This window comes from Pipra filicauda, unplaced genomic scaffold (genome assembly GCF_003945595.2).
Source record: "Pipra filicauda isolate LSUMZ 115617 unplaced genomic scaffold, ASM394559v2 scaffold285_size1263560_pilon, whole genome shotgun sequence".
NCBI classification, from domain to species: Eukaryota; Metazoa; Chordata; class Aves; order Passeriformes; family Pipridae; genus Pipra; species Pipra filicauda.
Window position 1 is genome coordinate 30619 of NW_024104404.1, and position 60087 is coordinate 90705.

Sequence of the window (60087 nt, forward strand, 5' to 3'; positions counted from 1 at the left end):
GGACCCTCCTGCTGCAGCAGCTCCTGTCCCATGAGGGGCTCAGCCCCGTCCTTGCCCAGCAGCTGGCAGGTCCCTGCCTCCCTCTGCCGCTGCCACACCTCCTGAACCAGCTGCTGTTCCCACTGGGATTGGGGCTGCTCTGCCAGCAGCTCCTGCTCCCTCTCCAGAGGTGCCTTCAGCTCCTGGATTTCGGCAGCAGAGTGGCAGCAGAACCGCTCTTGCTCCGACTCAACCCTCAGCATTTCCAGCTCCTGCCTCCTCACCTCCTTCTGCACGAGGCTGCCCAGGGCTTGCTCCAGGCCCCAGCTGTGTGCCACAGGCCCCCAGCCCCCCATGTCGTGGTGTCAGCCACCAAACACTGCTGCCAAAGGTGGTTGTGTTCTCCCCAGTGCAGCCACTGCCTTCCTTCACCAGGGTGAGGTGTGGGCCAGTGGGGGAGAGTGTGGCCTGATGGGCATGTTCTGGTCACGAGCTCTTAATGGAGGGGTGGGGTGGTACAGCCTGAGATGGAATCTCCTGGTGTGTAGCTCACAATGGAGCAGCCTTAGATGGTTCATTGTGGCCCCCTGCACACAAAGAAGGGGTACAGCATTTGACACAAGGTGATGTCAAAAGACAAAGAGAGAACTTGACAGACTGACCTCTTCTGTACAAACGAGTTTGCTGCTGGAAGAAACCAGACCCAACTGGATGAAAGCAGCAAAAAAAAATCGTGCAAACTCAGCTGATAACTGATAACTACACCACTAAGGAAGCAGCAAATAACTGCATCTGTGCTGTACAGGCCAGGATGCCACTGGCCTTCTTGGCCACCTGGGCACACACCAGTTCATGTTCAGCCACTGTCAACCAGCACCCCCAGGCCCTTCTCCACCAGGCAGTTTTCCAGCCACTCTGCCTCAAAACTAAAGCATTCCATGGGGTTCTTGTGACCAAGGGCAGGACCTGGCACTTCACCTTCTTGAACTTCATTGCTTTGGCCCATTGATCCAGCCTGTCCAGATTCCTCTGCAGAGCCTTCCTACCCCACAGCAGATCAACAATTCCACCCAGCTCAGTGTTTTCTGTGAACTGACTGAGGGTGTCTTGGATTCCCTCATCCGGATCATTGATAAAAACCTTAAATAGGATTGGGCCCAAAACTAAGACCTGGGGAACACCACTGGTGCCCAGCCCCAGCTGGGTGTAACTCCATTCACCACCACTCTCCAGGTTCAGCCATCCAGACAGTTTTTACCCATTTCAGCACTTCAGTCATGCGAGTTATCCCACCATGTCTTCATGATGGTGACTGCGTCACGGTTTTTCAGCTGCTCAGTGCCTTCCAGAGTTCATTTTCTCCCAGGTAGCTGGTACAGTGCTGTGGTTTTTTGATTCAGGATGAGAACAATGTTGATCAGACACTGATGTTTTGGTTGTGGTTCATTTGTGCTCATCCCAAGTCAAGGACTTTTCAGTGTCTCATGCCCTGCCAGTGAGGAGCTGCACCAGAAGCTGGGGGGGAGCACAGCTGGGAGAGGTGACCTGAACTGGCCAGAGGGATATTCCATGTCATAAAATGCTATGCCCAGTGTATAAACTGGGGGAGCTGCCCAGGAGTGGTTGATCACTGCTCAAGGATGTGCTGGGCATGGGGCAATGTGTAGTCAGCAACTGTATTAAGCATCACTTGCTCCTCTGGGTGTTTATCCCTCTAAGTGTCTCCTTTTCATTGAAACTATTAGTATTGGGTTTACTATTATTATTATTATTATTATTATTATTATTATTATTATTATTATTATTATTATTATTATTATTATTGGTGGGAGCTCTGGGGACGGGGTTTGTTTTTTGATTTGGGAGCTTGGGGTTTTTGGGGAGTTTTTGTTTGTTTGTTTGTTTTGTTGTTGTTTTTGTTTTTGTTTGGGGGGGTGATTGTCAGACTGTTTTTATCTCAGCCCATGAGGCTTATCTTTTCTTTCCAATTCTCCCTCCCACGAGGGTCAGGATGGAGGTGAGTGATGACAGGCTGTGTGGTACTTGGTTGCCAGCTGGGTTTAATCACAACAGAGGCTCAGTGTCACAACACAGACCCTTGCATGTGTCCAAACGTGAGTCTGATAAATCAGCAGGCAGAGTGAGGCTGGAGACGAATTTCCTTGCCACGAGCGCCCCCACTCTTTAGGTATCAAGGATTGCAAATGACATGGGACTTAGGAGCTAAAATTTACGTTTTGTGTTACACTGGAAAACAAGTTGGTAGCCAGTGCATTTTAAGACCATCCTTTCCTCTCCCTTCAAAGGGGGACGTGAAATGAGTACTGGCACAGCAGATCCTGAAACAACTGACTCCAGCTGTACTAACTGCATTCCCACACTCTGTTTCCACACACATCATGAATGCAATCCCATAAATTGGGCCCCACAATTTAAAAAGGATGTGAAGGCCCTTGAACACATCCAGAGGAGGGGAGCCAAGCTGGTGAAGGGCTGGAAGGGATGTCCTGTGAGGAGCAGCTGAGGGTTCTGGGCTTGTCTCCTCCAGAGAAAAGGAGGCTGAGGGGTGACTTTGTTGCTCTGCAGCTTCCTGAGGAGGGGACATGGAGAGGGAGGTGCTGAGCCCTTCTCCCTGGGATCCAGGGACAGGACACCTGGGAATGGCTCAAAGCTGCTCCAGGGGAGGTTCTGACTGGACATGAGGGAGCATTTCTTTGCTGAGAGGGTGGTCAAACCCTGGAACAGGCTTCCTCGAGAGGCAGTCAACGCCCCAGGCCTGTCAGTGTTTAAGAGGCATTTGGACAATGGCCTTAGTAACAAGTTTTAACGTTTGGTCAGCACTGAAGAGGTCAGACAGTTGGATGGGATGATCATTGTAGGTCCTTTCCAGCTGAAATACTCCAGTCTGTTCAGGTCCTGGGGCTGGCTGGAGGGCTGCAGGGTCCCAGTGAAACCCTGGCATTTTCTGGAGGAAGAGCCTTGTGATGGGCGTGAAAGGTGTGTGCAAAACACAGCACATGGCCCCAGCTCATAAAGAGCTGAGAGACATGAGGAGGACTCAGCAGCCAGTGTTGCCTGTTCTCAGTGTTACCTCAAGTGACCCTGGCCCAGCCGTTTGCAGCACTTATATGGGTGTCACAGAACCCATGAATGAAATTCAAGAGAGAATGAGTGGCAGTGAAATCAGTTTTGTTTACAATAAAATCAGCTATTCAGTATATCGCCCTGAGGTTTGCAGGACTGGCTGTGCAAGGGGAGGGGAAGGTTTCTGACACTCTGCTGGGCTCTCTCAGGACACTTCCCACTCTTCAACAGGGACATCAGCAAGGGACCCCTAAGTGTCCAGTGACACGAGTCTTGGGGTCCTGACATTCACCCTGAAAATGGTGCTGCAGGATGAGGTCACAGCAGGAGTGGGCAGAGCCAAGCAGTACAAAAAGGGCACTGGATTGCTTGCTGAAGTTGCAGTGTCTAATATTAGCCACAGGTCGGATACTTCAGAAGTCCTTTCAAGAAGGACAGGGATCTTAGGATAGCTTTCCTGTCTGTAATGCCCTGGAGCAGCACACTCAACAGCAGCCCTTTGAGGCTTGTAACCCAAGTCCTGCCAGCCTGCCCAGGGAGGACAAATGGCTCTTGGCTACTTTGGTCTGTACTTAAAATAGGAACAAAGCTGCTCCCGTGTGCCTCCCCACAGAGCCAGGGGGAGGGAGTTACATGGCACCCGAGAGTCCCATGGTGTCTGCAGCTCTCTTTTCTCTACAACACTCACAAAGTTGCAACTTTGGCTCAAGATACTGAACTTTGGCACCAGGCAATAAGCCACCTTCTCCGCACACCCAAGGCTTCAAGGACACCCAAGGACAACCAATTCGGGCTGATACACGGCAGCAAAAATGTGTGAGTGAGGCAGTGCAGCAGATGCCGGCAGCAGGAGCGGGTAAGTGGACTGCAACGAGCACCAAGATGTGCTGTCTCTGCCCTCTGTCATCCTAAACATTAGAGCTGAGAAACCAAACGACACAGTGAGGGCAGGCACGGCTGTCCAAAGGTTGGAGGGGGGGTGGCAGTTGGAAAGAGAGGAAGTGGGGCTGTGTCAATGGGCATCATCGGTCACTGCAGGATTTTGGGCAGATTCCAGGTAGCAGAGAGCTGCTGAGAGACAGATAAGGGAGAGGGAACCAGTGTCCCCAAATAAAACATTCTGCAGCAGGCTTGAAACAAATGAAGAAACTGAATGGCATAAAGAGTTCAGGAAGGTCTAAGTGGGAAAAAGGAAAGCAGTTAAACCAAAATACGTATACAGTGGTGGTAAGGGGGAGCTGCCCATTATCTTCCTAGGAAATAGTGTGATCAATAGTAACAGAATCTCCTGGGATGGTATTGACCCTCAAAAAGGAGCTGTTATTACAGGAAATGCACAGAAGACGCTGCTTTACAGGAAGAGCCATTGGTAGACGTAGAAAACCTAGGAGGTTTTCAAATGTATATAATATCTTCCTAATCAAGACATTCTTTAAATTCACCCGTTTCAGGGTAACTAAGATGGCAGAGACCTGCTCAAAGCACTCTGAGCACCCTGTGCCTAGGAGGGAATGTCATTTGTGAAGGTGCTGTAAATAAAACTAAGCTGTTACTGCTGTAACGAGCAGGCTCTGACAGCACTCAGGGAACCAGGCTCTGCCCCATTGACTCGTGCACTCCACTGCATTACTGCAGCACAGTTTGTTGAACTGCAAATGCTGCTGGACCCCTTCTGATGTACCTTAGCCGTGGAATGCCCAATACACCGTTGGCCACAATTAATGCCAAAACTGTGCCAAGTCCAGTGCAGCGAGCAAGCAGATGTAGAGTGGCCAGATGGAGCTGGAATTCATAGTCTCTGCAGAAGGAGTTGACAGCAGACTTGGAACAGAGATACCTGTTTTCTGTGAAGATGGTGAGGATTTATTTAGAATGACCTGGCTTAGCTGATGACACAAACGCTTTAAGACTCCTCGGCCTGTCAGGGTTAGGACTGTTGGCACGAGTAATGTCACTGACTCAGAACAAGATCGTTTCTAGAAAGGAGGTTGGTGTTAATCACAGTTGGGCTCCTCCTGAGAAGCCTCAATGAAGTGTCAGCCATGGTATCTAATCCCTGACACCCTCACTGCCTAACCATAACCATGTACCTCACCATGATCCAGAGGAGAATCGATTTCTGAGTTTGTCTGCTACTAATGACTCCTTCCAAATGCCCAGCTTACTCTGCTCTGACAAAGAGCCACAAAGTGATAATTGACTGTTCCAAATTACAGTCCTGTTAGCAGCAGCATCTTGTCAGATTTCAAGTGTAAATAATTACATGCTCTTCCCTGAAGTACCTGTGCAGTTCCAGTTAGACACTGCCCCACTCTCTTAGGACCTCATAAATTGCAGTGTGTACTGAAGACAGCTTCCCCCCTTCCTCATAAACAGGATCTATTTCAGGAGTAGAATAACTAATCCCACGAAAATGCTGTGTCCTGGTCTTGAATTATAATGGCTTTGGGATCCTTAGGATTGAGGGGTGCATGAAGAAGACAGTAGGATGAAGTGTCATGAGAGTCACAACTCAAGCGTGACTAAAATTTAAATGCCAGAGTCCAACTATTTTTCACACCAGGTGTGGAAAATCGCACAAAGTGAGATTTGTTGGTGGGAGAGGGACCAGTAAGGCTGCAGCCCCCAGCAGCTCTGCCCAGCATCGTGTGCCACAGCAGGCAGGAGCATTCACTCACCATCCCAAACACAGCCAGCTCTGTGCTTACCAGCACTCAGCTCTCTTTGGAATTTCATGGAATCACAGAATGGCCTGGGTTGGAAGGGACCTTAAAGCTCTTAAAGCTCTTTCCAATGCCCTGCCATGGGCAAGGACACCTTCCACTAGACCAAGTTGCTCCAAGTTCCATCCAGCCTGGCCTCAGACGCTTCCAGGGATGAGACAGACACAGCTTTTCTGGGCAAACTGTGCCAGGGCCTCACCACCCTCTGAATAAAGAATCCCATCTAACACTGCCCTCTGTCACTTTGAAGCTATTCCTTTTTGTCCTGTCACTCCAGGCCCTTTTCCCAAGTCCCTCGCCAGCTCTCTTGGATCCCCTTTAGGCACTGGAATGTGCTCTAAGGTCTCCCTGGAGCCTTCTCTTCTCCAGGTGGAACTGAGTTTGGTTACACTGCTGGGTGTGGGAGACTCCATTTTCCCACTCGAGGGTGCTCTTCTTACCAGCAAAGGTCACCCTTGAGGTTTTCCAGTGCCCAGTGCACAGCCCAACTGGCCATCAGGCTCAGCCAGAGCTTCATCTGGACTCACTGAATTACCTCATATCCTAATTATGCCATGAAACTCCTGAAGAAGCCTGATAGAGAGTGGGTGTCCACCTTTGTGTTTCAGACCCCTTTGGATGTCTCAAGGTACCTTTTATGGCTTCAAGGGAGCACTCAGCAGGGGGATTGAGCAGCAGCATTCAGCACTCCTAGTTCCAAACTCACCATGATTTATAGGACTGCTGAGGCATGCAGGGCTGGGACTTCTCCCCAGGGCTCTGTGTTCTGAGCTGCTCTGCTGTGTGGAGCCTGGCAGGTTTGTGCTGTGTGGAGCCTGGCAGGTTTGTGCTGTGTGGAGCCTGGCAGGTTTGTGCTGGGCTGTGGTGCTGCTGCAGGTCTGTGTGCTGGGCACCCTCTGGTGAACACACAGAGACAGCTCCTCCTGAGAGGCAGGACTTGGGTCACACCCCTGTAACTGAGGGAGTCACGGCAAACAAAAGGCAAACAACACCCTGAGCACCTTCCTTTGCTGCAGGGGTCTCAGATGGTTTTGTTTCACCTATTGCACGTGCTGGAATGAGAAGACTTCTGCTCACAGAAAGCCCAATCTCAAATCTTCTGGAAGTCAGTGGGAGTTTTCACTGACGTCAGTGGGCTCTGGATCAGCCCCAGAAAAGCTGGCTTTGTAAATACAGACACTGCAGATCAAGCACTGCTTTAAGCTGGTTTCAGCGATGCCACAAAATGATGTACTAGACAACCACCTACTTGTAGGAGCGCCGGGGTCCCTGAGGCTGTGACGTGGCCAGAGATTCCTGTCAGGATTGTAACCCCAGGGCCCCACCACCTCGTGTAAATATATTCCCTGATACATTTATCCACTCACTGGTCTGTAGCAACCTGGCTACTGTAGCAGAAACTCCGTACAAGCCATGGGTTTGCTGTGAGCTGCATCATGCACTGCGTGATGGGAACGGAGCAGGTGGACTAGAATGTTTAAACAAGAAAACCATTAATGAGTCACTGTATTTGTTTTAAAATTGTCCACATTTCTGTCTGCACAGGTATTTATAACCATGCTCATCATAACTGTGCTGACTACAGCTCTAGAAAAGTCTGGCAAGCAAGAGCTAAAGCACCACAACAGCCTTAAGTGCTCCAAGAATGCATTATAGCACAGCAGCAGCACACGGGATCTGTGCTCCCAGGGCTTGAGAGCAAAAATGACAGGGTGGAATTTTTTTATTTTTGGCCTGCATAGGACAGAATTGATCACTTTACGAATGTTTTGTGGTTTTTTTTTTTTTACGAATGTTTTGTGGTTTTTTTTTTGTTTGGTTGGTTTTTTTTTTTTTTTTGTTTTTGTTTGTTGGTTTGGTTTGGGGTTTTTTTTGGTTTTTTTGTTTTTTTTTGGTTGGTTTTTTTTTTTTTTTTTGTTTTTTTTCTGGCTTTAAAATCTACACAGTTGTAGGGCGGTGACTCCAAAGCCATGGTAGTAACCCTTTCTTGGGAGGCAAGAGTAGATAGTTTAGACATCCCAAAGCACCACCAGTCTCTCCCTCTCTCTTGGCAAAGCAGGGTCTCCCCAGATCCTGTCCAACAACATGGCAAAAGGGCACCAACTCAGAAAACTTTTTATGCTGATTAGAGCTGAAATACTGAATTAGTTCCTCAAGTACAACTTGTAAGCTTGGCAGCACAAATCTAATCTTTGCCACATGTGAACAGAGAAGCCAAGTCTCCTCAAGTTACCAGTGTGACAGACAGCAAAAAGAAACTCATTTCTGTGAATTTTGGTGGACCCTAACAAAAGGACAAGGCAATAATAATTTTTCCTTGCAGGTATTTGCTCTCCTTCCAGCCTGGAAGCAGTTATCAAATTGAGAAGACTCTTATCTCATTAACATAACTCTGACATGAGAATGAGGGAATTAGATTAGGAAAATTAATATTCTGTATGAATTTCACCAGATCGTCACAGCTAATAACCCAGATCAGGTCATTCCTCACTCAGCAGCTGAAAAAAAGTGACATAACACGTAGTACTTTAACCACTGGTTTTTTTCCCACGTAAAGACCAATTTGCTGAAGGAGCTCCCCAAGGGGCTGCCCGGCCGGGCAGGGCAGGGCAGGGCAGGGCAGGGCCGGGCAGGGCGGAGCGGGGCCGGGGCCGGGCCGGGGGGAGCGGAGCGGAGCGGAGCGGAACGAAGCGGAGCAGCGCCCGGAGCAGCGCCCGGACCCGCCCCAGCGCCGCCGCCGCCGCCTCGCTCCGCCCGGGGCGCGCAGGGGCCGCTCGCGGGGCTCGGCGGGGCCCGGCCGGGGCCGCCCCGGAGCGGGAGGCCCGAGGTGAGCGGGGAGGGAGAGCGGGGGAGCCCGGGGGGAGCCCGGGGGGCAGCTCGGGGATGGAACCTGGCGGGGAGCTCAGGGGTGGACACGGGGGGCGCACGGGGGGGAGTCCGGGGGGCAGCTCAAGGATGGACATGGAGAGCCCGGGGGGAAGCCCGAGGAGGCAGCTTAGGGATGGACACGGGGGGGAGCTCGGGGATGGACACGGAGGACGCCCGGGGGGCAGCCCGGGGGTCAGCCCAGGGATGGACACGGGGGGCAGCCCAGGGATGGACACGGGGGGCAGTCCAGGGATGAAGCCCGGAGGGAGAGCTCAGGGATGGACACGGGGGGGAGCTCGGGGATGGACACGGAGGACGCACGGGGGGAAGTCCGGGGGGCAGCTTAAGGATGGAGCCCGGGGGGAGCTCAGAGATGGACACGGGGGGAGCCCGGGGGCAGCTCAGGGATGGACATGGGGAGCTTGGATAGAAGCCCGGGGGGGCAGCTCAGAGATGGACACGGGGGGCAGCCCAGGGATGGAGCCCGGAGGGCAGCTCAGGGATGGACATGGGGAGCCCGGGGGGAAGCCCGGGGGGCAGCTCAGGGATGGACATGGGGAGCCCGGGGGGAAGCCCGTTGGGCAGCTCAGGGATGGAGCCCGGCCGGGAGCTCAGAGATGGACACGGAGGACAGCTTAGAGATGGAGCCCGACGGGGAGCTCAGGGATGGACACGGAGGACGCACGGGGGGCAGCCCGGGGGGCAGCTCAGGGATGGAGCCCGACGGGGAGCTCGGGGATGGACACGGATGGCGGCGGGGCGCGGGCTCCGCTCCACCCGCAGTGTCGTTTTTACACCCACACCCACACCCCCCTTGCCGTGAAAAACGATGGGATTGAAGGAAAGATTTTTTTTTTTTTCCTGCCGGCAGTGAAAAGTTGTTCCCCGAAGAACTGGCCGGCAGAGCCGGCCCGGCGGGGCGGGGAGGGGGCTGAGAGAGTTCGTTTGTGGTTTGTGTTGTTTTAAGAAAGGTTTGTGTGATGATCAAAATTCACAGAATCATAGAATCAGCCGGGTTGGAAGGGACCTCTGAGATCGTCAAGTCCAACCCTTGATCCACTACTGCCGTGGTTATTAGACCATGACACTAAGTAGGATAAAGGCCAAAAAAAAAATTAATTTTAGGGTGGAGTTGCCAAAAACCTCAAATCAGATGCTCGACATCAAATTCCACTTCTGGAATTGTTTAAAGCCACACTGGCTGGTAGGTTTTAGGAGGCACTGGCAGTGGGGTAAGAGTGAAGTCAGGTGTCAGGGTTGAGGGTTTCTGGAAGGGACCGCTGTTAATTTGCAATCAGACAGGTGAATCTTAGCTTGCCAGATTGCAAAATGCCTCTTTATCTACATCACTTATCAGCATCTAAAAGTAATTCCTTGTTTTGCAAAAGGTAGAGTTTTGTGAGATGAATTTTGCAAAAGTCAGGTGGAAGGTGTGTGTGAGAGGACACACAGGATGAAGTTTGTCCTCGGAAGGAGCCAACCTCTTCTTCATCCAGCAGGGAGAAATGGGGTGAGACTTGAGACTGGGCTGGTCACCGATGAATCTACAAGCTCAGGTTTATCAAGAGAGTCATGAAACTTAAAAATGCAGAGGAGCTTTTTCTCCATTTCAATTTAAAAAAAGGAAAAAAGCTCTTGTTAACCTGGAGATCGTATGTGGGAAGATAATGGACTTTGTGAGATGCTTGTATTCAGAGCAGCAAAGAAGCTGTCAAAATTGAAAAGTGCATCTTATGTTAAGCCAAAAGTGCTTTTTACCAAGAATCAAAGCTGCTGGGTGAGGAAAGACCTGATCTGGGGTTTTAGCTGTTACAATCTGGTGAAATTCATACAGAATATTAATTTTCCTAATCTAATTCCCTCATTCTCATGTCAGAGTTATGTTAATGAGATAAGAGTCTTCTCAATTTGATAACTGCTTCCAGGCTGGAAGGAGAGCAAATACCTGCAAGGAAAAATTATTATTGCCTTGTCCTTTTGTAGAATCCACCAAAATTCACATAAATTAGTTTCTTTTTTGCTGTCTGTCACACTGGTAACTCGGAGAGACTTGGCTTCTCTGTTCACATGTGGCAAAGATTAGATTCGTGCTGCCAAGCCTACAGGCTGTATTTGAGGAACTAATTCAGTATTTCAGCTCTAATCAGCATAAAAAGTCTTCTGAGTTGGTGCCCTTTTACCATGCTGTTGGACAGCATCTGAGGAGACCCTGCTTTGCCATGAGAGAGAGAGAGACTGGTGGTGCTTTGGGATGTCTAAACTATCTACTCTTGCCTCCCCAGTCTGCCTGGGAACACTGCTCTGTCTGAACTCCAAAGCCCTGAGGTTCTGTACTCCTGCCTCATAACAGGCTTAAAAGTTCAGTTTTCTGGTATGCACTTTTGGGGCAGAAATAGAGCTAAAGAAGGCTTCTTTTTAAAACTTTTCCAGTTGATGGAGTTCCTTTTCTTCTCTTCATGAGGTCACCAGACTGATGGAGGGCATTTTTATTGGGGTTTTGAATACTGCTTACAGTTCTGTGGAGTCCTTTTGAATGCAGAACTTAAATGGTGCCTGGTCTGAAGGAGAGCACGAGCTCTGGAAAGTCAATATTTTGACAACAGCCAGTCTTTTACAGACCTGGCAGCATCCAGTAAACACAAAAACAACTGTATCAGGCATTTCTGCAACTCAGAATTTTTCTGAAACGCAGCTGATGAGGACCTTTGATTATATTCATGAGCCAGGGAGGGCTCAAGAAATAAGAAATTGTCAGGAGAATCTGATTGCTTTCTGTTATTTGAGATACATGCCAAGAAAATTAATACTGTTTTTCTAAATTTTTATTCTGTGTCATAGCTCTAGCTTCTATAATACCCCAAACTCTTCCCTCCAGAGTTTTTGAGGAAAAATTGCTTTCAGGTTCATAGATTTAGCCAAATTTTTCCTTTCTGACATGTTTACGGCAGAGAACAATACTTTACAGGCCAGGGAAGGAAGCAGAAGCCTCTGTAAATCACTCATTTTAGCGTCCTCTGGTTCTAGGAAGCAGCTCAGTACACAAAAATCAAACTGCAAACCAGCTATTTCTGCTTTTGAATGGTGGTTATGGCAAAGGGGTGTTTAGTCCATACAGCTGCAGATAACAAGGCTCCAGCCATCTGGGCTTTGCCTCCTGTTCTTCCAGGGCAGTTCCAAGGTAGAAGTTTGTGGGATTTCTCCTTCTGGAGAGCACTGCACACAGGACTAGTACAAACAGGTTGGGTTTGTGACCAGTGCTTTGCAGCAGATCCAGGCTCACAGCCTGTCAGGGTGATGATGGTTTGTCCAGACTCTGCAAGTCTTTGTAAATGAAAGACCCCTCAGGGAATCTTCAGATCCTAATTCAGCATCCATTTCTCTGCAGGAAGGTAAAATGCAGCTGGAATGTTACCATACACTAGTTTTTCAGGTCTAAGATGAGTAAGGGAAAGCTCTGTAAGCTTGCTACTCACCCCTAAGGGAAATAGGGGAGAAACACAGGCTTTCTTTTTTTTTTTTTTTTTTTTTTTTTTTGATGCAGAGGGTCCCTGCAAGTTAGCTGTGTGTGTACACGCAGAAATTGCTTTGGGCTGCATATATCATATATTTAGGCTTAATTTTCTGTTTGGTTTTTTTTTTTCCAGGTTCCTTTTGCAAAGGCCAGTAAGGACTGGATGACATGAATCCAGATATTTCCAGGTATGATGTAGGAGTTGGGCATTTGGAGCTCGGTGGAGGTGCAGTTTGATCACCTTGAGCTGGAGCTGAACCACCTTTGCCTGCCCCAGGCCACTTGTGATTTTTCCCTTGTGCCTTGAGCCTGCACAAATGATTTTGAAGCCAGGCAGGGAAAACTGCACTGAGGAACTGATGTGGGGTAAAATCACCCCTAAGTAAAAAGGAAAAAAAGTTTGTTTAAACCCAGATCTTTTTCTCAGCCTGCTCTGTGAAGCCTCACAAATTCTTGTATTGAGCACAGAGAGGTGGTGGCAGTGAAGAGGGAGGAATGGTCAGGGATGGGTGGAGGCCAAGGTCCAGTCTTTGATGATGCTGTTGGTTTACACTGGCTCTGAGTTATAAGGAACCTGTCTCAGCAGGGGAATCTTCGTGCTGGAAAGAGCAGCACTTTCATTCTAAGGATTGTAGTGGATCTCTCCACCCATTGATGTAATCTTAAAGGAAACATGCCTGTTTCTTTCCCCTCAGTCCTAGGCTTTGTTCGTGTGAAAGCAAGCTCAGAAGAAAGGACATTATAGAATTTCAAAGGACTAACATGCACAAGTCAAAACAAATAGTCCCATCTTGATCTTCTGTACTGTGTGGTGTTAGTAACATGTACTTCTTCTCTGAAATGCTGAAAATTGAGTCTTTATCTCATAGCACTATCTGGAAAATCACATTTGTTTAAATTTAGACTCACTGGATGTATCCAAACATTATATGACATAGCAAGTACACACTAAAATCCAATGTAAAGAAGGGTGTGCAGTTTTGAACTGACTCCACTTCAGCTGTGAATTAAGAGCCTGTAGATAAGAACAAAAGTGTCATAAGATTTCCAGAGCCATGATTGCTTACTGTGCTCTGTGTTTTATCTGCTGCTTGTATTTCTAATGTCTGTTCCAGGTTTCTTCCCTGTAGGAGAAAAGCCACCTAAAGGAAAAGGGGAAGCCAAAAGTCCCTACCTGATACAAGAGCTTGCTTAAAAATAGGTAGCTCTTTAGCAAGTCGAAATCTTGTAGTTATTTCCTACTAGTAAAATTAATTACCCCCGTTCTAGTAAATATTAATAGAGTGATTGAACACTTTAATGGAATATGTCTCCAGTTTAGAATTCATAGCACCATTTCATTGCAGTGCCACACACACTGCAGGTTGTGTGGTAAAAGCTCCAGTTTACAGGGTCCCAAGACCTGGACTAAACCTGATGGGAGGTGCACAGGAAACTCTGCCAGGAGCTGGGGCACTGCCCCCCTGCCCAGCAGCGAGTTCTGTTCTGTCAGGGGTCAGTTCCAGGAGCTGATGCCCAGCCCAGACTGGGCTCTGGTGCAGAGCTGCCAGGAAGGGCTGGGTGCTGCAAAGCCTTGCCCTCCATGGGATGCACCCAGGCCATGAGAGGAGCAGGCAGAGCTCCTCTCTTTGGGCCTGACTCGGTGCTCCTGCTCTCACACACTGACCTTTAGCTCTGGGCTGTTTTCCACCTTGACTTGGTGTCTGCAGGTCTGTGTCCTGTGCCCTTGACCAACCTCCTCATTCAAATAAAGGTTTGCATTTTACTGTGGGTCTCCACTGTCTGTGTGTGTTCATGTTTAGTGTATCTGTATTGAAGGTTTCATATTTAAGTCTACTGGCATTCCATGGCAGGTGGTTCTTAAATAAAAAGAAAACAAATGTCATTGTTTTCCCAGTTTTGAACATGCACTGAAGACTGTTCTGTTGGGCATAATTTACTCCTTTGCTGAGGAGTACACCTCAGCATGTTTGTCCAGAATTACACAGCAATGTCAGGAATCCAGTGCATGTTCCCCACTCCTTTTCCAATAAGCTTTAGTTTTAATTAATTCAGGAATAGCTTTCATTTGGAAAAAATAGGAAATACATTCAAAGAGGACCAACTGTAGTAGTTCCATTAACTTCAAGACTGATTCAGCTTTTACCAAAACTGTTTTTGGTAACAACTAGCTTCTTTGTTTCAAAAGTCAGTTCCAAAAATTCTTGGAATACTTTGCTTTGTGAGGTTGCTGCAGTGGTGGCCACAGGTATGGCATATACCTTCCAACCCAACAAGTGCCAAGGCTTTGAATCAAAACAGATAAGGAAAAATAAATTGTGAAAGAGGTAAACTACAGGCTGTGTTCAGATTTGATTTTTTTTTTTAATAAGCAGTGTTATTTTTACCCCTGGGGTACTGTAAGAGCTTTTGGGCTAACAGCTTCCTTACTGCTCATCTGCCTGTCTTCATACATGTGTGGAAGATCCTTCTGCAGGGTTTGAAAGATGATTTGTCAGAGTTTGTGTTCAGTGTTTTTTAAGAAAACACCAGAGGAATTTTTCTGTTTAGAGACGATACTGAAGCAAAAGCAGGAAAGCAGAATCCCCAAAATAATCATTTCTGCGTGACTTTTCTTGTGAAGTTATTTGCGGCGAACTGGAGCAAGGAGAGAGTGACCCTCAGTATCTGTATTTTAAAAATAAACCCTGAGCTCAGGCAGCATGAATCAGGGCTGTGCTGACGGTGTGCTGGGGGATCCAAAAGGCTGTGACTGCAGGCAGGGTGGGGTGGGCTCAGGCAGGGCAGAGCTGCTGCCTGCACTGGAGGTGGGTTGGTGTCTGTGCTGCAGAGATTGGCCCAGTGAGGAATAAATTGTGAGGAATAAACGTGGGGTCAGAGTTCTCTCGTTCCTGCAGCAAACTCAGGGACTCCTCAGCAGCAGGGCAGGAGGAGGAATCCAGCTTAAGGGGTGACTGTGTTTGTCAGGAGAGGACCAAGAAAACCTGGGCTGAGCAATCTGAATAAATGTGGGATCACTAATTAAAATGGTCTCGTTGCAGGTTTGGTTCAGCCATCCCGTAGTGCCAGAACTGCTGCATAAATAGCACAGTGTGGTTGCAGCCTCCAAATCCTGACAAGGGATACACCATCCTGTACTGATTTGTTTATGCAATATGGAAAGCTCCACTGGAGGCAGGTTCTCTTCACGTCAGGCACTGCTCCAGCAAAGAACAGAGGACAGTGCCTGTGGAAAGAACTGTAGTTTTACATTTATGCTTTTTAAGCTGCCCATATTATAGGGCTTTTAAGTTACCTGTGCTAATGAAGAATAATTCATATTCAGATTTGTTTTTAAATGACTATCGTCATGTGATAGATTGCATTACTCATTAAGCAGTAATGCTTGTGAAAAGTGAGTTTCAATTCTTTTAATCTCGGAGAGGAAATCTTTCTATCTGTTGCTGTCTCTTTCTCAATGTTTTTAACCTATTTTGCTTTTGCAGTAATGTTGGGAATGCAGATGCTGTTCCCAGATAAGGTTTTAAGTTTGTGTTTTGAAACGAAAAAATCATGAAAACATGTACTACTTTTAGAGGTGGAAGTATCATTTAAAAGAATCTTCTTTTTAGACTAATTAATTTTCTTTTTTTTTTTTTTCTAAGCTTTGGAACAGCCTGGGGAGTTTGTGGGAACAAATACCTGGGAAACTGATGGAACTGTTGATATTGAAATTTAAAGCCAGCTCATATGAAGTAATTAAAGCCTGTGTGTTTCCTGCATGAGGGAGGAGAGTGAGGATTGTGTGAAAAGTCATTCTCTGCATGTGTAGGTGGACTGCATTGTAATACAGGATGCCTCCCTCAACTCCATGCAGCAGATTATCTTTGGGGAAATGGCCTTGTTTGTGGGAGAAAAATGGGGTAAGAGTGTTTGACTCACCGTAGGGCTTGACTGCACAAATAAGGAGGTAGGAATTTTAGGTGAAACTGGGGATGAAGCTTCTGAGGGCTGCTACAAAGTGCAGAACCGAGCACAGGAGAGAAGAGGAAGAGCTCTCCTGGAAGACCAGAAAGGCTTGCCAAGGGTGATTCTTAGAGGACAGGTTAGGAGAGGGCCATCAGACCAGAACAGCCACGACTATTTAGGAACATTTATGCTTCAGAAGGCTGGAGAATCAGGTAGTGCATTGAACAAGCATTGCACTGTCCCATGAGCCTGTGAGAAAGAAGCTTTACTGAGGGCTCTGTGGTATTTTAATGTGATGTGAGTGTGGCTTGGAAGCTTGAACCTACTACCTACTTTTTATTATTCCCAGTTTTTAAGTTAGTATTAAACTCTCTGAGGCCTGATATGTGATTGTGGAGCAACAGAGTTGGTGGTAATCAGTTGAGTAATTTCGGTTGGCAGCAAAAGGAAATGTCTGGGGTATGTATTGCCTTGAAAGATCTGGTCAAATATTTTCTGTTTCTCCAGCATCTGAACCTCCACGCACACAACTGGGTTGTAAGGGCAGAACTTGCCTTTGGAAGAGCTTCTTACAAAGTTATTGCTGCCCAGGCTCAAAGTTTTGGGCCTGATTCAGTGTGTATTCTCGCAGTGTGTGATTCCTTTTTGTATCTTTCTCCTTCCACAACCTGTGAAAAGGCTCCTGTTGGTGTTTGAACTGCTTGTTGGTACATTCTTTGGGGAATAAAGAGCATTTCTGTTTAAAGGCTTTTTGGCAGTTTTTACTGTCTCTTACCTCAGATTGAAGGACATGGTCTCACTAAGGTTGCCTGGCTCTTGCTTTGTTTGGTACCAATGAATTCAGAGAAAGAAGAGGTGAGCAGTTCTGGGAGAAGTAATTTATCTCCCTCTTGATTCTTTGTGTGATCTTCCAACCTGAATTCTTAACTCGCCGTGGCCTGTGGCCAATAACTTGATTTCCTTCCTCAGTTCTATCAAATGATGTCAGACAGTGACTGCTGTTTCTACAGTGAGACTGGAGGAAATAGCAGGCATCAGGAGAAAGAATGAAGGGAAAAATGCAAAGAAATTGCTGAGTCGTTCGTTTGTGTTCTATGGGTGCCTCCTTCTTACATTTTACATTTGCACTCTCGGGGGCACACGGGTGTCTTTGTGCTTTGTGGAGATGTTGTAGCTGGTGCTTTGGGTGCCTCAGCTGGACACCAGTGGGGTCTGATGTCCTTACTGAGCCGTAGTATGGTCTGTAGCTTTTTACACAGTGATGGTAGAACATGGTGTTCTTGGGCCTTACCAAAACAATCAGCATGTGGTCTCCAGTGGGGTTTTGTTGGATTTTTTTTGTTGTTTGCACGGTTAGTGTTCGGTAGCAGAATACTGATTGTTCCCAAGTGTCAGAACAACGAGGTTTATGTTACCTCACCCTGCCCTGGAAGTAACACAGGAATGTTACTTGGTTTAATAACCCAGCCACAGACGAAGTGCCAGCCAGACAGCAAAGGTCTTCAGCTTTTGTCTCTGTTGCTTTTATCCTGGTAACTTAATACGGCCCTTTATTTTTGAGACTGGTTTAACAGGTGCTGCAGTTCAGCCCAGGTTTCTTCCCCCTTGGTAGGGAAGCATCTCCAGGTTCCCAGAGGAGGAATACGGAATTAACAGTCGTGGTATTTCAAAATGTGAATGTAAGTCCTGGGGGCTTTCTTAAATTTCAGGAGAGAAGATCTTGGTTTGTTTGGGGATGTGTTTGGCAGGATCTCATTGGAGACCCTGCTGGCAGGCAAAGGGGGCCAGACAGGTGGCTGATCTTCCAGGACAGCCTCCTCCAAGCATGTGAAGTCCATCCCAACGTGCAAGAAGGCAAACAAAAATGGTAGGAGGCCAGCAGGGATTAACACAGAACTGTTGTTTGAGCTTAAACACGAAAAGGAAGCATCAGAAAGGTGGAAGTGGGATGGATGGCCAGGAGGAATATAGAAGTGTTGACTGGGCATGGAATGGTGCAGATGGGAAAGCCAAAGCTCAGCTGGAGTACAGCTGACAGTACAGAAGGGCTTCTGAAAGAGGGAGGCTAAGAAAAATTTGGGCTCACTGCTCTGGGTACCCCCCGACCAAAGACATGGTGAAGCCAGAGGCACTCAGTGCCTCTTCTGGCCTTGTTTTTAGCTGGATAAACCAGTGCTTGTTTTCACTGAGCAAAACCAGGGAGTCGTGCTCATCCCCCTCAGTGAGGGATGGTGAGTGAGAAGAGCTGCCTGATTTGCATCCTGACGTGGGTGAGTGACATCAGCTGGAGCCTGGGCTGTGGGTCATACCTGGCAGTCTGCTCAGGAGCCAGGCACTCGAGGCAGAGCAGCCCAGCAAGGAAGGAGCTGGCAAGTGGAGCACAAGGTATGGGAGTCAGATTGTAGTTTATTCTGGGTGAGAAAGATGTTCTTTCCGGATCTAAGCAAGCAGGTTTGCTCACTGAACTTTTATTTGCAGTTTCTGGTGTTTGTTTGGGCAGTTTATGGTTTTTCTTGAACAGAGCTCTCCCAAAAGACAGTGTACATGAAAATTGTTGCCTTTGAGGAGAGCAGTGCATGACCAGCAAAATGAATTTATTCTTGGGTGGGCAGTAGACGTGAAATACTTTGGTAGAAAATCTCAGCTGGTAGATTTAAGTGAGGAGAATATCTGAAAGCCAGGAAGTTGAGATTAACTGGCAGTTGTGGAGAAATAAGGCTGCACAAATAATTTCAAATTTTCAGCTGGCTTCCAAAGAAGAGAACAAACTCTGGGTGAGGAGGGTGAGCCTGGAGAACATATTGTTGGTGATTATGAAGGGAAGGAGATGGTGGTTTTGTTTCTTTCACTACTAGTCAGAGTTGAAAGATAGTCTTATTTCATGCAAAAATAAATGGAGGTTCTGCCAGAAGCTGTGGTTTTAAGGAAAAGGGCATGTAGGGTCACAAGAGAAAAAGCTGAGAAAGGTGGGGAACAGAGGAGAAATAAAGCAGAATCAGCTGCAGGTAAAAAGAACAAAAATAGCAAAATCTGTCCATGTGATTAGAGATTCTGCATCAGTTACAGCCAGAGCAAGCAGGTTTGTAATCATCTGCAAAGGAAGTTCAAATAAATGGAGGTATAAAGGGTGATGGGTTTTTTAGGAATGTTACTTTGAGAGGGTTAGGATGTGTGTCAGGAGAGTTGATGTCCATAGATTGGACCTTAGTCCATAGTTCCATGGACTGGAACTATAAGGAAAGTTTTAAATATTTTTTTATTCCCACGGGGGGACGTTCTTAGAGAGGCATTTTTCCTAATTGATAAATTTTAGCTGAGTCCCTTGTACGCTGTCCATCCATGGGTTAAATTTGCATGATAAGAAAAGCCTTAAAATGGTGAAGAACCAAGAGAGGGACAGGAAAAGAGGGGGATGTTGGGCAAGGGAAGTGTTGCAGATAAGTTGGCATCAGAAGGCAGGTATGACGCCAGGATGGCTGATAGAGATGAGGAAATGGAAATGAATATATCAAAGCCAAAGTGAAATTTGAAAAGCTTAATGTGTTCCCTTCAGGCAGGAGACTTTTAACTAACTAATCTCTGTCTCGCCGTGCTGAAAATAATGGCACATGTAATTAGGAATTTTGGAGCGAAGATTTTTTTTATCTATAATTTTTGCCAGATCTTTAGTGACAATACTTGATACATATTAGAAAACATGTATGAAAGGTTTAAAAAAAAAAAGTATTCCAGCAACTGTAATCCTGGTATTGTGATGTTTAATGTGAAGGTTTTACCAAAAAAAAAAAAAAAGCCTTGGAGATTAAGAGATTAAATATAATATGGGTGTTTAAAAGATATCCTGTGCCATGTGAATCAGAGCTTTATTGGTTAGAACTATTTATTTCTGCATTAAAGAGGTGCAGTAAGCTTCATGTCTCAACTAGTAACTTCTCTTGGCTACATGTTACAGGTAGTTTTAGTTGTAGTTGAAGACATCAGGATTATGGAAATTATAGGTTAGAAACTGCTTATCAGGAGAGAATCTACCCATTGAGTTCTTGACTAATTGATTTCATATCAAAATAAGCTAAAGGTTCAAATTCATGATAGGTAGTGGAACCCTAAATTCAGGCAGTATGGAGCAGAGTAGGACTGGAACACAGTGGCTCTTCCAATTTGAAATAACAGGAACCTTTATAACTACACAGAGGACTCTATTTCTTGACCCAGCTGCTTCTCAGGAAGATAGGACAAGCCTCTCCATTTTGGTCTCCAGGATATCAAGATTGAAGAGGCTTTTTTGGTTTTAATTAGCCTTATAGCCCCATGGAAAAATAAAGGAACTTGACTCAAGAAGCAGCGTAACTGCATCCTGGTGGTGGTGAGCTTCCACATTATCAGGTAATTTCCCCTGTGGCAGTCCTCTGCTGCTGGTGGCTAATTACATCCTGGGAAAACTGGCTGTACCAGGAGGGCTGCTGCAGGAATCCCTGTGCTGGGCTGGCAGCGAGCTCCTTAACATGATGCTGCACTTAAGCATCATGTTAATGAGTTAATAAGGCCTGGCAGACCTAAATGGCTTGGCCCAGAGCCACTGTGGGGATGTTTGAACCTGTGCCACGGTTCACCCACAAACCTGTGTAATCCTCCTGCAGACAATGGACCATGTCTGCTGTCATTAAGCACTCGAAGGCCTTTGTAGCCAGTTCTTTCCAAGATGTGTAAGCTGTTTCTCTGTTTTGTCCCCACCCTTTCCTGCTATATTCACATATGTATTTGTGTTCCTATATATTAATGTTTAGCTTGGGAATGGAGTCTGCAAGTGAAGCAGCAGAATAACTCTTTGAAGATGCAAGCAGCACTTAACGTTTTCTGGGTAAACCTGCTTAGCCATTTTACCTGGGAGACAAGGAGTAACCTCTTCAGCTGGATGCTGTGCTTCCTCTCAGACAGTTCTGCTTCGAAAGCGAAACCAAATATAAACCTGGCCCCGAGGGGTTAAGGGCAGTGGTGTTCTGTGGCTCAGGGTGGGGGGAGCCCTGCAGTGCCTCCCTGCTGCAGGAACTGCGGGCACAGCAATTCCTGCTCTCCTTGGAGCACCTCAGCCAGCTGGCCGGGCAGCAGAGACAATTTTAACACTGAGCATTCAGATAAAACCACCAAGTTTTTAAAAAAAAAGCCACCTGAAAACAGACCAACATCGGGAAAGGCAGGATTTAACAAAGTAAATACAGTGGATGGAGCTGCTGGGCTGGGCAGTGTCCAGTTGCTTCAAGACCTTCTGTCTGTCTCACCTCAGAGGAGGTCTGTGGGTTCCACATTGTGCCTCCTTTGGTGCACTGTGGCTCAGTGAGCACTGAAGCCTTGTCCTCCCTGTCCCCGTGGCAAATCTGTGATGCTTCTCTGTTCTTGATTTCATCCTTACATGTATATTCTACAACCAGCTTAATGCTCTTCTTCCAGCATTTACTATTTTGTTTGCTGTTTGTGAAGTGCTTATGTCGATCTGATCAGTGCTTCCCACTGGTGTTTTTCCCTCTGTTCTTGCTAAACTGTGTGAGGGGGTGTCTTATACCTGTATTCAGAGCTGAAGGGCTTATCCTGTATAGTCACAAAGCTACAACCAACAGCACGGGATAGGTGCTCTGTGAGGCATAAAGAACTTCTGAGAAAGAAATGGGCCCACTGACACTTTTCTGTGGGTGCTCAAAGGGCCTTTTAGACACACTGTTGTCTTCAGCTCTCCAGCAGCCTCAACTTGGGAACTTGATCTGTGTAAATTGCAAAAGTTGCTTCACATTGTACCCTTTTCTGGATTTTTGCCATGTGTGAAGACAACTGCAAAGATGAACAAATATTCCAGGAGGGTCATCCTGACTATACATATTTTGCACGTGAGAGTAGATTAGATAATGACTGTTTCCTTCCTTAGCACTTTGAATCTATATATTCCCCCTAAGCAAATTGGAAGACCTGTTTTATATTCTCCCACAGAGAGCCCTTGGTGGAGTTCAGCTGCTGTCCTGTACCAAGTGTGTTTTTGTGTTGCTGCCAGATATATACAGTTCTGGAGGGAAAATGGTGGAATTCCTAATGCTTTCCCTGACTAGAGCTGAGATTTTCAACAGCTAAGGAAGTTTACCAACACTTTTGAGGTCGGTGTCTTTCATGCCTGTAAAGTCCTTTGTAATTCAGACACCTGGCTTAGATTGTTTGGCTTTTCTAAGCTGGTATCCAGTGCCTGCCTGAAGTGCACAAGCTGTTTTGGTACAGTGTCACCACACTTCTCCATGACAGGGTGTTGAATTCAGTGTAGGCTAGGCCCATACTCGTACAGTTTGCTTCTACACAGACACTTTCTGCTCTAAATATGTAGTTTTATGTAGAAACCTGCATTCACACAGTCTACAGGAGGTTCAAGGACATCCTGAAAACATGAAGCCTTACTGCTGCTTCTTTTGACTGCAGTTCTTCAGTCCATCAGGCTCTTGATTTTTAGGAGGTGTTTTTATGCTGTGGGGTTTGGTATGAAAAGCTGAAATCAGGCAGTGCACAGAGGAGGAGAAGAATGCATTTTTCATAAGATGGTTTTCCTTTTTCTTCAGGGGAAAATGGAAAGTGTTTTCCTGCTTTCTGTATACGATATATGTTTTTCTCTAAGTGATCAGAAAGTTTGCATCCACTTGCTATCAGTTACACATATATTTGTAATCAGCTTTGTCCTGATACTGAATTGACTGTGCATGCACCAGGAGAAATGAGCCAAATTTGGAGAACTAGGGTGCTGTTCTGCCCTGCTGTAGTCAGATCAAAAGACACATTGTGATGAATAGTAAAGCCCAAATCAAGAGATGATGTTATGATTCCTTCCAGTACCTGAAGGGAGCCTATAAGAAAGATGGAGAGAGGCTTTTTACAAGGGCCTGTAATGACAGGACCAGAGGGAATGGCTTCAAACTGAAGGGGAGTAGATTTAGGTTAGATATTAGGAAGAAATTGTTCCCCATATGGGTGGTGAGGCCCTGGCACAGGTTGCCCAGAGAAGCTGTGGCTGCCCCATCCCTGGAAGTGTCCAAGGCCAGGGTGGACAGGGCTTGGAGCAACCTGGGCTGGTGGAAGGTGTCCCTGCCCATGGCAGGGGTGGAACAAGATGGGCTTTAAGGTCCCTTCCAACCCAAACCATTCTGTGATTCTGTGGTTGTAATTCAGACAATATCCCTCATACTCTGCAAAATTCTGGAATAAGGCAGATCTTAGTGTAACCAACAGAGAAACTGCATCTGAATTAAGGATATCTTCAGAATCAAACGACTGATTCGTTTTTGATTTGTTAGCCAGTCCCTCTTGCAGAAAATGGGCCAGGTTTTGGCACTTTGCTCGGAGAGAAGCTTTATGATACCTGGGTCAGACACTTAAATTGTGTGCTTTTCCCCTTGGTTTCCTAAGGTGGCACTTCCTGCACCATTCCAATGATCTCAATGGGCACCTCATGCCCATTTCCTCCTTCCGTGCTGGCACAGTCTGTGTCACTTTTTGGGATGTTTGTTTTTACCAGCTAAGAGGAGCTGCCTGTATTGGAGGGCAGTACAGCTCATGTTTGTGTTATGAGGGAGTTATCTAGCAACAGTATTTGCGTGTTGAACGCTTCATCACACCCATTCTGCTGTCCTTTATGCTGCTAAATTCGCTGATCGTGTATGTAAATCCCATCTTCAGGCATGGTCTCTAAAATTACATTAAGAACCCAGCTTATCAACTTGCACAAAAATTCTTATCTGGAAATAGTTTCTTTAATAATTCGAAGCAAAAGAAGGATTTTTGTTTTAGATAAAGTGAAATCTCAGAGTATTATTGATTATAAAGCATACGTACGCACGCATGCCTATGGTGGAATTACAGTGTGTACATAGAAACAAATAAACACAAAAGATCAAAAACTAAAAAATAAGGATATATAAGTGGAAAAAGAGAGCTGCCTGCCAGCCCTGGAGCAGACTTGCTTCATCCTCACGATCCCAAGCTGTGGAAAGGAACCAGGGAACCTGAGAAGCTTGAAACCAATGTTCTGTTGGATTCCGAGGCACTTATCTACATTTCAGCTCTTTTTTTGGTTCTGTGCCAGGAGTGGGCACTCACCAAGCACCCGATAGGGATCTGTGAGCAGGTTATCAGTTCCTTGGGCAGTGCTGCATCCCGCAGCTCCTCTGCTTGGGCAGCCAGATGCAACCTCAGCGAGGGTGTAATCCCTCCTCGTGCTTGTGCTGACAGGTTTTACTGTGTGTGAGGCTGCCCTCATTTTATTCTGGTCTCTCTCCCTTCCAGGATGGCTCGCTCTCTGTATGAGTGGCTGTGGCAGCATGAGTTCTGGCTGCCCCCAGGAATCACCTGGGAGGACATGCAAGAGTCTGAAGACGTTCATTACCCTCAGCCTCGTGATCTCCTGCTCAGCATCCCTTTTGCTTTGATCTTGGTCGTCGTTAGATGTGCCTTTGAAAGGTAAGTTACTTAGTACTGTTGGGGGTTTCTTGGGGGAAATGGTAGCAGTTTGGGTCCAAAAGCTGGCTTTATTGACTGAAGAGGTCCACAGAAATTCCGGGTCACAAAGTCTGCTGAGGTGCGTTTTTCAGCTCCTTGTTTTCAGCCCTGTGTACTGGCTAAAGAAATGTGTTGAGTATAGAGCACAAACCCTACCCTTAAGGTCTAATTACAAGCAATGTGACTTCCTACACTTAAAACAGGTCAGCCTAGATGAGGTTTATGCATGTGTTTATGAAGGCAGACAAAAAACATGTGTGTGTTGCACAGGACTTGCTGTTGCTGGGTCGAGTGCAGCAGAAATCATGTCTAGACTACATCATACAGTTAAGTCTCCTTTATCTTGGGCAGTGGGGATCTGGAGTATCACACCTGGCAGACAGGCCTGAATAAGATGTATCAGATTGGGCTGAGCTCTCTGCCCTCAGCACCAGCCCTGCATAGCCACAGGGATGTCTGTGTGGAGTGCCCCTGCTCTCCACTGCCATGCAGAGACAAATTTGTTGCTGCTTCCTCTGGCTTGACCCTTTAGTGCTGGGCTGCCAGGATTTCTTATCCTTATCTCCCTCTGCTACCAGACCTGCTTTTGGGGCTGCTTTTTGCAAAATCCATGGTATCTCCAAGGGTTGGCACAAGAAGTTGCTCTGACCCGAGGATCTTTCTGGCCAGAGGTATTTGAGTGCTTTACACACAACACTTCAGGGCAGAAAATTTGGAGGTTATGACATAGGTATAGCAAGAAATCCTGCAGGGATCACTGAGTTTCATAAAGGTCCTGAGCTGGTGCTATTGCTTTATGCAGCTTGGTCAGTAGTTAATGTGGTCTGTGACACAGCATGATTTGCTGGAGGATAACTGAGATTTACTACAGTGTTAACCATTGTCAAGACTGCAGAGCAAGTCTGCTTTTGTGATTTTGAATACACTTTAAAGTGGTTTTCAGTTTATTCAAAAACCACTATTGTTAGCTGCTCTCTGAAGAGGTAATCTTTTGAAATGCTTAGTCAAAATCTGCAGTGGTTTTAAGTTTAGAAAGAGGAGGAAAACAACAATTTAAAAAATATTTCTGTTATTCTTTTTTGAAAAGTGGCTGCACAAGAAAGTGGAAATGGACCTTTCTGTGGGCTAGAAAGGTGTTTATTCTGCAGATTCTCTGTGACACAAGGGCAGCTTGGAAAAGTTTATAGAAGCTGAAGTGATTCAGAGCTGTCCTGTGAGAATGTTTTTACATAAAAATACTGGCTGTAATCTGGAGTGTTTTATTAAAACCAAATGTTTTAATAATTCTTTAATAATTTAATAATTATTTAAGTAATCATTTTAGGATGACACGAAATTGGAATCCAAATCTCTTCTTTGTAAACAGTATATTCAGTGTGCGTTCCATAAATTCCATGGATTTTGTCCTGCACTCTCCTGGGGACTTGGGCATCTTGGTTACCTCTACTGGTGTGGGAACCCAGGTGCTCTAGGTAACCACTGAAAGCAGAGTGACTCACATTTCTTTGCTGATGTGCAAGACGTGGCTGGATCCCGTTCCCCAGGAGGCACAGCCAGGCAGTGACAGGGATGTGTCTGCACAGTGGGGCTGGAGATGGGGCCCATGTCCTGCTTTAAGTGACCAGTCCATGGCTCCCCAGTACAAGACAGGGCCCCGTGGTGGCTCAGGACAGGACACGAGGCAACGGGCACGAACAGAGACACCTGATGATGCTCCACCTGAACACACAAAAACCTTTTTACTGTGGTCGAACGTTGGAACAGGTTCCCTAGAGGGGAAATGCAGTCTCTGTCTGTGGAGATACACAACACCCAGATGAACACAGCCCTCCTCAGCCTGCTCAGGCAGCAGAGTTGGGCTGGGTGATCTCCAGAGGCCCCTTTCAGCCTCGACCCTGTGCTTCTATGACTCTGTCCCTTTATTTTCCTTCCTCCTGCCACACCACTCCCAGTCAGTCCAGGTATCTTTTCCATCTGCTTTGAGGTGCCGATGGCCAGGTGTAAAGATTTTTTCCTTTCTCAGCCAAGTGCTGCCTCAGCTGGGAGTGTTTCCACAGGCCTGGTCCTACTCATTAATTCTAAAGCTGTTTTGATTCACAAATTTCATTAAATAAAAGCTTCATGTCACACCCTCAGAAAAAGATAATATCACAAGCCCATTTTACAGGTCCAGGGAACCTATAATCATAGCACTATTTTACCTATGCAAATTACAAGCCAGTGTTCTGAGCTGTATTCTTGTTTGTCCTAACTCTGCAGTCATTTATTTCAACATGACTTGTTCTCATTCTCAGTCGTTACTATTTCATGTCCAGTTCATCTTGGAGAAGAAAACTTCTTCTGGGAAGGCAAGGTGTGAATCCAGCCCTCGATTGCTCCGTTGCCTTACCTGTACAGTGGCACCAACCCTGTTTAAAATAATTTACACCCACTCTGAGAATTGCAGAAGGAAAGGATGTGTGTGTTCTTTCTCATTCTCCCTGTAGAAAGCCTTGACTGTGTATTGTTGTACTTCTGCTCTGGGGTTCAAAATGAGTGGATGTAACTCGTGGACAAGTTTGGATTTGGGGGCTGTTGCTTGGCCTCTGGCATTTTATTCTACCCTCAGCTATTACTTGCATTGGGTACCAACTGCTTCTAGATAGCTCCTAGTGGTGCCTGCTTTGGGATTTTGGAAATGTTGTAATGTGTTCATGTCACTGAACTGTCAGAACTCCAGGCAAATACTAAGAGGCAGGAGAAGTCCAGAGGCTTTTCTGCAATCCCCCATCAGTCCCTGTGCTGGGACCAATGGTTTCATCCTCTTTGGGCATTAAACCTGGGAAAAAACCTGTTTCCTCCAGCATGGATCTTCCTCCTCTTGGCACTGGCTGCCTTTTCCTCCCCTTGGAACTGTCTGGTTGAACTGGGGAAAACTGAGACAGCAGCATCCTGCCAGGAGCCAGCTTTGCTGTGGGTTAGGTGGGAAGGGGACCTGCAGGGGCCAGGTGTGGCCCAGGAAAGCTGAGGAGGTTGTGGGTGCAGCCCTGGGGGGAGGAGAAACAGCTCACAGGCCGTGAAGCAACTCCTCTGTGATCCAGTTTGGGCTGAGGAAAGTGGGAGAAGGTGGATTCAGGGCTGGAGAGCAGGAAGCTCGTTCCAGCTGCAGTGCTGGGCTGTGCCACAGGGCTGAGGCAGGTGCTGATGTCCTGAGAAAAGAGAGGACCTAGAACTTGGGAACCTTCCCTATTCCACTGATGTTTCCAGACCGTGCTTGTGAGTAGGAGATTATGTGCTGCACCAGTAACTTGGAGCTTGGTTTTAAGCACCTGTATACCTTAGCAGAACATTTCCCTGGACGTGCACCTGCAAGGAGGGATGTCAGCTTCTCTTCTGGTTCTGTAATGTTCAAGACCCTTTTCCGTAAAAATCAAATTCTTGGAGTGCTATGATGGTTAGGATGGAGTGCTGAATGGTTAGGAAAATGTGGATACTGAGGTGCTTTGAGGGATAGTAAGCAGTTGAAAAACAGAATTTACACAGTTTTGGATTTGTCTGATTTTGGACCTGACCAGGGACTTTTGGATGTTGGGCAACTGAAAGCCAGTGTCAGTGAATTTGAATCCACATAGTTCCCAGATTTCACTAGAAGGGGATTTTAGTCAGAAATATTAGTCCTCTTCTTAGGAAGGTGGTGATGGTATGTGGGCCACGTGTTACACATTTAAAGAAAGGGACACTGTTGGTCTGCCAGGAACAGATACTTTGAACCAGAAAAAGAAGTACACCATTTTCAAGTATTTAGTTTAGAAATGTATCTCTCTGAAATTCGTTTTGCCCAGAGACTTTTGTTGTTGGTCAGTAATCTGGAGGGATCTGAAAACAGCTTCCTGGTAGGTCTTACAGGCAGGGCTTGGTGCAAAGATGAGGGGACACGCTGTAGGATTTAATTGAAACCTGACCTGTCTCAGTTTGGACTGTAGCACTGGAGTGACTCGGATCTTGTATCCAACAGAACAGTTTAACTGATTGAAGCATTCCCATGTAAGCAAGAGAAGGAAGAGAGTACTCCAGGAGCACAGGGATAGTCCCCTGCCAAAGGAAAACAGGAGGCTGAAAGAAACTGTGCAGTTTAAAGAATAGAAGTTCTGGTTGCTGCTGTCACTGGTTCTGCATTTCGTAATACTAGAAGGTATTTGCAGAGTGGTACCCTTATAAATAAATCAAAAAAAAAAATGCCCCAAACCCCTCCAAAGTTATATTATTTCTTGTATCTCATGCTGACTCTGAAAGCCTTCTTTTGCAAGGTGGGGGAGTAGCAGTTTGTGCCCCTCCATGATAAATCCATTTAGTTTCAGCTTCAGCAGGTTTTGCACAAGACAGTTTGGTCTGTGATTACTGAACAAATTGACTGGGTGAGAACTCTGCTGTGTAAAGAATGGAGTGAGAGCTGCTCACTGATGGAGAAGTTGGCTGGTGATGAGAACCATCCCACTGGATGCATCTGGCTCTGGAGAGAGGTGCAGTTTAGTCCTCAGGCTTTCTCCTCCTGTCTGATAAACTGCCGTGATGAGACCATCCCTGCCACTGAGATGATGTGTCTGTGATGTTGAAATCAGTACAAGCATCATCCTCTTAGGGTTGTGCTTGGAACAAGACTTAACTGAAAACTGAGTCAGAGCAACATGTGCAGACGTCCCTTAGGAAGAATTTCAGGCCTTGATTTCCCAATGATGTTCTTAAAAGTAGGATTGGTCCCATAATTCATGGTCCAACTCAAAACCTCAACAACAAAGTAATTGCAATTTTGGTTACACCCTGTCTTTATCAGCTGCAACTGGCTTGTTTCTGTAAGTGAGATTTTACACCACGACCATAAGAAACCAGCAGGAAATAGAGAGAAGTCAGGGATTAAACAAAATCAAGAAATTGGTCAGGATACTTTAAGTAGTTTTTCAGTAAAATAAACTTGTTGTCGGGCTGTCTTTACACCTGACAGAAAGGTTCTCTTTGCTTTAATGTGTCTGGAAATTTTCAGACCTTTCAGTTCCCAGCGTGGCCTGATAAGGAGCTGCAATAAGGAGTAAGCTGGAATATTTTTAAGAACAGAACTTGATTTCATCTTTCTCTTCAGAGGCACTTGTATTGAATGCCTGACCTCTGAAACAGAAAGATCAGGCCCACTTCAAGGAACTGCTTAATACAGGAACCATGACATAGTGCAGAGTTTAAGGTAAATGTTTTCCCAATTTCAGCATAGTTGTGGATATCATTGAAATACTGTGTCATTGTTCTTAGCACAGGGCCTGCTGGTCCAGCATCACTGTTATTAAACCAATCACTTGATACTAAACAAATCACAAGATGCAATTCAAACATTTCTTGAGAGCAGTCAGAGCTAAACCCCCAGAATTCCCAGCAATGGCAATTCCTCTGCCATCCAGCAGCAGTGCCAGGGTGCTGCTAAATTTGACTGAAACTGCTCAATGCTTACACATAGTTTTTGTGATAACCATCTATGTGTCTTGTTGCCAGCAAGCATGCTTAGCCCTGGCCCTTCTCTTGTGCTAGAAACATAATTTTCATTGGTCTTTGAATGTTCCTGTAGCCAGTGATGCCAAAGGAGTTTGCCAGAGACGATGAGAAAGAACAGCTGATACACAGGTGAATGGTTGGCTGTTCTAAAGAAAGCTGGAAATGAGCTGTTACACAAGTTGAGCAAAATGTGGAACCATTTAACAGCATTCCTTAGGTAGGGGGTCTGTTTATAAAATTATTTTGAATGCCTGTTAATTAAACTAAGAAGTGAGTTCTTGAAAAGCAAACTTCCAGAAGACCCTTCAGAAGGATGCTGGACCTGGAGCAGTCCCTAAGCACATGGGTATATGGAGTATGAGCTGTATGGCTAGCACAGATCACAGCCATAAGTACATCCCATACTCTTTTTAAGTGGAACACCTTTAAACACCTCCATAGTGAAGTGGCTTCCTCAGCTTTCTTTATGCAAAGTAAAAAAAAAAAAAAAAAAAGAATAAAAAAAGAAATCGTGTTCAGTGTGCAAGTCATTGGGGATAACTGAGCAGAGGACTTGCCTGGGCAGCAGGAGGGACCAGGCAGAGCTGGTGTGGGCTCAGCACTCGCTGCCTCTGCATGGGGCTCATCAGCTTGAACCCCCCTCAGCACCAGTTTGCAGTCAAAAACCCAGTAACCCTCCAGGGAAGCAGTTACACCTTGAGCAAAAAACCGGAACTCCAGAATGCAGAGATAAGGCTTTCCAGAGGTTTTGCACGTTTAGCAACAGAGCTGAGAAGTGATCCTGGGCAGCCTGTCTGCTCTTCCTTCTGAGGAGACCCAACTGCATGCCAGTGGCAGTGTGTAAAAGGGAGCAATTAATAAGAGCAGCTAATTCTCCAGAAATTCGAGTAAAACGGAGTTAATTTGGGTCTTTTTTTTTCTTAAATGTTGTTTACCAAGTTTCTTGTTTGCGCAGTATCCATGCAGGACCTCCCTTCACACCTTGGATGACGCTGTTTCCTGCTGCTGAGGCAGACAAGAGTGTTGGTAGAGTTGAATTGTTCAGCAGAGCAATTCTGTGAGCAGCTTTGTTACCTCGGGTGACTTTTTTCTGTTTATGCAGATTTTTTTCTTTGCGTTGCTTCGCCGTGGAAGACTGAAGATGCACAGTTAGTACAAACATCCATGCCATGTGAATATCTTTCTAGTTGCCATGTCCTTATTTTGCAGCTTGACTTACATTAGGGAACATGGAAGTAAATTACTCCAGTAAAGACCAAGTGGCCTCCTGTTTCAGCAGGACATTTCCTCTGTGTTGACACTACACCTCTGACAGCACATCCTGAGCCAAGCCCTTAGTTCAGGTGGTGCCATGTATGTTGCATGTTCTAGACCAAGCAGGGAACAACATTTAGGCCTTATCATCACTCTGGTTCTCCTCCTCAGCTGCGGGAGAGCCAGAGACCCACAGTAGGGGATTCAGAACTTGACAAAGCAGGATACAGCATTTGCTGACCTTGTGTAATTTTGGATATTACAGTACAGAACTCAGAGCACTAGGATAAAAGTCCTGCTGTTTCTGCTGTAAGTTTGCCTTTTTACCTGCTTGACATGACACCCATGTTTAGATCCACACATGGGAGGCAGCCCTTATGTGCTGCCTCACGTTTGAACAGCGCTGTAGTATCAGAAATCACTGTTCTATTTTTGGCTGAACCTTCATCTTTTCTCTTGCAGAGCCATAGCCCTGCCCCTCAGTACCAAACTGGGCGTGAGAGACAAGCAGAGACCAAAAGCTCAGCCCAACCCCGTGCTGGAAACCTTCTATAGTACGCGCTGCAAGAACCCTGAGGAGGTGAGTCCCTTCTTCCTGTGCTTTCCTGGAGATTTGGTGTCTTTAGCCAAACAAGATCTCCCATTTGGAATCCTGGAGTTTGGTAATGCCATTCATATTTGGAAGCTCAATGAAGCAGCAGGAATGACTGTAGCACTGGCTGGCTGAGAGCAGCTCTGGTCCTTCTGCAGTGCCAACAGTTCTCAGCTCTGTTTCTGAACACCTGGGAGGAAACTGTTCTCCCAGAGGAGATAATGCAACTCCAGTTCCCTCTGGTGTTTACCTTACACACAGCACAAACTGTAACACAGGGGCCTCTGCCTGAATATCAGTGACCTTTCTTGCTCTGAGGGGTCACCAGGTTGCCCAGAAGAGGTGGTGCAGTTTCTATCCTTGGGAAAGCTCAAAGCTGTCTGGACATGGTCCTGGGAGCCTGGTTCTATTTGAGCAGGGCCCATTGGACCGGGTGGCCCCCATGATCCCTTCCAACCCCAGCCATTCTGTGATGGCTTCTTTTCAGGTATTAGAAAATCCTATAAAAAACTAGTCATATCAGCTGCCTTGAGCTGACTCCCACATTGGTAGTCCTTGCAGCCCAGCAGGTGTGTGTGGCTTGATGTCCTAGTCCTGGGCAGGGTCATTCTGTTGCTGTGCAGTCTGGGAGTTTGAGATTGGCCTTTTCAGGAAGCCAAAGTCTTAGTCATCATCACAGAGATTGTGAGGAGCATCAGAAGCCTACAAACACAACTAGGGGGTAGTTTTCCCCTGAAGGCTAAGAGGAGTGGTCTTGAAGAAGTTGGCAAGATAATTCAGTTATAATGCCTGCTGCTGAGGGAAAAAACCACTGGGATTGTGAATTTTCAGGCAATATTAGGATTTAATCTTGTTGGTGAAGTCCCCTGTGGTAGGGAAAGGCCTGGCTTTGCCAGCAGGTTTACCCACAGCTCTCCCTGCACCCACATTACACTGAAGCTGTACTTTTATCCCAGAAAATCTGTGACACTGGAACATGTCCTCACCACGAGACTCTGACAGCACTGAGAAGTGGAGCAGGGCTAGTGCTGCTCCCTGGCAGCTGCTCTCTGCTCACCAGGTACACCCCAGCCAGCCTGCTGGCTTCCTCCCTCTCCCATGAGCTCTCAAACACTTGCTTAGAGGCAGATTTTACTTGTGAGATTTTGCAGTTCTCGCCTGCCTTCCCTGGGAGGAATTCCACATGACAGAGTAGCTGGAGAATATAAATTAGCATCTCCATTTGTCTCCACCACCAGAACACAAGTCACTAAGTGAGAGTCAAAAGCAGAACATCTGAAAATTTGCAATGAACATATTTTTGTACAACATGCTCACGCTGTATAAGTCACTCTCACATGATACCATAATGTAAAGGCATTCCATGGAAAACAGTTGCTTTACTTAAAAAATAAGGTTATCCATGATGACACTTCCAAGTAGGAATATAAAACATGACAAACTTTTTTCGTGTCACACGCCAAACTCTTAAGAGCCCTAGGACAAGAAGGAAGGTAATTGCAGGATTTCTGTGGGTAATTTATTGAAAAATTATCCCTAACAGGTTTACCACAACAGGAGAATATCCGGTAGGAAAATGGCATTGCTTCTGCTCATGGCATCCATGCCTCAGAATGCTGAGAGGCATGGCAAGATTTGATGCAGAACTTTAAAATATTACCTAAGCTGCAGTGAATCTTTCTTGGAGTGACAGATTTAAGGGACTTGGTCCTTGAAGACAAGGTGAGGAAGCCATTTGACAGCAAACTCACATGAGGAGACAAGACCAGTTTGAAAGTTGAAACTGGGGAAGTTCACATGAAAAACTGAGAAGTTTCAACATTAATAACCAGTTGCTTAGAGGGGAACAGAAGGATTTTCTGCTGTCTGAGGTTTTTACACAAAAGATGCCCTAGCCTGAACAGATTTGGGCTTGCCGGGAGCCCCCAGCTGGGCTCTGTGGTGGATCAGGTGAGATATTGCCCCATCTGACCTTTGAACCTGGGTCTGAACCTGTTTTCCAGGGTGAGCTGATCCGTTTGTCCAAGCAGTGTGACCTGCCAGTGAGGAAGGTGGAGAGGTGGTTCCGGCGCCGGAGGAACATGGACCGGCCCAGCCTGTCCAAGAAGTTCTGCGAGGCCTGGTGAGCAGGAGCAAGAGCCACCAGCAGCAGGTTTTCACCAGAGCTGAGCTGTGGCAGCTCAGACAGCTCACTGCCTCCCATCCTGCCCTCCATCCCTGTGCAGAGATCCCAGCTCTCTGCTGCCCTCCATCCCTGAGCTGAGAGCATCCCAGCTCTTCCCTGACCCACTTGGCTCTTCTGCAACTCTGCTGCTTCTCTGTTCCTGAAACGTTTCTTGCTTTTCCTCATTATTTCAGTCCCAAGTCTCCTTTTACTGCTGTCTCACCTTTATTCCTTACCAGGCCCCTGTTTCTGACTTTGTCAGACTGGCATTTTGCTCTGAAACACAATCGTACCTGAAAAACTCTCTTGTGTTGGCATCTGCTGCTGTTTCAGTACCTACAAAAAATTCAGCCTTTCTTTTGCCTTTTCCATGGCTTCCCTTTGCTTCTCTGCGAGCTGATTCCTTCTGCTGCATCTTTTTCTGCAACTATTTTGCACACTGTTGCTTTCAAAACCCACTGGCAGTGGGCTGGATTGGATTCTGCTGTCACTTGACTTCAGCACCCTGAAAGTCACAAACCAACACCCTTCCCCAGGGGCAGAGAAAGGGGCCTGGGTGAAAGCTTGTGTTTTGCAAAGGGCAAAAGTTGCCTTGAAAACAGCTGTGTGGAAACCCACAGCTTGTTGTGTGGAGGCACAAAATAAATCTCCCATCAGCCAGATCTGTGAATGTCAGTCCTGGCTCAGCTTTCCACAGAAAAGGAGAATTCTTCTCAACTTGGTTGGAATGCCTGACTTATGAGTGGCTGCTCTGCTATTTGTGTCAGGAAGTGGGTTCTCCCAGGAAAGCCATAAAGATGAAATAAGTCAGCAAATACCTGGAGTGCTATTCATCTATCTAAAAGTGTGTATCCACAGGGATACAACTTTGAGCTCATCACCTCGTGCTCCGTTTAGCACTCCACCTCTAATTCAAAACCCCTGCCTAAAAAACCTAATTGAAATAAAGGAAAAGGATGTGTATTATTTATTTATAATATTCCAGGTAGTTGCAGTTAGAAATATTTACAGAAACTGCAGATAAGGAGTAGTAAAGCAAGGATGTTTATTCTGCCTCCATCCAGATGAAATCTCAGCTCTCTCTGCACTGGATAACTTGTAGTAAATAATAACAGTAAATAGTAAACAGTAAATCCTTTTCTGCCTCAGCTCACTGAGGCTGGTGTCCTTCCACCTGCCCTCTGTCACCATGTGCAGTCTGTAGACAGAATATGTCTCTGATGTGACACAGGAACTTTGCAGAGATTATTTTTGTATTGGAGCTCCTGGGGGGTTTCATTGACAGGTGGAGTCACTCTCTCAAAATGCAATTACATCTGAATTGTTGTGGAGATTTTTTGGAAATTACAGGACTGGTTTAGACAGTTTTATTCCTTTGAATATTTCCTGTGTTTAGTTTATTAATAACTTGTTTATTCTGTTGGGGTGAAATTCCTGTCATTCCTTACTGCATGTGTGTACAGAGTGACCTGCCTCTGTCCACTGCACTTGGCAAACAGTTCACATGTACTTCTGTGTGGGTTTAATGGTGGTAAATCTTTACCAGCTCCTGACCGAGGCCAAACACGGCAGTAATTAGTTCCTTTACATGATAATGAATTTAGCATGCCTGATCTCCAAAGGCCTAGGAGAGAGGTTGGCATTGTTTGACTTTTACAAATGCATCTGCCAGCGCTGGGAAGCTTTGGGATTAAGCTCTGAGTGATTTCAGTCAGCGAGATTCTTGTGTCTTCTGGCATCTCTAGGGTAAGGAAGGCAGTTGTGAAGTCTGTGGAATGTGCTGGGAACATGCAAAGAGCTGCTCCTGTTCTGGGCAAACCCTGAGTACATTAATGTGTGTCTTTGTCTTAACAGTGTCATTCTCTGAAAGAGTGTGAGGGTGCACAGCCTTGCAGCTCGAGGGTCAATGAGTGGGATTCTAACACACTTTGTTTCGTTTGTTTGCAGCTGGAGGTTTACATTTTACATCATTTCTTTCTTCACCGGACTCGCTGTCCTGTATGATGTGAGTACACAAGAACCCACCTGCTGTTCTACCCAGCCAGTGCCTGCAAGAATGGCAGAGTTTGTTGTCAAACATGTCTTTTCAGACCTTCTTCTAGAGGTTTTCCACCCAGGTCAGTGTCTATCCCCCGCATAGCACACTTAGGAGACCACAGACATACTGCACCCTGCTTATTATAGGAACTCCAGCTCAGAACCAAGATGTTTCCTCTTCTTCTGGCAAAACAGAAGAAAATTGGGATTGTGTAAAAGTACCTTTCTGTGGGGTGGGAGGTGGAACACATACATCATGGAAGCTGCAGATATGTATTGTATCCAATACCTGTTGAAGGTAAAAAACTCAAGCTTCCTTGGGACCATGGACTGCAATTTAGTAATTTTATTTGTTAATTTTCTTTTCCTTACCCGAGGTGTGATTGGTTCAAGTTCATGGCTCTGCCTTTTCTCTGATTTGATAAATAATGAGTTCTCTTGATGCAAATAGAACTGCCTCACTAGGCAGAAGAGGTAACAGAAACATGGGTGTGCTCTAATCCCTGAGTTGTAGGCACTGAGCTGGGACTGGGGGCACTGGCCATCCTCTGCCCATATTTTAAAGGTTCCCCTGACTCTTTTGCTGAATCTGGTTCCCTAAGTGAGCTTTCCAGAGTCTTCTGGTACTGTCTGAGGGGTTAAGTGATGGAAAACGTGAGGTCCCAAGACAGCAGTAACAGACTGTCCTTGTAACCTCGTTATTGTAACAAGACTTTTGAACTTACACAGACTATCAAGTCAGGATTTAAGGTACTCCAGGTGGATGAGGGTTATAGGATGAGCTAGCAGAGGAGTGAGGGTATCTGAATTCCAGAAGGCTGTTCTTTGAGGCCAGGTATTAAAGTGTGGTGGCCTGCTTGGCATTGTACAAGAGCCCTGTGGCAACAAGGGGCAAAATCAGGTTCTTCTGCATGTCATCTGACCTTTCTGTGGATGAGATGTAATTTTCACTTTTTGTGAAACTCTTGTCTTTATTCAATACACATCTTCCAATTTTCACAGAAAAAAAGGAGAAATCTATCCTGCAGACAGCGCCTCTAGATCCTGTAGCAAATAGGATGTTATTCTGTTACCTAAATTGTGCCAAAATGACTACATTAAAAAGGACAAACAACTAACATGACAGGGCATATATGCATGTGAGATTTCATGACTTTCACGTGTTTACTTTGAAACCTGGGCAGCGTTTTAACATGCATTTGTTTTTGTGAAACATCCTTCTTTATTTGGAAAAAAAGCAAATGTTTGAATTCTATATTAGTAGCTTTAGACTGACAACAAAAACCTCTGCCCACGAGTCAGTGAAACAGCAAAGTAAAGTTCTCTTCCATAGGCCACCAGAAAACAGCTGTAGAGGAGTGATGAAACTCAGAGATCTGGGGTTCTTTTCTAGCTTAGGGAACACAGTATGCCATAGTTGTTTCATGGTTTTTATTTTGTCTTCTCTGTATGACATATCTCTCCTGGTTCTGTACGTGTAAGAATCTTTTAAAATACTCAAAACATCACCACCACAACCTCAAACTTGTAGAAGACTGCAACAAGCTGGTAGAAATCTTCCCTGAGCTATTTGATTTGAAACTGGGCTAAACAACACGTGAGATTTCAGCACAATAGCCACAATTTGGAAATGTTACAAGCAGCTGCAAGTCCTTGTAGTGGAAATCTCTTGGCAACAGAATTCCAGACAGTGTGACCAGCTCTGCCTGTAATAAAAGACAACAAAGTCTGTAGTAGTAACAAACTAAAGGAGTTAGACAGTTGATAAGAAAAGGATTTCTCTATATTCTCACATTCACATTGCATTTTCATTGCAGAAACCTTGGCTTTGGGACCATAGGGAGTGCTGGACAGGGTATCCACAACAGGTGAGTCACACGAGGGAAAATTGCTGCTATAAATCTTGTATTGTGTTTCAGTATCTTTTGAAAATCAGATTATATTAGTGACAAAAAGAGGACACCGAATTAAATTCAAACTTACGAGCCCTAAGAATTCAAACCCTCATCTAGGGGAGAATGTCTTTGTACCTGGTGTCATCTAAACACAAGAGAGGATGAGTCAGCAGAGCAGGAGGAGGCTGCAGAAATAAAGGGAGAGTTCTGACCAGCTGAGCCAAGAAGCTGTAAATTGGGAATGTTGCAGCGTTATTTAGTTTGCAGAAGAGGCTGAGGAGAGAAATAAAGACTTCAGTGGAGGTCTGCAGAGCAGAGGACGTGCTCTGCACGTGGTGGGCTCCAGCTGTGCTGAGGAGTCATGTCCACAGTGCTCCCAGGGGAGTTTGTTTCCCAGTGGAAATACAGGAGCAATACAGCATCATTCCCACCGAGGGCAGAAGATGCTCTCTTACAGTTTGACAATGTATATATTGATTTTTTTGACAACAGCACTGCGAGAAGCTGTCTGGCGAGTTGGGAAGTGTTACATCTCTTACCAGCCCAGACCAAAACACCCTCTGGGTGTTCTGCAAAGTGCCAGCTAGGCTGAAAGGAGCTTTTAAAGCTCTGTGCTGGCTGCTCAGGAATCTGAACAGTGCTGAAAAAATCCTAAAAGTGTTCAGGATCTGCCTGGTGGTTCCCCAAATATTCAACGTGGTGTGGTGAAGTGAAATTTCCCCTGCTATTTGATTTCACATTGGCACAGATGACATTTAATAAATGACCACATGGTTCAGTTCAAGTATTTCCCCCTGTAGCTGCAAGAACCAGCTTTGTTGGTTTGGTCGTCTGAATCTTTTGCCTCAAAAGGAGTTTTCACTTCCAGCCCTTGCACTGCTGTATCTGATGGATACTTCCCTGTCTCTCCCTCCCTCACAGCCTCTCCAGCCCTCCCTGTTCTGGTACTACATGCTGGAGCTCTCCTTCTACTGGTCGCTGGTCTTCACCCTGCCCTTCGACGTGAAGAGGAAGGTGAGGGGCAGTCTCAGGGGAGAGTCAAGAACAAACAGGAACACAACCTGAGTGCTCAGGACAGTGATCTCCAAGAGCATCTCTACACTATGTGTATAGTGCTAGTCTGAGGTTTTGTGTGACTCTGTCCTTGCTCATTGACAGGAATTTCCGTTCCCAGTCACTGTCTTCCTGCTCCTCTGGGAAGTGGAGAACACAAACCCTGACATAGAAAGTTGTAAACTACTGCAGTTCTCAATCCAAACCTAAAATCCAAATGTAAAAATTTGGCTTCTGTGACTCTTCTAGGCTGCACTGATCACAGAGACAGGAAAAAGAGCTGGTTCTCTGCCAGTTAAGCTGCATGTGTTCCAGGTGCCAGTGCCCCAACAGACTGCAGGGCACACCATCAGACCATTGCTGGTGGAGAGAGAGAATGTTCTTTGTTGCAAGATCCTCAGTTTACACCATAAACTCTTCATTCCTGGGTCTCTTGGTTGCCTACATTTCTAGAATGTGTTTGGTAAAAGAATTACATGGGTAACACCCGTAGTGGGAGGTTTCTTAGTCAAGGGGTAGAGAGGTATCATTGCTCCCTGTAGGAGGCATGCTTGGACCTGGGCAGGAGGTGCATCATGAAATTTATTCTCTGCTGTTCCCTTTCTCACCAGGATTTCAAGGAGCAGATAGTCCATCATGCTGCAACCATCTTCCTGATCAGCTTCTCATACTGTGGCAATTACATCCGCATCGGGACGCTGGTGCTGGTGATTCACGATGCCTCTGATTGCTTCCTAGAGGTGAGCCCCACAACCTCCCTGCCAGGCAAAAAGCCCAGTTAGCAGTGGTGCTCTTCAGCCTGAGGGTGTCCCTTCACCTATCACAAGCACTGGAGTGTTCCACAGATCCCTCGTGCTGATCTGCTGGCCCAGCCGAGGGTGCCCTGCGGAGAGCTGGGCAGGGCCGTGGTTACCCGCAGGCAGGTTGTGCTGTGCCTGTGTCATTACCCTCCTGGAGCGTGTGCAGATGCTGTTTCATCGTTCTTTCTCCTTCCAGCCAACTAAGATATTCAATTACATGAAGTGGAAAAAAACTTGTGACAGCCTCTTCATGATCTTCTCCGCTGTTTTCCTGATCAGCCGCCTGGTCGTTTACCCTTACACGTGAGTCTGTTCAGTCAGGGGACATGGAAAAGCTGCTTTCTGAGAGACAGGAGAATGAGCTGGGTGCTGCAGCCTTTGCTTCTCAGTCCTCAGCATGTGTCCCTGCCTTTTGCACAGGCTGAAGTGCCACATGGCTGTTGCACCTGCCTTGGAGTTTATAGACTAGTCTTGAAGCCCTGAAGGGTCCTGCAGAGGAGGAGTCCTGGGCCTGTGGCTCTACCCTGTGTATTTTGGATGGGGAACTGAGAGTTGGTTCACATGTGTTATAGATAAAGATGGAAGTGTTATAGATAAAGATCCAAAACTTCCTCTGTGATCAGAACTTTCTGTGGCTTAATTATGGCCCTACTAACAACACGTTTTCCCTCCACTGCAATTCCCCCCCTTTTGCAGAGTGCTGTATAACACCTACTATTACTCCATGGAGATATTCCAACCCTTCTTTGGATACTACTTCGTGAACACCCTCCTGATAATTCTGCAGCTGCTCCATGTCTTCTGGTCCTGCCTAATTATTCACATGGTCTACAAGTTCATCCTCCAGGGCACGGTATGCATCAGTCTGTAGTACCCTTTCCATCACATGGGGAGAGAGGGTCCACCTTGGGAGCACAGGGGTCCATCTGGGATGGATTCCTTCTTGCCCTAGTGAAATTATACATGTACATTCCAAACAGTGAAGTGGAAGGAAACTCAGTATTATTAGGGAGAGCTGACCCCAAAAATTTTTATGAGTCACTACAACATTGGGTCCACTTCTGATGCTTGTATTCAACGAAAATGTGGATTGGACTCCCAGAGATATTTCTGTGAACAAAACCAGTGACATCTGAGTAAATATCCCAACACTTGGTGCAGTGTGATTTGCATTTGTAACAAAACTAAGAAGTGAAGGCAAGGGAAGTTGTCATGATTGGTGAGGCCAGTGGAAAAGCTCTTCTCTTATTGTACAGGATTTTTGATTACAGTGTTACTGAGACCACAGAATCACAGAGTGGCTGGGGTTGGAAGGTACCTCTGGAAGCCTTGTCTGTATTTTCTGACTCAAGCAAGGTCACCTAGAGCAGGTTGCCCAGGACAGTGTCCAGATGGCTTTTGAGTACCTGCAAGGATGGAGACTCCATAACCTCTCTGGTCGCCCTGTGCCAGTGCTCCAACACCCTCTCAGTAAAAAAGCATTTCCTGATGTTCAGGGGGAGCCTCCTGTGTTTCAGTTTGTGCCCATTGCCTCTTGTCCTGTCTCAGGGCACTACTGGGAAGAGCCTGGCTCCATCTTCACCCCTCCCCTTCAGGTGCTGATCTACATTGACAAAATCCTTCCTTTCTGCAGGCTGAGCAGTCCCAGGTCTCCCAGCCTTTCCTCAGGGGAGATGCCCCAGTCTCTCCATCATCTCTGCAGTCCCCCCCTGGACTCTCTCCGGTGTGTCCGTGTCTCTCGCAGTGGGGAGCCCACACCAGGACACAGCACACGGGCTGTGGCCTCCCCAGTGCTGAGGGCGGGATCCCATCCCTGCCCTGACAGGCCAGGAAGGGCAGGGGCACAGCAAAGGCTCGGGTTCAAGGCATATCCTGGAACCTCCAGGTGTTTCTTAGGGAAGGTGATCAGCACCCGTCGTGTTCTGGTGTCTGAGGTTGTTCCTCCCCAGGGGCAGGACTTCACTCTTGCCCTTGCTGAACTTCACAGGGCTCCTGTCAGCCCATTTCTCCAGCCTTCTGGGTCCCTTGGAATAGCAGCACCATTCCCTGGTGTAGAGCTGCTCCTCCCAGTTCTGTGTCTCCAGCAAACTTGTTGAGAGTACGCTCTGCCCCATCATGCAGGTCATTAAAATGTGTCTTACATGGATTGTGTTACAGTGCTGAAGATGTCTCCAGAGTAGGTATTTCTGTCTAATCCAGCTGCCTGGGCTCTTGTTGCAGCAGCAGAGGGAAACAGGCATGCCCAAAGCATGGTCCATTCCATCCTGCACCTGGCAGTGCTGTTCACTGGGCACAGAGCAACCAGACACGAATATCTGAGCTGCAGCTGTATAAACTGAAGTGAAATGCATCCCACATCCCACTCTTTCTGGCCTGTAGTATTTGCTGTGAGTCCAAACTGCTGCTCAGCATGAAATTCTTCCCAAAATCAAAGCCATGACCTAATGGCATTAGATTGGCCACGTGCCAAGGACACAGTCCAGGGGTAACCGGTCAGTGCCTCGTGGGAACTGACCTCAGAGCCCAGGATGACTTGTTTTATTAGTACCCAGCTGAGGAATTCTGCCTTATGGGAACTGAGAACAAGCATTAAAGGCTCATCTTTGTGCATATTGTCCCAATTTTCTTCATCTGCTTTCCCTTTATCTGCTACCTCAAGTAGCACAGAGCAAATTACTTGCAAATCAGGAAACAGAAACTTCACAGGGCAGAAAATGAAGATGCAACTGAAGATGGCCTTTTATTGTTTTCCTGATTCTAGCATGGGTTGAATTACCATTGCAGTTATTGTTGTGTAAAATGGTGAGGCAATAAATAGCCTTATTAGAAAGGAATGAACCATCAGGGAGGAAAATATTGAAGCATATCCAGGATTTTTCCTGGTTTATCTGAAAACCAATCTGCCGGATTTGATGTAAAAATATATTTGAGAACTTTCCATATTGAGCAGTGAACTGCAAAAATAAATCCTCCTAAACAGATCTGTCTCAATGATAATATTTAGTAGCCTAAAGCAGTATCAGCAAGAATACAAGGCATTCTCCCCTTTTTTAGAGGCATGAAACTCGTGATCCAGTCAGAAGTTCACATTCTTCTCATGGGCCTTTCTGGTCTCCAGTTTTCCTCTCTGGCTACAGGATTACTATCACCACCTTCTCACATGATGTTCCCCAATCCCTGGTGATTAGAACTCAGCTTAGATCCTGAAGTACAAGTTTCACTCCCTCACAGAGGGAGCAGCTGTACAGTTCCTTTGGGAATCTTGCCAGGTTTAAGGTCTCAGCCACATTCTCTGGCCATGAATGGATAAACTTAGAAATATTGACTATTATTTGTCCTTATGCTGCAGATCCAGACTCCTGCATATTTCCTGAACTGTCAGTTCCTGAGGGACCTGAGGCACAGGTTGTTCACAGCAGATAGCATCTCCTTGGAGGCACTTTGAATTCACTGCAAGTTTAGATCCTTACAAATCCTGTCTGCATCTGGGTGTAGTGATCTCTGGGGAGAGCATCAGACCAAATAGACTTCTCAATGTTATCTGAGAGATCCCAAAAAGAACAGACAGAATAAATGGAGACTAAATGTCTGTGCAGCACCAGACATGCCCTGGAGCAGTTTCCAGAGCTCAGGTCACAGAAGGACTTTGCAGCTTTCCCTCTTTCTGACAAGGAGTGTGACACCATGAATTTGTCCCCGGTTTTGGCATCTTGTATGGCAGAGTAGAAACAGCCTGAGAAGTCAGCAAGTGCTGGGCTGCTTTTTCTAAGCTGTCATTTTATCACATGGTTTCTTTTTTGTCTTCCTTATCAGGCAGTTAATTAAATACTTACAAAAGTGGATTACAGGTCTCTCAGTCAATAGCAAGAGGAAAAACCTGACCATAAAACTGGATGCAGTCAGAGTGGGGTGGCTCTTTTTGTTGAGCCTCTGGTTTGTCTGAAAGCACATGCTTCCAGCCTGTCCCAAGCAGGGTTCTCAGCCTGCAGCCACCCAGGCCAAGTGTGGGCAGAAGGTAGCTCCTTGTCCCTTTTGGAAAATGTAAAAGAGCTTGGTTAAACTGCCTCCCCCATCCTTTCCCCACATGCAGATGACCAGAGCAGCAATGTGGATCTCGTCAGGCTTACACCGTTGTCCTCAGTCCTGGGCATCTGTGGTTTGGTGCTGCTTTTCAGCCTGTAATTCCTGAAGTTTATCAGGAGCACAGACAGGATTCCACTGAGACTGAAATCAGAGATGGGGGAGAATCTGTTCCTGAGGGTGATGTGAGAGCTGAGGGGCAGAGCAGGACTGTGCTGGGGGCGAGTGGCTGAGGCAGAGGTTCATCCTGTGGCTGCTGCTCGGGCTGTGTTTGTCCTGCTTCTCACTTAACCTGTCTTTGTAGATGGAAAAGGACATGAGGAGTGACACAGAAGAAAGCGACAAGGATGAAGAAAGAGAGAAAATCAGGGAAAAGGAGAAGAACGGGACCACGTACTTCAGCAAGGTGACGAGCAATGGTCACATCCAGAGGAACGGGGCTGAGCCCCTGAGCAGCAGAGCCCACCTCGCCAACGGCCACGTCAAGGAGAGATAGCTGCTGTCCACACAGGTCTGGCCTTCAGTGAACACAGGCCACCCTCTGTAGAAACAGTTTTGCTCACTGTGTAGACAAAATGGAGTGCAATTGCAGTATCCTAGAGCTGAATTTCTGCTTCCCCTAAACAGAGGTGTTTGTAGTCAGCGATACTTGAAGGAAGTTTTTGGTCTTCCTTCTGTAAAAGCTTACTGTAGGTTGTAGCCTTGGAACAGATAGAAAGGGATCAAAGTGGTTTGACTTGTGTTAGACTTGTACCATAGTTGTTGTCAAATGTTTTAATCTTGAAAAATACTTTAAAAATAAAAAGGTGGATGAACTCTGGCAATGCCAAGTTTTACCCACCTAATGTTGTTTGATAGGAATCTGTTTAGCCTGGATCAGCCTCTGGAGGCCCTGGCCCATTGCAAGTAATGGTTATGCCTGACAAGTGTGAGACTCCATATCTTAACACTGGGACACTTCTTTTGAAAAGGCAGGTGCCCTGTGACACTTAGAAAATCAAAACTGAGCATAGGGAAATGAAAGCTTTGGAAAGACGTAGGAGAAAACATGTTCTTCTCAAAGGAAGTGCTCCATGTGCCAGTGACCAGTTTTGTAAGGGTATGGATCTCAGTCCCTGTTGGGGTCAGCATTATTGCCTCAGAGGTGGGAACTCCAGAGCCCAGGCTGGAGGAGTACCCACCCAAATCATAGTTGGAAGAGCTGGAAAATCCAGGCAGCTGTTTCACAACTGTCAGGTAATCCTTGAAACTTTTCTCAGAAGGAAACAGTCAGGAGAAGGGAGGTGACAAGGAACTGTATAATCTAGAAGACAACACTGATGAACATGCTCATGTTTTCACCCAGTGTGACTGGCACAGTGGGAAATGTTTACAGAGTCAGCTTGTGGCAAGAAGGGAATACACTTCCCCTGTCCTCAGAGCAAAAAGGATCCAGAGAAAATCTGCTGAACCTTATGGAATAATGCTTTAACATAGCCTTCTAACTCTAGGGCCGTTGCCTAAGTGTGTCAAGAACAGCAAGTGTAAAGCAGTGATCCATGAAGTCATGATGCAGTGCTGATTCAGTTTGTTTAGATGCCATATCTTGTATCCTGTGTAGTCTTAGATTTTGGATTTTCTGCAATCCCTTAAAATATTTAAATTAGTATTACATGAGTTTCTGTTTTATGGGTCAATTAATCTATGAAACCAAAGTATTAACAGATTCACTGTAATGAGTGCAGGGACTCAGACTGCCAAGGCCATGCAGACACTTCCCTCTATGTGCCCAATGTTCACTGGGGGGGGAATAGGACATAGACCAAGGAGATGCCTTATTTGAGGAGGTGGTGCACATGTTTAAATTAAAAGGCAAGTGACAGCATGGAAAGACAAGAGGGTTTTCATCAATCCACTCAGGCCACCTGAGATGTGACTGAGAAAGATTTGATCTGAGCTTGTGTGTGCTCATCTTCGGTTTCAGTCAAAACTCATTTGGATGATTGGATTTCTAAACTGGAATTGGATAATTTCAGAGGGGAAAAAGTGGTTCCAGTACGGGTAATTCCAGGGCAGTAACATGGTGTGAGAGTAGAGCATCTGCTCCTGCACTGTCATTTAAATCCATATTTGCTGAAGATAGGTTGTCTCTGAAACCTTGAGCTAACTGGAAGTTGGAAGCACATGTTCTGTATGCTGTGAACTGAGCGTAGGACCTTGCCCCTCTGCAGGTGGTGTGCTCAGGAGGGATGGTTATATATCATTTTGTACTACTGAATGTAAACATTCTTTATAAATAACTTTTAAAAGGTTTGATAGTCTGTGCTCTTTTCTACTTCTTTACCTACCAGGAGGTCGCCTGGCTGGCTGCACCTTACAGGTGGACACGTGATGAGGGAGACACGTGTGGGTGCCATTGCCAAGGGGAGGGTGTTGCACACCCAGGACACACAGGCACACTGAGCTGTGCCAGCAGAGAACTGCAGCTGCCTGGTTTGTCTCCTGTGTGGTAACGCTGTGTTTGGCCCTGGAACAAGGGACAGTTTGGGGCACCCCTAGACTAGACCTGGGGGCAGGCCGGGTTCCTTGGTACTGCCAGTCAGTGGCAAGTCCAGGATGGCAACACTGGGGAGGTGCTTTGGCCTTGCAAAGAGAGGAGGAGAGTAGTTTATTCTTCTTATTTGTGAGGTTTTAGAAGGCTGGGGAAAATCCCTGTTGTAAAATCATCCCACCTCTCCTCCGAGGAGCAGAGTGCTTCCCAGAGTCTGCACCGTGGAGCCACTTATGTTGATGCCTGTTGGATTTGATCTGATTTGCTGTGCCCCTGGAGGTTGAGATAAGATCATTAGGAGGCAAATCTGGTTCTTGTGAAAGGATACATCAAGGATACAGGAGACTGTTGGAAATGTGTAAGAACTACCGAGTGCTGTCTTCAGCTGAGGAACTGAGCCTGACTGATGAGTCACCGGGGTACATCAGCTGCTGAATTTGTTTTCTTGCCATCAACTTGCTAAGGCTGAAAGAAGCTCTGTGTGCATTCAGCTTCCTCCTCACACTGCTCCACCTTCTCTCTTTACATCTGCTCCAGGGCTGAGAAGCTTCTGAGTGGCGCGATAATGTTTATGAATTTAGTGTATCCATTTCCTCACTGGGGGCATCACAGACCCCCACACAGAGCAGCTGTTACAGAAAACCTGCAGAGAACTCTGTCACTTGTCTGCTGAGAAGCCCAGCAGATCAGATCACAGAATCACAGCATCATTTAGGTTGAAAAAGGCCTCTGAGGCCTCTGAGATCGAGTCCAGTCTTTGAGTGATCCCCTCTTTGTCAACCAGACCAGAGCACTGAGTGCCATGTTCAGTTGTTTCTTGAACACCTCCAGGGATGGAGACTCCACCACCTCCCTGGGCAGCCTATTCCAATGTTTAACAATGCTTTCCATGAAAAAATTCTTCCTGATGTCCAACCTGAACCTCCCCTGGCACAGCTTGAGGCCGTTTCCTTTGCTCCTGTTACTCAGGAGAAGAGACCGACCCCCACCTCGCTACGACCTCCTGTCAGGGAGCTGTAGAGAGCAATAAGGTCACTCCTGAGCCTCCTTTGCTCCAGGCTAAACAACCCTTCTCTCTCAGCTGCCCCTCATAGGCCTTACTCTCTAATGGAGACCTCCCTTCCCAGATGGAGCTCTGGGTGCCACATCAGGACCTGACTCTATTTCCCCTCTACCTTTACCCCCCATGTGCACAGAGGAGATGTGCATCACCCAGTGTGTGCACCACGTGATGTCAGTGCCACTGTGGGAGATGAGGCATCCAGCTGCAGCTGAGCCACGAGAAAAATAGCATTTACTGATGCTTCCAGGCTGCTTGTGTGGCGAGTGAGTCAAGGTCTGGCACAGTGTGGCCCCCAGGCTGGCACCTGTGCTAGCCTAAAATTGTGGCTGACGTGAATCTGCTGACTCCAGTAGGTGTGGACAGCTGGTGGACGTTTTGGATCTTTTCTTAAGACTAATTTGGTGCAGTTGTTTCCCTCCCCCTGCACACACAGAGTAAACTTCAGAGATCTGCATCCACCACATTTTTTCACTCAGACATGTGTGCCCAAGGGAACCTTTCCTTGGATGGCTGCACTTGGAACAACGTTGCTTTTCTTATTCTCACAGGTACAGCAGGTGCTGTGCCTGCAGGTAAGGGCAAGGCCTTGTTCAAAAAGCTGAAGTCATGTCTAAACAAGGAAAAGGACCTGCAACTTGAATGTGAGCATGTGATAAAGCAGGCCAAGAAATATCCTGAGAAACAACTTGAAAGGCAATACCAGTCCCTGAAACATTGGCTGGAGGCTGCTGAAGTGAGAGATGGTGGGGGCAGAGAGCAGGAACACTGGGATAGGTCAGGCTAGAGCCAGGAAATGCTGCCCTGTGTGGCTTCCCAGCTGAGGAGCTCAGAGAGGGTCCAATACCCAACATCTTCCTGAGGCCACATTCCTAGAAGATCCACCTCAAGCTGATGGGTGAGAAGATGTTACCTGGCACACAGCCTGAGTAACAGCAAACCTTCAACCACCTGGCAGGAGTTAATTCATAGTAAGAGGAGCTCAACTACCAACCGTGGAATGCCATTTTTTTGTTTCAAATCATCTTGTTACCAGAAAAATTTAAGACAGTTCCAAGTGGGAATGTGAGGAGCTACAGCCCTCTGTAGTCTGACTGGTCATAGTGGTAGAGAGAATAATACATGATGGAATTGCTGGAAACAGATACAAACATCATCAGAAAGAGTTCCCATGGGTGGTCTGTGGGGAAGGGATGTCTCACTCTGCTGGATTTACCCCAGAGCTGGTGAGCACATGCAGCAGAGAGGACCTGCACCCTCTTCAGCTCTGCAAAGGCTTTCAGAAGGGTCCCTCAGCAGCCTGGGGAACCCACCTGAGGTGACCGTGAGAGACCAACACAGATTGTTTGCAGTTGTGTGTTGCTGAAGGTGCCCCAAACAGGGGGAGGGAAAGGCAGATGGCAAAGTCAGGCAATAGTGAAGGTTTCTGGTGATGGTGTTGCAGACTGGCTGCTCCAGTTCAGGGCACCAGGACACTGGCAGAACTCAGGTGGAGCTGAGTGTGGAGCAGAGCAACGTGGTGCACGTGGGAAAGTGTCCTGGAGTGCTGGGCTGTGTGTGAGCACTCCAGAATCACTCTGGGGAGTGGAGCATCAGCTTCCTGCTTAGTATGTGATGGTTCCAAATGCAGACAGGATAGGGGATGTTGCTGGGCAAGATGGAGGAACCAAAACTGAGACTGCTGGGGCCTTGAAGGTGCCAGAAGATCTTAATGGCTGTGGACAGTCTCTCCTGGGACCTCCATCCACACCCTCTGTCAGGAGTCAGAGCTGATTAACAGGGGAGGGCTTTGTAGCCTGAGAAGGAAAAGCCTGATAGAAAGAGGGGGCAAGAGAGATGCCCCTGCTGACATTGTTACCAGGTAGGGACTTTAGCCATCCATGCAGCAGTGTTGTGGCAGTTTCAAACTATGACAAGTGTGTAATTGAAACCAGCCACCTCCTCAACACCCACTGAAATACTTTCTTGTGCTAGGACATCTCACCCCACCTCCATGCTCACAGGCAGGTCAGAACAAGTGACACTATTTCACCCTAGTCTATCACATTCATGGAACTGAGCAGGAGGTGGGGACAGAGAGTGATGAGCTGTTGAGATAGGAATCCTGATTTAGCAGTGAGCTTTATGCCTTGCTGCTACCTGCTTGCTCCAGTCAGCCTCTGCTTTCTGTGCCCAACATCTTGACCAGAATGGGAGTGTCAAGGGGCTTCTGGCACCATGAATTCTGGCTGCCACCTGGAGCTACCTGGGAGGACTTGAAGGAGTCTGCAGACACACACTACCCGCAGCCTCAGGACCTCCTGCTCTGCATCCCTGGTACCCTGCTTTTGATCTTTGTCCGATGCCTCTTTGAAAGGTGAGTGCAGCACCTCTGGTTTCTCCTGTGCTGGTCAAGACACTGTCCAGTGTCTTGCAGGGTTGCTCCAGAATAATCCTTACCTGCCTCCCAGCCACTACACTACAAAGTGTACAGAGGCTTGTCCCCAGGAACACTGAGTTTCTCTGCTTTTCATGGCACACAGTATTTGTGTGGCAGCCCTTTGGCCTGCCCTCCCTCTCTCCTGTGCCTGTACCATAACCTGTACCAGCAGGTGTGAAAAGACAAGTCCATCACTCCATCACACCTGAGCTGTGGGTGGAGGGTCCCTCTGGAGAGAGACCAAACTGAATCTTGCAACACAGATAAGGGATTTCCTGGGTGTTGGGAGCCCCCAGCTGAGCCAGGGTTCAGCCTGATCCCAGAGGATGCTCCCAAAGGTGCTGTGTGAGGCCCCCACCCCAGCACAGAGACAGGAGGAGGGGGTGACCGTGGCTCCTGGAACTCGCTGTGGGACCACTTTGCTCACAGCACTCCTTGCCCAGCTCTGCCCTGCTTCTTCCTCCCAACACCAGAGGACCCCAGTTCCACCAGAGGGACACACTTCAGTGTCCCAGCTGTGGGCACTCCACCCCAGGGGAGCCTGAGGGTCAGCTGGCATCTCCCAGGATTCACGTGTGGGAATGAAGCAGGTCCACATGGCTCATGCCAGGAGATGGATTCAGATGGTGCTTTGAGCCCCTTTTCCAGGAACAAGGACTGGCACATGGGGAGGTACAGAGCAGCCCTCAGGCACAGGGGATGGGAAGCTGTTCAGTGCCGGTGTGGGCAGAACTGCCAGGACACCTCCCACCAGGCAGAGCAGGACTTTGGGGTGGGCAAAGGGGGGACATGAAACAGCAAAGCTGTGTGCAGCAAACCTGCCCTAAGCTGAGATAGGGTCTCTCTCCTGTGGCCTGGAGGAGCTGGGGGAGCACTGGCCCATCTCCCCAGAGCGCTGGCTCCTGCCTGCAGTGCGCACTTGTGTGAGGTGATGTGGCAGACACGAGCTGTAGAAGAGCCAGAATTAATTCCAGTGTCATCAGGTCTTCCCTCAAAGAAGCAAAGGCCTGCTGCACTTGCCTGGCTTCCTAGAAACAACATGATTTAGGAAGCAGTGCCTCCCACTAGAGCTTTCCTGGGTTTCCTGCAGGAACCAGCACATCTCCACATGTTCTGTCCTTGGCTCCTGCTGCAGGCAGTGGTCAGGTACTCTGGGCACAGAGCACAGGGGACACTCAGACACTTGCAGACTGGTTTCATGGCATAGTCTGGACTGCTCGGGAAGGCTGTAAAGTGGACCAGCATGCACACCAACCCAGAGACATGCTCTGTATCTCGGGGCCTGGGCAGAATTAATTATTGTTTACTTAGCAGTGGTTACTGTTGTCTCCACTGCACAGCCAGCACCCGTCACCTGTGTTTTGGTGCCATTGTGTCTGTCTGAAGAAAGAGCACCGACCTGACAGAGGCACCAGGTTTGCATGTGCTCTGGAGCAGCCCTGGGTGCCCGGGGCTGTGTGTGCAGAGCTGGGTGTGTGAGCACTGGGGCAGGGCTGGGCCCCTGGGGCAGTGCATCCATGCACGGAACGTGCTGGCTGACCCTGGCTCCCAGTGTGGGCACACAGGTGCTTTTCTGCCTGAACTCTCCTCTTGCAGAACTGTGGCTCTGCCCTTGGGCAGGGGGTTGGGTGTGAGTGACAAGAAGAGGCCCAAAGTTCAGCCCAACGCCACGCTGGAAAGCTTCTACGTCCTGCTGGGCAGAACCCCAAAGGAGGTGAGTGTCCCCAGTGTCCCACTTGTCTCAGTCCCCAGGCAAGCAACACCTTCTTTCTGTCCAGGCACCCCAGGCCAGACAAACCTGCCTCACAGGCAAGGTAGTTACTGCTCACCACCCTTCCAGGGAAGGAGATATATAAGCAAATATTCCAGCATCTTACAACACGTCACACTGCTGCAACCCCAGCACCTCCTGACCTGCTGTGTGTCAAACTGTGTGTCAAACACAGCAGGTGCTGTGAGAGCTGCAGGCTCTGGCAAGGAGGCAGCCATCACCCCTTTGGGTAGAGACTATTAAGGCTGATTATTTTTAGCAGAACTGCAAGTCCTCCAGAATCACAGAATCGTTTAGGTTTGAAAAGCTCTCTGAGGTCATTAAGTCCAACTATTAACCCAGCACTGCCAAGGCCACCACTAAACCATGTCCCCAAGTACTACATCTACACATCATTTAAATCCTTCCAGTGATGGTGACTCTACCACTGCCTTGGGCAGCCTGTGCCAGGGCTTGAGGTATTTCCAATCTAAACCTCCCCTGGCCCAATCTGAGGCCATTTCATCTTGTTCTACCCTCCTGTCAGGGAGTTGTGGAGAGCAAGAAAGCTCCCCCTGAGCCTCCTTTTCTCCGGGTTGAGCCCCCCCTGGCTAATCCTGGTGCTCTAGACCTTTTCCCAGCTCCATTCCCTTCTCTGGACACTCTCCACTCACCACCACTCTCCGGGCCTGGATCCTGGCTCCCACTGATGCATGGATTTTAAAAATAATGTTTTACTTAAATCTGTATGAAGCTTTGTTCAAATAATTAAAAAATGCTCATGAGTTCATATTTACATTAATTTTAATCACAATTTATAAACTTTGTGTAGTATTATTTGGAATTCATGTAGAAAATTAGGATGTTGAAATTTATATCTTTGAGCCTGTGACTGTGCAGCCACTCCAACAGCTGGATGGTTTTGCTGACATTACTGAGTTAATTATGTGCTTGTTTCTTTATCATCACAAGCTGAAACTTTTTTTATCTTCAGGTTTGTTTTTTATCTTCAGCTGATAATTATTAGTCAAAATTGTATCAGAGGTGGAAAAAATATATTTAGACTTTTATACCCAGACATTGCATCCCATTGTGTACAGCTGCTAAAATTCAACCAGGGAGAGGCTGTGCTTCTTTCTGAACCTTCATTTAGATATGTCTGAATTGGAGTTTAAAAACATCCACGATCACCTGGGAGTTCACGAAGGCAAATAGAATTGATATGATTTTTTCCAAAGGAAAGTGTTCTTTGGGGAAAGGAGGATGGGCAGCCCCGTGGGAGCACAGCTCTTCCCCTCACACAGGGACCAGCAGCCCCCAGAAGGCTCAGTCCTGGCTCCCTGCCCTGTTTTGCAGGAGGACCTGATTTCACTGGCCAAGCAAAGTGACCTGCCCATCAGAAAGGTGGAGACCTGGTTCCGGCACCGGCGGGCCCAGGACCACCCCAGGCTGATGAAGAAGTTCTGTGAGGCCAGGTGGGTGGGTCAGGGGAGGCTTTTAGTGATGGAGGCCTCCAACAGGTCTGCACATCATCACCACCCTCTGCCCGGTCCTTACCCAAAACGCTCTCCCAGGGGAACCTGCTGCCAGCTGAGACTGCCAGCCTCTGTCCCCTCCCTGCAGCACTGCCAGCTTCGTCCTCCCTCCCTCCCTGCCTTCCTCCCTCCCTCCCTTCCTCTGTCCCTCCCTGCCTTCCTTGTCCCTCCCTGCCTTCCTTGTCCCTCCCTGCCTTCTTCCCTCCCTTCCTCCCTCCCTCCCTCCCTCCCTCCCTTCCTTCCTTCCTTCTTCCCTCCCTCCCTCCCTTCCTTCTTCCCTCCCTCCCTCCCTCCCTTCCTTCTTCCCTCCCTCCCTTCCTTCCTTCCTCCATCCCTCCCTGCCTTCCTCCCTCCCTTCCTTCCTTCCTCCCTCCCTTCTTGCCTTCCTCTCTTGCTCCCTTTCCTTCCTTCCTCCCTTCCTCCCCTCCCTCTCTGTCTCTCCTCTCTTCCCTCCCTCCCCCCCCTCTCCTCCCTCCCTTCTCTTCCCTCTCTTCCCTCTCTTCCCTCTCTCCCTTCCCTCCCCTCTCTTCCTTTAACTTTAAAAGTTGCCTCAACAGAGTCCAGTGGCCTTGATGGAGAACAGGTTTAAATCTCAGATGCTGGAGGGATTTTGAGCACTCAAGCTGTTTTCAGAATGCATTCACTTCTTTTCAAGATGATCTTGACACAAAATTAGCATTTTAAGGTGTTGTCAGCATGGATCATTGGGCATAAAATAAATCCATGAAGTGCAGTTAGTAGGCAGTGCAAGCCATGGACAGAGGGAGGCAAAACCTGAAAAACACCAGAAAGCACCAAAATCTTCATTCCTTTTCCTCAAGCTGTTTGCTCTCTTACATGAAATCTTCCTGCACATCTCAGTAACACATGGAGTCAGGATGGAGAGAGGAGTCACTAAGTGTCTTGATCAAAAGAATCAGATTATCTCTGGCTCTCACCTTGGGGTTTAATGATGTGTGAACACAAAGACCCCCATCAAGTAAGAGATCTGCTCTCCTTCCCCTTCTGAAAAATAAATTATTCAGTGCTTGAATCCTGTCACTGTGCTTTTTCAAAAATATTCTCCCCCTGAAAGCTTGTTCAGTGCTCTGTACTGCAGCATTTCTGAGGAGAGGGATAAAAACCCCAGTACTCCTGTGCCATCAATGGGAAAAATTAGGTGCCTTCCAGAGGCTGGGGTGTATAAGCACAGGTGACCTACAAACACCCACACAACAAAAAGTGACAGGGAGAGGCATCTTGGTTGTCTTGCTGCATCCTCTTTACCACTGCTGGAGTGCACAGGGGATCTGGGCACAGTGAGGGCCACAGCAGAGCCTGGGTGGGCTGTGGGGACCTTGTTGCCTTACAACACACCCTTGCTGTGCCAATGGAGCTGAGACTCTGCTAATTCCTGTCCAAACAAGCATAGGCTCCCCTGTGGGCATCCTGGACACAGCCTGGAGAGCTATTCCAACTCTGGAGGAGGTCTTAATTCCTTGTTTTGTGTTTTAGCTGGAGATTTACGTTCTATTTCACCTCGTTCTTCTCCGGCCTGGCTCTTCTGTACGATGTAAGTATGTGAGCATGTAAGTATGTGAAGTGACACCTTTTCAAGGGTACCTTGTTCACTGCAAATGAAGCTGATGGTCCCAGGCCACTCCCAAAAGCCAAGACAATGTGTGGCCATGACTATGTGCCCAAAGACAAAGAAGGACAAATTCAAGGGTATGGAGCAGAACAATCCCTAATCCTGATCCAGCATAACAGTTCTCCTTTCCCTTGGAGGACCTGGCTAGGTGTCAGTGATGTTACCATGCTGTCCTTGTCTTAGATCCTTGTGTAAGTGCCACAGACACTCCCACACAGCTCTTGCATCTCAGGCAAGAGCAGACCCTGTCCTGACTCTGGCTGCTGCCCACTCCTTATCAAGACCCTTTGTGTGACATCCTGTGCATTCTCTAATGGCAAATGCACTTTCCCAACCACTTTTTCCAAAGCTCAGAGCCAGATTGGATCTAGCATGGGCACATGAGTCCTTGCAGTATCTCTTCCCGTGCTCATCATATGTCATTAAAAGGCTATGGTTTCTTACTGCTGCCTTCTCTCTGAACAGAAGCCCTGGTTTTGGGACCCCACCGTGTGCTGGTTGAAATTTCCACAACAGGTGAGCAGCAGGTACATGGAATCACAGGATGATTCATACTGGAAGGGGGATAAAGAGGTTTCTTGCCCAACCTCCTGCTCGCAGCACTCAGCTGTGGGATCAGACTAGGTTACCCCAGGTTTTCTCCAGTTTAGTTTTGAAAACATTCAAGCATGAAGACAGCACAACCTCATGATTAAAAACTTTATCCTTGTAACTCCTTATATCCACCTGTTCTTTTTCGACACCCCTCTCATCTCTCATCCTCACATCATGACAGCTTGGCTCCACCTGCTTGACAAGCTCCTCACAGGTGCTCCATGTGAGCATGGGGAGCTCTGCCCTGAGCAGACACCACTTCTCATGAGTTTCTTTGTCACCCAAACCTGGCTGGAAATGGCTCTGTGTGTGTGGCCACAAAAGGGACCAGGTGGTCAGGACATCTGATACCTCAAAGCAGGGATGGAGATGAGGTGTCTGACCCCCTGAAGAGGGGAGACCCCAGCTGCTCTCAGTCCCTCTGCAGGCTGGCCAGGTTGGTCCTGGTTTTGGACCAGCCTGTCAGTGCATCAGCAAATGGTTCAGTCACTGGGAACAGGAAAATTTAGGCATGACCAAGCCCTGCTGTCACAAATGCAGGTTGAGTGAAGGGGCTTTGCCCAGGAAGACCCTTCCCCTCTCCTGTCCCCCAGGGCTAGGCGGGGCCATCACGCTGCCTGTTGCTTATGTTGCAGCCTCTCCCACCTGCACTGGGCTGGTTCTACCTCCTGGAGCTCTCCTTCTACTGCTCACTCGTGGCCACTCTGCCCTTCGATGTGAAGAGGAAGGTGAGTGACAGCACCACGACCACAACCTCCTGGCTCAGTCAGTCACCACCATGAGTCTGTCCCCTCTGCTGTCGCTCCCCAGGGCTGCAGAGGAGAGGGCATGTGTGCTGCTGTGGAGATCCTTGAGCACTGAGCCCCTTCAGTGCTCATATCCCACCACTGCACCTTGCCCTGGGCCCTGCTCGTGCACGGTGTGGCCTCTCGGCCTCTTTGGCTGGGGGAGGGCTGGGGGCTCACACAGGGGTCCCCACGCCTGGCCAAAGGACAGGCACTGGGTGGACGTGGCATCACAGCCCTTGCCAGCTCTGGTCTCAGGTGCTGCCTGCACTGGAGGGCTGTGTCTCCTCGTGGGAGGGACCTGGGCTGCTCTGATGAGGGTCCTGTGAATGCATGTGTGACTTTTGCAGACTTTTGGGATGAGGTGACCTCCTGTACCCAGCACCCAACCTTGCCCTCACCTCGTTCTGCAGTGGAGACTGCACAGAGCTGTAGCAGGGTGGGGAGCACTGATGCTTTGTGGAGGTGTTTGACACGGCCTAGTGAGGAGGCAGCACGCAGGAACAGGTGCTGCCAGGTCAAGGTAAGGCTGACAATCTCCTTTCTCATGCCAGGACTTTAAGGAACAGGTCATCCACCACATTGCCACCATCACGCTGATCTTTGTCTCCTACTGTGCCAACATGATCCGGTTTGGGATGATGGTCATGCTGGTCCATGACGCCTCCGATTATATTTTAGAGGTGCGTTAAACACTCACACAGAGTCACAGAATGGTTTGAGTTGCAAGGGACCTTAAAGCCCATCTCATTCCAACCCCCTGCCATGTGCAGGGACACCTTCTGCTAGACCAGGGTGCTCTAAGCCCCATCCAACTGGCCCCAGGGATGAGGCAGCCACAGCTTCTCTGGGCAACCCACCCTCTCACCACCCTCTGAGTAAAGAATTTCCTCCTAAAATCTAATTTAAATCTCTCCTCTTTTAGTTTAAAACTGTTATCTGTGTAAAAAGGTGCTCTCCCAGTCTCAAGTCTGTGCTTGTGTCTGTGGGCAGCACTGGGAACTGTGTTCACACATTGATGTGGTGCCCCACGAGTGGGACATGTGCTTCAGTGAAAGCACATTTAGGAACTACCAGACCTACTGCTCTTGAGGAAAAGTAATTGGATGCAAAGGGACTGGGACACATCCCCACAAGTCCTTGTCACCCTTGCAGGATGTGGGAAATCCCTCAGCCCTTAGGAGGAGAACACAAGGGACACACAGCAATGTTTCTTTACAGCTTGCCAAGATGCTTAATTACCTGAAGTGGCAGCGGGTCTGTGACGCTGTTTTCGTTGCTTTTGCTGTGGTTTTCATCACCTCCCGGCTTGTCATTTTCCCATTAATGTAAGTTACGTTCTGCTGTTTCCTAAACATGGGTGTTGTGCACTGTTTGAGCTCCTGGAGAGGTGACCCTCCATGCTGAGAGGAGGAAAGGCAAAGAATGGGACACAACAGGTAAGATTAATTCAGCTGGAACAGAGGAACCCAAGGGGAGAAAAACCGATAGGGCTTTAACTTTATTAATTATATTAATTAATTATCTCAATTAATCTAGAGCCACAGCGTTTACCCCTCCATTGCCACACTCTCACCATCTCTCCTAGGCAGGGGCTGCCTCTCACCTGGGGGCTCGTCATGCTGTGATGTTTACATGCAGCCACAGTGGGTGATTTCTCATGAGCTCTTGTGGTACTGGGAATGGTTAGGATGTCTTTCTCATGCTTTGAGAGAGCTGGGCAGAGTGTGAAGCCTGATGGTGCAGTCCTGGCACAGCTCAGCTCTGCCCTGGGGACACACCAGCCAAGTCGTTTCCCAGAAAGATATTTGACCCTTGTAAGTGTGAAGACACTTGGCCTGCTTTAGTCTTGTGTCTTCTGACTTCCTTCTCCCTCTCTTTCCCACAGTGTATACTATTACTTTGTGACAAAACTTCCGTTGTTCCCCATAAGCTGCCTGATAAATGCTTTCCTGGGGGTCCTGCAGCTGCTACACATTTTCTGGTCCTATCTGATCATCCACATGATCTTCAGTGTCATCTTCCGTGGTGGGGTATGAAAAGTCTTTGTCTCCTTTGTGCCACCACCACGACTCATGAGAGACCACGAGGTCCAGGTTTGCTGCCTGCCTGCAGGGAAGGGGTGGGTGAGAAATGGGAGTGCCCAACAAAGAGCTTCTGAAGGCACGTGTTGGGAGCTGTGTGGATAACTGAGCTCACGGAAATCAGAGCAGGAGCTCACTGCTGGTTTGCAGCTGTGTCCTGGTGACATGGGAGCCATCCACAGTCCTTTCCCCTCGCTGCCCAACAGCTTCTTAGTTTGTGGTTTGGGAGAACAAGAGTCTCTTGGTCTGTCCAAAGTGGAGTAAGGGAGGAGCAACCAGGTGAGCCTGGTGGACAGCACACTGTGTATTTGCATCTCTGGGTTTTGGGTGCCTTCCACAGGCTCTTGATGCGTGCCAGAGCTTGTATAGAGACCAGTGGGAGAAATGTTGTCATCAGAGAGGGCAGCTCCCTGGCCTGCCTTGCTAGCACAAGCAGATGGCATCGTGGGAGCATCTAAGATCTGTGAAAGATTTGGGGACCTGTGGCCAGCAAAAAAAAACCCCACAGTGTTGGTGTTATGCCTTCAGCTTACCTTGAAGTACCCCTTTATCAAAGCTAAATTACAATAAAAAGCAGTTTTTCTGAGGAAATGATGGAGGATATGCTCACTGAGGTTGTAGAGGGTTGCAAAATGAGGAGCCCAGTGCATACACTCACTGGACAAATAAGTGTTGACTTTCACAGTTTCGACAGTAATAAATTGCACAGGAAAATATGCAGAATAACTACATGTAGAATAAATACTAACTTATTTTCAGATGGTCACATTACAAGAATATTATTAAAGTGACAAAAAAAAACAAGCATTCAAAAGTTAGGTGAAATCATAACTAAGTCAACCTCTGGCAGCCTGAGTCAATCTCCCAGCACAGGGACAGTTGCTGCACTGGTTTTAAGGACATGGTCACACCTGTTATTATTATTTTAGCTGCCAGGTTAACCCTCCCCAGGGCTGTGAATGAAAACAGGACTAGTCCTCTGTAATATATACCATGATATATTAGAGCTCATTTGCAGCTCATTTCAACTGACTTTGTTTTCTTCAGAAAAGACAAGATGCCAGAAGTGACACTGAAGAGAGTGACAGTAGTGAAGCAGAGGATCCAGCAAAGAACCCAGAATAATGCAGGGCTTGCTGCAAAACACCAGGAGCCAGGCAGACTCTGGAGTGCAGGAAGGCTGAACAGAAGCTGGGGGAGAGGCCTGACAAGCTCACAGAGGCTTCACCACAGTCTGCCTGAGGCAGCATCCACTGTCTAGGTGGAGGTGAATTTCTTCATCATGTTTATAGGCAGTTAAGTCACTTCAGGAGATATTTTCTACAATTCCCTTGTTAGGACCATTCTTTTACTACTACTCTATGATGTCCATGTTGGAAAAAAAAAGGGTCTGCCAGCCAAAGTCTCACTCTGAAAAGAGAAGAGGGGTTGAACAAGCTGCTGAAGTTATGACATCCATCTACACTTACCTCAAGGTCTTCCCAAAAGATTAATGAGACAATAAATTTCAACTGTGGAAGATTTAAATTATTTGCAATTTCAGAAAACAGTGACACCGTCTCCAGCCACTTTATGAAAGGACTTGCATGTGAAAGGCACTGGCTTAAGTGGCAAATAAGTTTTCACTTCTGCAGCATAAAATGGTCAGGCTCTGGGATAAACCATTTCTGCAAATAAAGCC

General features: G+C 47.3%; 2 protein-coding genes across 3 annotated transcripts; both read left to right on the forward strand.

Moving 5' to 3' along the window:
* The first annotated feature begins 3587 nt into the window (after positions 1 to 3587).
* Positions 3588 to 46311, forward strand: LOC113989713 (ceramide synthase 4-like). 2 transcript variants are annotated; one of them, XM_027724555.2, is made up of 12 exons: positions 3588 to 3919; positions 12299 to 12353; positions 24418 to 24591; positions 31861 to 31978; positions 33994 to 34112; positions 36102 to 36159; positions 38009 to 38059; positions 39008 to 39100; positions 39751 to 39879; positions 40136 to 40242; positions 40636 to 40792; positions 44324 to 46311. In XM_027724555.2, the coding sequence occupies exons 2-12, from the start codon at positions 12334 to 12336 to the stop codon at positions 44513 to 44515; spliced, it is 1218 nt and encodes a 405-aa protein (XP_027580356.2). In that variant the 5' UTR covers positions 3588 to 3919; positions 12299 to 12333; the 3' UTR covers positions 44516 to 46311. The 2 variants fall into 2 exon arrangements, with proteins under 2 accessions (XP_027580356.2, XP_027580357.2); XM_027724556.2 differs by lacking the exon at positions 3588 to 3919 and adding an exon at positions 8562 to 8613.
* A 3487-nt stretch (positions 46312 to 49798) lies between these two features.
* Positions 49799 to 59531, forward strand: LOC113989704 (ceramide synthase 4-like). Its single transcript, XM_027724541.2, has 10 exons — positions 49799 to 49965; positions 51625 to 51742; positions 53135 to 53253; positions 54808 to 54865; positions 55409 to 55459; positions 56173 to 56265; positions 56877 to 57005; positions 57544 to 57650; positions 58211 to 58355; positions 59454 to 59531. The coding sequence occupies exons 1-10, from the start codon at positions 49799 to 49801 to the stop codon at positions 59529 to 59531; spliced, it is 1065 nt and encodes a 354-aa protein (XP_027580342.2).
* Positions 59532 to 60087: the final 556 nt, after the last annotated feature.

Bases quoted from the DNA above. Each gene is read 5' to 3' on its own strand.
- LOC113989704 (XM_027724541.2), top strand. From the start codon at position 49,799: ATGGGAGTGTCAAGGGGCTTCTGGCACCATGAATTCTGGCTGCCACCT. The intron at 51,743-53,134 runs GTGAGTGTCCCC...CCTGTTTTGCAG, and splicing joins TGGGCAGAACCCCAAAGGAG to GAGGACCTGATTTCACTGGC. The intron at 53,254-54,807 runs GTGGGTGGGTCA...TTTGTGTTTTAG, and splicing joins AAGAAGTTCTGTGAGGCCAG to CTGGAGATTTACGTTCTATT.
- LOC113989713 (XM_027724555.2), top strand. From the start codon at position 12,334: ATGAATCCAGATATTTCCAG. The intron at 12,354-24,417 runs GTATGATGTAGG...TCTCCCTTCCAG, and splicing joins ATGAATCCAGATATTTCCAG to GATGGCTCGCTCTCTGTATG. The intron at 39,101-39,750 runs GTGAGGGGCAGT...CTTTCTCACCAG, and splicing joins CCTTCGACGTGAAGAGGAAG to GATTTCAAGGAGCAGATAGT.